Source organism: Papio anubis, chromosome 11, assembly GCF_008728515.1.
Source record: "Papio anubis isolate 15944 chromosome 11, Panubis1.0, whole genome shotgun sequence".
In the NCBI taxonomy this organism is placed as follows: domain Eukaryota; kingdom Metazoa; phylum Chordata; class Mammalia; order Primates; family Cercopithecidae; genus Papio; species Papio anubis.
In genome coordinates this window covers 24,737,905-24,809,993 of record NC_044986.1, presented here as the reverse complement: position 1 = coordinate 24,809,993, position 72,089 = coordinate 24,737,905, and the positions used below count along the sequence as shown (strand labels likewise).

At 37.7% G+C, this 72,089-nt stretch overlaps 1 long non-coding RNA gene across 1 annotated transcript; it reads left to right on the top strand.

Annotated features, from left to right (window-relative positions):
* Positions 1-47,671: 47,671 nt before the first annotated feature.
* Positions 47,672-55,670, top strand: LOC110744169. The gene is made up of 3 exons (XR_002524438.2): positions 47,672-47,917; positions 51,574-51,671; positions 55,284-55,670. It is a non-coding gene; the product is annotated as an uncharacterized LOC110744169 (long non-coding RNA).
* The last annotated feature ends 16,419 nt before the right edge of the window (positions 55,671-72,089 follow it).

Sequence of the window (72,089 nt, the reverse complement as noted above, 5' to 3'; positions counted from 1 at the left end):
TAAAGGTGTCAGACTCACGGTAAAACTCTCCTAGATTCAGAAAATGCCTAGAAAACGAAGCGTGGATACATTAATGAAGATTCTCTATAGACACAAATTTTCCCCTACAAAAGGCAGCTTTGCAGGCCACCTCATTCTGCGGGTACTGCAATAGCCATTTTAAAATATGTGAAATAAATACATTTGGGGCAAAATAGTTTGATTTCCTTCGCAAAGAAACAGATTTTTTCATAGAGCTCTGACAAGGAACCAACTCTGCAAACAGCTTGCCTTGAGCCAGGTGAAATCAGACTTCTGATCACCAGAACTATAAAAAATAAACTGGGCCTGGGTGCAGTGGCTCATGCCTGTAATCTCAGCGTTTTGGGAAGCCAAGGTGGGTGAATCACTTGAGGTCAGGAGTTCGAGACCAGCCTGGCCAACATGGAGAAACCCCATCTCTACTAAAAATACAAAAATTAGCCAGGCTCAGTGGCAGGCACCTGTAGTCCCAGCTACTCAGGAGGGCTGAGGCAGGAGAATCGCTTGAACCCAGGAGGCAAAGGTTGCAATGAGCCAAGACCATGCCACTGCACTCCAACCTGGGCAAATAACCAAGATTCTGTCTCAAAAAAATAAAATAAAAATAAAATAAACAGTGAATCGGTGTTGTTTTGAGCCACTAAGTTCTTGGTAATTTGTTACAGCAGTAATCAGAAACTGATGTAGCAACTGGAAAAGGGAGATTTATATGCTCACATAACTGAAAGCTGTTTGCTACATCAGGTAACCAGTCAGGCAAGAGCAGAGCTCCCCCTAGGGAGTAGTGGGTACAAGGAATGTCAGGTGATGGGCAGGTGGTTGTCACACTGTCTCTCTAAAATAATAATTGGTTGCAGTCAGCGCCAACATAAAGCAGTTCCCCAATAGATAAACACACATGAAATAGGTAATTGGTAGCTATCAGGAACTGGGTGAGTGGCCTCAAGCATGTGCATTAAGAAGCAAAATAGCAGACTGTAACTTTCCAGGAGAATTCCACTGGAAAAGGGAAGAATGTCTCAGGTGAGCATGTGTACAACTCCAGTAAGCACACTGTGCATGCTCACCTCCCAGGCACTAGTAGGCCAGCACACATGCAGGTGGTTCCCACTAAAGGAAGAAGATGCCCGCATGGGCCTCTTCCAAGTCTTCTTTCCTTTCTTTCATTCCTTCTCTAAAGCTTTGTAATAAATGTCCACTCCTGCTCTGACACATGCCTCAGTCTTTTTTTTTTTTTTTTTTTTTTTAGATGGAGCCTCATTCTGTTGCCTGGCTGGAGTGCAGTGGCGCAATCTCGGGTCACTCCACCTTCCAGGTTCAAGGGATTCTCCTGCTTGAGCCTCTGGAGTAGCTGGGACTATAGGTGCACCACCACCACACCCAGCTATTTTTTTGTGTGTGTATTTTTAGTAGAGACAGCATTTCACCATGTTGGCCGGGATGGTCTCAATCTCTTGACCTTGTGATCCACCTGCCTTGGCCTCCCAAAGTGCTGGGATGACAGGTGTGAGCCACCGCACCCGGCACAGTCTATTTTTCTACCTTATACCCCTCAGTAGAATTTTTTCTGAGGAGGCAACAATTGAGGTTGCTGCAGACCTGTACAGATTCACCACAGGTAACTTGGATAACTTCCACCACTAACACCATGAGTACCTTATTCAGGTATGGCTGGATTCAAATTTGCACAAGACATCACCAAAAGCTCTCTCTGAATCTTAATTCTGTTTTCTCTGGCAGGCATTCTCTACATGGAACCTCTACGATGACTTTCTTATAAACGTAAGCCCTCTGTAAATGTAATGTTTCTTTCTTTGCATCATGTACACAAGTGCTAATAATAATTTTAATTGACCAAATTTCAGTTATGCATCCATTTATCACTGTGGAGGAGGAGGGTTTGATATGGTAATTGTGAGTTCTGGGTCATAAGCTCACTTTTGAATCTGAAGAGAGATGGGTTCAACCCACTGAAACCACAGGATCTCAAGGCAGGAATAGTTTCCTGGGAATATTAGGGTGCTGATATCAGAAGAATGGAGTATGGCAATACAAAGTGGGCAAAATCCACCTAAACCACTACTATCAGCCTGTGGGCAGCCTTGTGTTTGACTGATCTCTCTAACACTAGAAAAAGTCAGTGTGTTATGATGATAAATTTCTCTCTAACTCAAAAGTCTGAGGCGGATGTTCCTGTTTGGGTAGATTTTTGTTTGTTTGTTGTTGTTATGTAAAACATTCATCTCCAGGTGGCATCTCAGGTGGCTCTACCGCCCAAGTCCACAGAGTTCTTTCCTATTAGACAATAGATGGTTTTGTCTGACAGGACAAGAGTTTTGGCAAAGATATTTATCAAGAGTTAGTTCCTCATGAGATATGTATCTCTTGAATTCCCAGCAATAAATAACAATCTTCCTTTAGCCTTTTCAATGAAACATGTTGGAAAGTTCTAAAATCTAGTCAGTACATGTATGTTCTTACAAATTATGCCATTTGTTTATGAATGTCTAAATGATAGTAATTCGCTCTGACCAGATGCTCTGCAATTACAAACATATTACAGAATATGCTTTACCATATCACAATTGTGTCCTTATACGTGGTCTAGCTCCTAGTATAAAACAAATTATTCTCCAGTCTGAGCAGATCTCACAGTCTTATACTATGGGAAACTGAAGGGTCATGTAAAAGTAAATGAAAATCAGGTGATGACAGAAAAAATAGGGGGAATGCAAGAAGTAAATGGAAGAGGGACATTAACGGGGACTTGAAAAGAACATGTGTTTTCATTATTAATTTTTGATGTGTCAGCAAACTGTTATTGAGCTAATAGAATTCCTTGTATATATGGTTTATGGACAATACTGTGCAGGGACATTTGTAAAACAACTCAAGACAGTGGGTACTGAGTGACAAAAGGTAGGTACTGATTCTCAGAGGTTAGGACTTCTGCAGAGGGAGAGATCCTTCCACAGAACTTAGAGAAAGTGTCCACTAGAGAACTTAAAGGAAGATTCCTGGGGAAGTGAATACCGAGTGGAGCTTCAAAGGATGGGGAGAATACAAGAAATAGAGTCAAGGATGGAGGGATATTTAGATAGGAATAATAGGCCAGGCATGGTATGGCTCATGCTTGTAATCCCAGGATTTTGGGAGGTCAAGACAGGAGGATCCCTTGAACCCAGGAGTTTGAGGCCAGTCTGAGTAACAAATAATAAAAAATGAACAAAATTAGCCGGACATGGTGGCATGCACCTATAGTCCCAGCTACTCAGGAGGTTGAGGTGGGAGGATCACTTGAGCCTGGGAATTTGAATCTGCAATGAGAATGAGCCGAGATTGCCCCACTGCACTCCAGCTTGGGTGACAGGGAGAGACCCCGTCTCAAACAAACAAACAAACAAACAAAAAAACACAAATACAAATAAAAGGAGGTCTAAATAACAGAACTTGTAGTATACAAGCTTAGATTGGCTAGGAGATTAAGAGTGGTGGGTGAATGAAGAAAAAACAGAAAAGTAGGTGAGACAATAGAGAAAAAAAAGAGAAAAATGATAACTAGATAAGGAATGCGGATTAAAAAAGAAAGGGAGAAGTAAAGAGAATAAGGCAGACAAAAAACACAAACATATTTTCAGATGTTCCCAAATTTCAGATGTTCATGTCCATGTTGGTCTCAGAAATCCTGGCTCTGCCAAAGAGTTGAGCACTCCTCCTGGGTTTACAAGGTAAGATGAGGGAAGACTCTCCCAAGCTGACCTGGTTGTGATGTCTCAAATCATAGTTCAGAGTGCAGTAAGATCTATCTGCAAGTCTAAGTATCGCCAAGTGAAATGAGACAATTGAAACAGGGGAGGAATCTGTACATTCATTCAGTGATGGATGGTAGAGTTTTTGTATCAGATAACATTTCCTTTGAAATTTTCTACTACTTTTTTTATAGTAAGATTTCTAATATTTAAACACTGGCCATGACAGTGAAATTTTCTTCTGGCCCCAAATGAAATAAGGTAAGACAGAGTTTTTTGCTTTGTCTGTATACTGGTTACTAATGCATTTAACAAATTAGTTACTGTTTTTGAGATTCACCTGTTGTCTATTTATCAACATTTACATCAATAAAACAAGACAAAACAAAGACTACCTATACTACGTCTCCTCCATGATAACCAAACACCACAATATGGCCTTGTCAGGAGTTTTGCACTGTGGCAGTTAAGTTAAAATGAAACTATGTGTCTCAGAATTCCCTCCCCATAGTCTCTGTGTTAGGATTATTCACAAAAGAAGTTGCATATCATTTGGAAGACAGATATAAAGGAATAGTGAAGTTTACACTTGGATATTTGGTGTGGAGTCAGGCAGTATTACAGTTCATGTACATTGTTACAGATCTGTTGGTTCAATATGAAGAGGAAGAGCCTCAAAGAATACAAGGGTATTTAGGGACTTTAACCATATGGGTGGTTGAACCATGTAGTATAGGAATTCATTTATTCATTTATGCACTGTCTGAGTTAAATAATTTTTACTGAGTACCTACTCAGTGAAAGACACTGTGCTCAGTTCTCATGGGAAAAAGGGGAAGAGTACCAGGACATCCTTGACACAGTTCCTGGCTTCATGCTCCTTACTATCCAATAGGAGAAAAAAATTAACGTCCCTGGATGAGAAATACAAGGTCTAAGTCTTATGAAATATACAGACCATGAAGTACAAGATTTCATTATTGGTTTTTTTCTTGCAATTAATTTGTGTGAAGAACCCACCATATGCCTGTTGCTGTCTCACAGGCCTGGGCTCCTAAGGCTGTAAATCTAAGGAAGGCAGTACTGTCATCTTCAAATTGCAGAGATGCTACAAGGTGATCAAGCAAAGCCTCCTTCTAAGTGAAGCTCTCTGAAAAGGGAACATTTGAATTACAGGAGGATTTTGATAGGCAAAAATGGAAGAGAGAACACTTCAAATAGAAGGACTGACCAAAGTAAAGGTTAAGTATAAGACAGGGCTATGCACAGTACGAGCTGAATGCAGAAGAGGCAATTACTATATGTCTCATTTACACATGGAATCTAAAAAAGTCATAGAAGCAGACAGTAGAACGACAGTTACTAGGAACTAGAAAGAAGGAGGAATAGGGAGATGTAGGTCAAAGATTACAAACTTTCAATAATAAGATAAATTCTGATGCAGGGAACTTATAGCATGGTGATTATAGTTAATAAAACCATATTGTTTACTTGAAATCTGTCAAGAGAATGGATTTTAAGTGATCTTACCACTACACACATATGTAACATGGTAACTGTGGTAATGGATGTATTAACTAATTTGATTGTTATGATCATTTTATAATGTATAAGTATCCCAAATCGTCACATTGTACTCCTTGAATATATACAATTTTTATTTGTCAACTGAACCTACATAAAGCTGAAAAAAATAGAAGATTTAAAATACAGCAGCAAGAAAAGGAGATTGGGGTAAGAAAATGAGGTGTTAAGAAAATGAGGTGTTAAGGTCCCATTTTTTGCCTTTACAAAGTGATTTCAGTTGATGTTCTTCTATGTGTTTAATAATGACATTTTAATAGTCTTAGGAACCCTACGTGATTTGATCTAGGTAATGATTCTCAGAAAGGTTTGAGCTAGATAATGACTCACCCTCAGGCTCCCAGACTGGCCAGTGGAAACAGTTCCTCACTGACTTCAGTGCCTTGAAGCTAAACTGTCTCCTCCCAGGACAGAAGACTTTCCTGCAGGGGGACAATTGTTTAGGGTATCACATTAACTCCATATGTCTTGGCCATATTTGAAGGAGGAAAGGCAGAAAGAAGTACAATTTATGCGATGAGTATAAGACTTTGCTATGAACCAACAGGAATGAAGGAAAAAGTCCTGCTGCATCTCCTTTCAAAAGATGAGACTGTCTCTTTTCTCTCAATTTGGCCACTCTGTAGATGGGCACATGTCCTTGTCAGGGGAGGTTGTTCTTGAGAGCGTTTACAAATTCTCCAACCTATCACATTTTAATATGAAACCTGATTAACTCAGCTAATTTGCTCTCAGTGGTAAGAGAGGAAAATTCTAAAACCCTAACTTTAATATATAAATTCACAATAGTGATCATTAATCTCAGAAACTACCAACTCAGGGAAAAATGACATCATAAGGAGACAAGCTTCAAAATAATATTTTTTTCTTTTGTTTTATTGAATATTGAGTATAAACTTTTGGGGAGAAAATCTGAACATAAAGATCAACTTGAAAATGAACATAAAATCATGCATATTTCCTCCACCTAAAATAACATCCATAGACATTTTTGTGTATATGAGTTCCTATAACATCTATCTATAGACATATTTCCTAATAAAAAATACTTGAATACTACACTGTAATATTTCTAACTTTTTTTTTTTTTTTTTTTTTTTTTTGAGATGGAGTCTTACCCCACCATCAGGCTGGAGTGCAGTGGCATGATCTCGACTCACTGCAACTTCTGCCTCAAGGGCCCAAGCAATTCCCTTGCTTCAGCCTCCCGAGTAGCTGGGATTACAGGCACGTGCCACCACGCCCGGCTAATTTTTTTTTATATTTTATTAGAGACGGAGTTTTGCCATGCTGGCCAGCATGGTCTCGATCTCCTAACCTCGTGATCCACCCACCTCAGCCTCCCAAAGTGCTGGGGATTACAGGCGTGAGCCACCACGCCCGGACTATGTCTAACTTTTTTAACAGATTAAAATTGACATATTACTGCATTAATGATTTTACTTCTACAGAATTGGGCATGCATTCAAATAAATCAAGTTTAAATATGAACTGTTAGATAAATAGGATAGTAGTTTCACACTTTGAAAGCTGTAGCAGGTGAGGTGGCAATATTGCCTCACTCACCTTAACTTATTTCTTCAAATCTCCCTGGGATAAAAGCATCAAGATGTCTTTCCTCAGGTAGAACAACCCTATTTTAATGACAGAACCTCTGATGAGCAATAGCTTTCATCATTTTTAGGAAAAGATAGCTTAAGACAAACAAGGAACAAAAAGGAATGAAACTCAAGTAGCTTTAAACAGCAAACTCCTGGAGGAATAAAGGGGATGCCAGATAAGAAACAAATCCTTTTATTGCACTATTATCTTTCTTAAATGTAGTTGCTCTCTTCATGAATACTCTCTTTGTCTGGTTACATTAGAAGAAGAACCACAGCTCTAAAAGGCTGGCTGCCAGAGAGATTATTAGAGGGAACATTGCTGGTGCTAGACATTAACTTTGCACTAAAATAGCCCATGATTAAAAATAATGCTTAAAATTTATGGGACTTCCTCTCTTGTGGAAGCTACCCTATTGGGCTACAGATTTTAATGTCATTTGGGTTTTGTTTAAAGAGTAATAGCTACATTCCTGCAAAGTTGGGGGTGATTTAGGTTTTGAAAACTGAATTCTATTTAAAATGCACTGTGATAACTCAGTCTTTGAAGGAACCCTGTAGTCTTTGATTCTGTGAATAACCATGACTCTCAAAACCTTGTTGAATTATTTGTGCAAGTTCAGATTTTCATATCTCTGAAGAGGAGTCAATGGTTTTATCTCAGGTCAATTTTGTTTATTAATATTTATGGGACTCTTTGTTTCAAATAGCAAATGTTTGTTTCTTTTTTCCGGATACCATGTTGATTTCCTGAAATGTGATTATTTTCAGTTGGTTTCTTTATTAGTGTAATGTTGAATGTTTCATATAGGAAAAATATTATTATATATTATATTTGAGGAAAGTGGAGGGAAAATGGGCTAATTAACACATAATATTTATCATGGCCTGAGAACAGAACAAAAACTCTGTTATAATTAAAATTGAATTATCCCGTTTCCAGCTTTGAGAGGAAGAGGAGATGTTCATGTAAAAAATGCATGACAGACACTTGTGGGGCATTAAGAAGTGACTATGCAAAGGCATGCACTGAAGTCATTGACATTTACATTATATTTGCTTCTGGTGGAAAAACAGAATAAATTTAAAAGAATACAAAATGATAAAAAAGAATGCAAATCTTTCAGCAAAGATACTTTATTTGTTAAATTAGCTATTTATAAACTGGCAGTGACATTTATCTGTAGAACAAACTTTAAAACAGAGAAAACAATTTTAGCTTTACTTTACTATTAGTTTGAAATTGTGCTGCCATTAAGTATCAGATTTCCGCTGAAACAGGTTTCATTTTCCACCCTCCCATTATGAAAAATGTAAAGTATACATAAAAGCACGAAGTTCTAACAAAGCCTGTTTCATTATGTTTCCACATTCAATTCACGCAACTACTAAATTCTCCCAGGAAATGTGCTTGGGATACTGTGGTCCACATCCATCATTATGGGCTGAACAAAGCAGGAAATATGCCTATTAAAGAAAACATTTGTGTGGACAGTACATTCCCCAGCAGCAATACTTATAATAACACCGCCCCCACCCCCACCACCCACCACACACACACAAACACACACACACACACACCACACACACAGCGGCTGCATTCGAGAAGAAAAAGATGAGCTGCTGGCTAAGAGTTGGTTATAGATGTGCCCAAGGTCATGTGTCCTTCCTTCCTTTCTGCATGATTTGCAGTGTCAGCTACCAGAGGAAGGTAAGAGCTGGTAGCAAGAGCCTTTTTACATTTACTGTGAGACACAAACATGTACCTAGCTGACACGTTTGAAGCTAAACCTGCATCCAGATCAATTGTGAGTCTTCCCTGACCCCCCCCCCCAGCCTATGTGAAATCCCCTAATACTGTGCTTCTCTCCTTTAACATACTCATAACAGTAACAAACGTACGTATAGTATTATGACTATTCTATTATTTCTGTCTCTAGTCCAGCCTATAAGCTCTGTGAGTTTAGGGATCTTGTATTTTGTTCACCTTTGTGAACTCTGTCAGTCAGAGGACTGACAGGGGCTGTGAAGGCGAATGCTGGGAATAATCAATTGCTTCAAGACAAGAGAGCTTGGACTGTGGGAGTCCAGCATGAAGACAGGGTCAGAACAGATCAGGTGGTCCATACCAGGTCCTCAAACAGGACAGCTAACTGAACATTTTAGCCCAGAGGCTGGGCAGACCTAACCCCAGGAAGAAAACAATGCCCAACCTTCAGGGCCATGGGCTGCCTAGAGCCTAATATTATGGCAGAATTTGAGCATCGCTGTGATTTGAGATTCACTGTATCTTAAATGCTCTACATTTAAAACAAAGTTTTAAATTGACAAACAAATTGTATATATTTATGGAATTCTGTATTTGATATCCCTTACTGAATAATCATTGCCTAATGCAAGCATGAGCATCAAGTGGATAGGCTGGTAGACTGATGTGAAATTAAAAAGCTTTGATTACAGCAGTATTACCTAGGGTAATACAATGTCCTTTTCATATTCAGCCTCAACAGATGTGTCCAGTAAAATGAAATAGAAGCCCTGGAAGGTACTCAGGGTTTACTCCGCTCTGGCTTCCTTGGGTTCATGGGGCAGAGAAACCCCTAGTGATGACTTTATGACTTTAATATCTTGTATTGATATGCCTTAGTTTTAACAGAAAGTTAAAGGGTTTAGACAGGGAGGTAGTGAGGAAAAATAATTTTATGTCTGCTTACATCCTGCACATATTATATGTATTTATCCTGAGCAAGCTGCCAATAGACATTAAAGAAAGATCAGCATATCATGTTATGAAGAAAGAGAAAAGCGTGAAGGAAAAACAAAAAGGAGCAAGGCTCTCCCTCTGCACCATGTGCATAATAAGGATAGAGAGGAAGGGACTTAGCCTTCAGCCTATACCTGTCCACCTCCAGTGTTCTCACTCAGTGAAATGAGTATTAGCAAAAAGAAAATGGGCAAAAGATGTAAATCAACATCTTATCAAAGACAAATAGCCAATACACATATGAAAACGTACTCAAAGTTATATTAGTCTTTAGAAAAAAATGAGTATTAAAATCACAATGAGACACTGCTTCACATGGACAATAATGGTTAAAATAAAAAGACATCCGTGGCCGGGCGTGGTGGCTCAAGCCTGTAATCTCAGCACTTTGGGAGGCCGAGATGGGCGGATCACGAGGTCAGGAGATCAAGACCATCCTGGCTAACCCAGTGAAACCCCGTCTCTACTAAAAAATAGAAAAAACTAGCCGGGCGAGGTGGCGGGCGCCTGTAGTGCCAGCTGCTTGGGAGGCTGAGGCAGGAAAATGGCATAAACCCGGGAGGCGGAGTTTGCAGTGAGCTGAGATCTGGCCACTACACTCCAGCCTGGGCAACAGAGCGAGACTCCATCTCAAAAAAAAAAAAAAAAAAAAAAAAAGACATCCGTGTTGAAGATGATGTGGAAAAACCAGAAACTTCTTGCCAAAACGTAAAATAGTGCAGTCATTTTGGTAGTCTCTTAAAAATTTAAATATTAACTTACCATATTACTTAGCAATTTTCCCCTAGATACCATTCTAAGAGAAATGAAATCTTAGGTTTTCATGAAGACTTCTACATGAATGTTCACAACTACATTATTCCAAACAGCCTAAAAGTGGAAGTAATGCAAATGGCCATCAATTGATGAATGCATGAAGTGTGATATATCTATAAGGCAGAATGCTACTCAGCAATAACAAGGAATAAAAGGCTTAGAAGGACAATATAGACGAATCTCAAAAAAAGCTGCTGTAACTGAATGAAGCCAGATGCAAAAGAGCACTTATTTTAAGAGGACATGCATATAAAACATCCATAAAAAGAGGCATCTGTAGAGACAAAATGTAAACCGTGGTTGTCCGGGGCCAATGCTGACAATGGAGAGTGAATGCGAAAAGGCACTAAGGATCTTTTTGGGGTGATAGAAATGTTCTAAAATTGAATTGTGGTGAAACTAACATAGCTCTTCAAATGTTTTAAAAATTATTGAATTGTACATTATAAATGGGAGTATTTTATGGAATGCAAATTATAGTTAAAAAAGCATAAGATTTAAGAAAGTAACCACTCATAATTCAACAGTTCATGAAACCAGAAATGAATTATATTTCTATCTAGACCAAACTGAAGCTGAGTCAAAAATATGTGCTAAAGATATTTAAATGTAAAATAATATATGCACACTACCTACTCCTATAACAACACATATATTTAAAATAGTGAGGATGCTTTTGTAATTTTTTTGATGGCTTTTGCTTTGAATTTTTAAGGCAAAATAACAAAATAACTTTCTTGTTTAAAAAGTGACCCCTGTTCTTCATGCAATTCTACCATATATCAACATCTTTATCAAATTCAATAGTAATTATATATAGTAAGCTAACACAGTATACAGCCCTTGGAACATGCTCAGCAATGCTGGTGAGTCCAATTTAACCACTTCTATGACCATTAAACATCCTTTCCAATATCTTCACCAAGGAAGTATTTCCAAAGATCAGAAATTCACTACTTCCTACTCATTTCATTTCACTGCTCTCTGAATCTTAGAACAATGTATTCGACTTTCTGATGAATAACTTTACTTGCATGACCTAGAGAAGTGCTATGCAATAGAACTTTCAGTTATGACAAAAATGTGTGGTAATGTATGCTGTCCAACACAGAGATCAACGTGAGGGAAATGTTGCTATGGAGGACTTGAAGTTTGGCCAGTGAAACTGGGGTCCTAAAGTTTTAATTTTATTAGCTTTTAAATCATTTTAAGTTTAAATAACCACATCTGGCTAGGGAATACCATATTGGAAAGCACAGGCCTAGAGGGCCATCCAGTTTAACTGACTTAAGAAAACTTAACTCATTATCTTCCTTAACAAACTCGCTTCCTCTCTACTTGTATTCCCTATCTCAATAAATATTATAATCACTCATCCAGTAGGTCACTCCAGAAATCTTGAAATAAACCCTCTCAGAATTACCCTCTGTACCCAGTCAGTCAACAAGTTCTATAAAGCCTAGATTCTGTTTTTGAAAAAATATATATATTTTTTCATTTCAGTGCCTTTGGAGTATGTGTTTTTTGGTTACATGAATGAATTGCATAGTGGTGAAGTCTGACATTTTAGTGCACCTGTCATCTGAGAAGTGTAAGCTACACCCAATATGTACTTTTTATCCCTCAACCCCCCACCTTGCACCTTCTGAATCTCCATAGTCTATTATATCACTCTGTATCTCTTTGTGTACCCATAGCTTAGCTTCCACATACAAGTGAGAACATACGTATTTGTTTTTCCATTTCTGAGTTACTTCACTTAGAATAATGTGAAGACTACATTCTAAATGGTCCTTTATTTGTTGCTTGGCCTCTGCATGTTACTATTCCTGCATTTTTCATGCCTCTTTATTTCTTATCTCATTTTATGTAATTCCATATTGTCTCCCAGTCACTTGTCTCACTGGCCTACACTCATATATTCACATGACTGCCATGGTCAGCTTTTCAAGCATGTCTGACAATGCCACACCATTGCTCTAAACCCTTTGTGCCCTCCACATGTTGTGCATCATCTAGCCCCTTCCTGTCATTCCAGTGCATTTGTTATTACATAGGTGTGTAGGGGTTCAGTTAGGATGACGGGAGAAATTGTAAACTAAACAAAAATCTTCTTGGAAGGCTGGAAGGTTTTTGCAAAAGCCTCAGGATAGAGTTATGGCTGAAGGCAGCTTAATCCTCTTTGAGCTATAGCAAGGGTAATGAACATAGGAATGTAGAGGAGTCTATCTAAATAGCTTGTTTACTCCTGTGGTCCTAAGACAAACCTTTGACCATCCACAGGTACATGACTACTCTCTACTCTGGAGGTTGGCAATGGTAATTACCTTCTAGTGGTGTTTACTTGAGACCTTTTGTCATTTAATGTGTGCTGAATAAATGCCAGCAGGGTCAGCCAGTCGAGGACATGACTGCTACTCCTTACAGCACTCTCCTTGGAGTCTGTAAGTGGCCCAGATGCTCAGCCGGACTGACAGGCATAATATCTGTGTCAGTGTACGTTATTCATCCATTCTTGGGTCAGGGTCTGTGGGACAGACTCCCACATAGGTGTACTTTCTCCACATCTCTCTGCATTTGCATGAGCTGTCCCCTTATTATATTAAAAGCTATCCTATTCATCCATTCTTGGGTCAGGGTCTGTGGGACAGACTCCCACATAGGTGTACTTTCTCCACATCTCTCTGCATTTGCATGAGCTGTCCCCTTATTATATTAAAAGCTATTCTTTATCTTATTAAGGACATGCTTATAAAGAAAGCAGGGCCCACAGGCAACAAGAGCAGGTGCTCTGGATCTGGACAGTCTGGGTTTAAAAGTGGAGCCCACCACTCAGTCTCCCTAATCTTCCACTTCCTTACCTATAAAAGTGGGATAAGAAAATCACCTATCCCCTGGAATTAATGAGATGATATCTAAAAAACATGTACACTTTGTTTGAGACTAAGTAAGCTAAAACTTATTTGAGACTAAAAACATTTGTCGACCTCGGGTCCACAAATGTTTGATGTCAGGCCTCTGAGCCCAAGCTAAGCCATCATATCCCATGTGACCTGCACATATACATCCAGATGGCCTGAAGCAACTGAAGATCCACAAAAGAAGTGAAAATAGCCTTAACTGATGACATTCCACCATTGTGATTTGTTCCTGTCCCACCCTGATAAGATATATTCTCCCCTGCCCTTAAAAAGGTACTTTGTAATATTCTCCCCCATGCTTAAGAAGGTACTTTGTAATATTCTCCCCCATACTTAAGAAGGTACTTTGTAATATTCTCCCCCGCCCTTCAGAAGGTTATTTGCAATATTCTCCCTGCCCTTGAGAATGTACTTTGTACACCTATCCCAAACCTATAAGAACTAATGGTAATCCCACCACCCCTTGCTGACTCTCTTTTCTGACTCAGCCCACCTGTACCCAGGTGAAATAAATAGCCTGCTTGCTCACACAAAGCCTGTTTGGTGGTCTCTTCACATGGAAGTGCGTGACATTTGGTGCCATGACTCGGATCAGGGGACCTCCCTTGGGAGATCAGTCCCCTGTCCTCCTGTTCTTTACTCTATGAGAAAGATCCGCCTACGACCTCGGGTCCTCAGACCAACCAGCCCAAGTAACATCTCACCATTTTAAATCAGGTAAGTGGCCTCTTTTTACTCTCTTCTCCAACCTCTCTCACTATCCCTCAATCCCTTTGTCCTTTCAATCTTGGTGCCATCCTTCAATCTCTCCCTTCTCTTAATTTTAATTCCTTTCCTTTTCTGGTAGAGACAGAGGAGATGCATTTTATCCACGAACCCAAAACTCCGGCGCTGGTCACGGACTCGGGAAGACAGTCTTCCCTTGGTGTTTAATCACTGTGGGGATGCCTGCTTGATTATTCATCCATGTTTCAGAGGTGTCTGATCACCACAGGGATGCCTGCCTTGATCCTTCACTCTTAGTGACAAGCACCACTTTCCCGGGGGTCAAGCACTCCCCATCCCTTCTCTCCGTGTCTCTACCCTCTCTTTTCTCTGGGCTTGTTTCCTTCACTATAGGCAACCTTCCACCCTCTATTCCTCCTCCTTCTCCCTTAGCCTGTGTTCTCAAGAACTTAAAACCTCTTCAACTCACACTTGACCTAAAACCTAAATGCCTTATTTTCTTCTGCAATGCCGCTTAACCCCAATACAAACTCAATAATGGTTCCAAATAGCCAGAAAATGACACTTTCAATTTTTCCATCCTATAAGATCTAGGTAATTCTTGTCATAAAATGGGCAAACAGTCTGAGATGCCTGATGTCCAGGCATTCTTTTACACATTGGTCCCTCCATAGTCTCTGTTTCCAATGTGACTTGTGCCAAATTCTCCTTCTTTCCCTCCCACCTGTCCCCTGGCATCACTAAGTCTTTTCAATCTTCCTTTTCTACCAACCCATCTGACCTGTCCCCTCCTCCCCAGACTGCTCCTCCTCAGGTCACTCCCCGCCAGGCTGAATCAGGCTCCAGTTCTTCTTTGGCCTCCACTCCCCGACCCTATAATCCTTCTATCACATCCCCTCCTCACACCTGGTCCGGCTTACAGTTTCGTTCTGGAACTAGCCCTCCCCCACTTGCCCAACAATTTCCTCTTAAAGAGGTGGCTGGAGCTAAAGGCATAGTCAAGGTTAATACTCCTTTTTCTTTATCTGACCTCTCCCAAATCAGTTAGCTTTTAGGCTCTTTTTCATCAAATATAAAAACCTAGCCCAGTTCATGGCTCGTTTGGCAGCAACCCTGAGACGCTTTACAACCCTAGACCCTGAAATGTCAGAAAACCGTCTTATTCTCAATATGCATCTTATTACCCAGTCTGCTCCCGACATTAAATAAAACTCCAAAAATTAGATTCCTGCCCTCAAACCCCACAACACAACTTAATTAACCTCACCTTCAAGGTGCACAATAACAGAGAACAGTTGCAATTACTTGCCTCTGCTGTGCAAGAAACCCCAGCCACATCTCCAGCACACAAGAACTTCAAAACACCTAAGCCACAGCAGTCAGGCATTCTTTCAGGACTTCCTCCCCCAGGATCTTGCCTCAAGTGCAGGAAATCTGGCCACTGGGCCAAGGAATGCCTGCAGTCCGGGATTTCTCCTAAGCCGTGTCCCATCTGTGCAAGACCCCACTGGAAATCGGACTATCCAACTTGCCAGGCAGCCACTCCCAGAGTCCCTGGAACTCTGGCCCAGGGCTCTCTGACTGACTCCTTCCCAGATCTTCTCAGCTTAACGGACTGAAGATTGACGCTGCCCCATCACTTCAAAAGCCTCCTGGACCATCACAGACACTTTGGGTAACTCTTACAGTAGAGGGTAAGTCCGTCCCCTTCTTAATCAATACAGAAGCTACCAACTCCACATTACCTTCTTTTCAAAGGCCTGTTCCCTTTGCCTCCATAACTGTTGTAGGTATTAACAGCCAGGCTTCTAAACCTCTTAAAACTCCCCAGCTTTGATGCCAACTTGGACAACATTCTTTTATGCACTCCATTTTAGTTATCCCCACCTTAACTGAGCGATTAACCTTGTGAAATTCCTTCTCCTGGCTCAGAAGATCCCCCACTGAGCACCTTGTGACCCCTGCCCCTGCCCACAAGAGAAAAATCCCCTTTGACTATAATTTTCCACTACCAACCCAAATCCTATAAAACAACCCTACCCCTATCTCCTTTTGCTGACTCTTTTTTTAGACTCAGCCCGCCTGCAACCAGGTGAAATAAACAGCCTTGTTGCTCACACAAAGCCTGTTTGGTGGTCTCTTCACCCAGACGCATGTGACGTTTGCTACTGTGATTAATATTTCTGACTTTTCCACCTAATAAATTTCTTTTTATATTTCAATGTTCAGATACCAAATTTTGAGTATGTAGGAAAAACTAAAGTGTTTTTCCTCTACTCTCACTCAACACTCAACACAGGACACTTCTGTGACCCTGAACTCTAGGGGTGTCTCTCAAACTTCAAGCAATTCTCCAGCAGATTTTCCAGAAGACACCCTGGGGATTATAGGTATTTCCAGCTGGATGTCCTCGAATTCCATTCAATTTAGACACCATCCACCTGGAGATAGCATCAGATCCCAAAAACTAAGTGCTCAGTCCCCCAAGATGGCCTCTCACTTCAGATCCTGGTTCCAAGTCCTGGCCTCCTGAAATTCTGGTGAACTGGCTACAAATTTGGGTCCCCACAACCCTTCCTAGGTTAGATTAATTTGCTAGAGTAGCTCACAGGATTCAGGGAAACAATTTACTTACATTTACCTACTTATTACAAAGGATATTTAAAAGGATAAAAATGAACAGCCAGGTGAAGACATACACAGGAGGAGTTCTGGAAAGGTCCTGAGCACAGAAGCTTCTGTCCCCCTGGAGTTGGGGTGTGCCAATCTCCAAGCCATGCAGTTGTGGTTGCCAATCCAGAAGTGCTCTGAATCCCATAGTTTAGGGATTTTAATGGAGGCTTCCTCACGTAGGCATGATTGATTGTTAATTTAATTTCCAGCCCCTCTCTAAAGATTGAGGGTTGAGGCTAAATCTATAAGCTTCTAATCATTGGAGTGGTCTTTCTGGTGGCCGACTCCCATCCAGGAGCCCACCAAAAGTGGCCTCATTAGAACAAAAGATGCTCCTATCACCCAGGAAATTACAAAAGTCTTAGAACCTCAGTGACAAGAATCAGGGTACAGATCAAATATTAAAACACAAGATCCTCTTAGCATTCATATCTACAAGGGTATTAAGGGCTCTGTGCTAGGGACTGGGAGCAGAGACCAATATGCATATTTTAAAATTTTTATTTCACCTACATTGTCAAAGATATCATTTGAGATGGCCTTCTCCCTACCACCTCATTTTGCCTTCTATGCTATGATTTCATAATACACTCGACGTGTCATTTTATGGCACTTAAAGTATAAAAAGGTAATTGTTAGTTTACTTATGTTCTACTCCCTCTGGAGACCTTAAATACATAAAGGGTAAGAACTGTGACTCACTCATGTACTAGTCACTTATGCCAGCATCTAATCCACTATAGATATTTGACAAGTATGAGCCTTGCATATGAAGTTAGGGAAAGTCAGAGCACAGATTTTTCAGGGATGAGTATGCATGTCCCCAGATGTGGAAGCTGATCGGTGATTGAAATTTCTAGGATTAGTGGAGGTTAACTACCCAATAAGATTTTTAGTTAGTGGCTGGAAGGTAATACTCAACCAGCATTCCTTTGATTAAAATGGAGAACCTATAACTCAGGCATTGTACCAGGACCCTAAATCTAAATAATCAGGTTCCAGCCAGTTTTAGGTTGCACTGGTTTATTAGTCTCTTCATTAGGATCTAAGCCAAGTCCTCTGCAGAATCCTAATTAGTAGAAAAGCAATATGAGTTAGTTAGTCCCTGGAATATCTTACCACAAGAAGTCAACATTTTGACAACTGTGAAAGGCTACCCTCATCAAAATCAGGTTAAAATTAACAGTCTGACTTCTGTTGAATCTGTTATCTTTTCTACCTGTTAAAGGGCAACTAAACCCATCCCCTCACCAGTTTTGTCAATACTCCTATTTCTAGAATGATCACTATTGCCAGAATTAAAAAATATGATATTAAAACCTATAATTACTAGTTTTATGTATAAACTTGACTAAAGTATAATGCTCAGTTATTTAATCAAACACTACTAATCTAGGTGTTACTGTGAAGGTATTTTGTAGGCGTGGCTAACATCTGCAATGATTGATTTTAAGTAAAGGAGATTACTCTTGATAATGTGGGTGGACCTAATTCAAACCAAAAGGCCTTAACAGAAAGAAAGAAAAAATAAATAAATAAATAAAAACTTTCCCAGAGAAGAAAATTTGTGCAAAGACGGCAACATTAGCTTGTGCCTGAGTCTACAACCCTACGGACTATAGACTTGCTAGACCCAAAATCTCTTGCCCTAATTACTTAAAAATTTCTTTACCTCTCTATGTCTCTGTCTGCTTCTCCCTCTCTTTATGTATATATATATATATAGTATATATAATATATAATTATTATTATATAATTTTATACTGCTCTGTTACTCTAGAGAACATTGACTGATACAAAACCTATGTAAAACTGTCTCAGGAATTTAAAGATTAATTTCCATTGTAAAGGCATTTGCTTTCTCCTGTTTTTTGACTTCTCAGAATCAGATAAACTTATTCATGAATCAGGTAATTCACTGAAGAGCTAGTTCTTTAAAATAAGGCTATCTTCCAATATGTCTAGGAGGACTTATTCAGGAAGACTTATTCAGGAGGATTTATTAGCCCTTCAAGGCTTGTTTTCAGAAAACTTGTTTTGCATTTAGACAACTTTCATACATCCATTCTAATGGCTCAAAATCACCTCACAAAAACTGGTGCACTTATTTGAGGACTTGAGAATTCGGTTTCAGTATGTGTGCATGATTGTTTGCAGTTTAGGCTTTAAAGTCTTTTTTTTTTTTTTTCTTTTTTTTTTTTTTTTGAGACAGAGTGTTGCTCTGTCGCCAGGCTAGGGCACAGTGATGCAAGCTCGGCTCACTGCAACCTCCGACTCCCTGGTTCAAGTGACTCTCCTGCCTCAGCCTCCCAAATAGCTGGGATTATAGGCATGTGCCACCCCAACCAGCTAATTTTTGTATTTTTAGTAGAGATGGTGTTTCACCATTTGGTCAGGATGGTCTCGATCTCCTGACCTCAGGTGATCCATCTGCCTTGGCCTCCCAAAGTGCTGGGATTACAGGCACAAGCTGCTGTGCCCGGCTGTACTCTAAACTCTTAGCTCTACCTCACTTCCCATCATATTTATCCTTCTTAAACCCTTCGCTGAACCATTCTATTTCTGACTTAGTCTTAATTCCTGAGGACATGGTGATATATAATACTTCACTTTTGCAAAACTGCACATAATTCTTTTTATTTCTGTAGATGAATAATTTTACTACTGTTTATGTAACAGTATATCACCAGGAACAACATATTTCAATGGCCCTTTACACTAAACACAGTGAGATGCCTGAGTGAGAAATAAAAATGGTTCTACTCTCTCCTTTATGCCTGCATAAATTGGACAGCTTATTGTATGTAACAATATACCATCTTATTATAAATAAAAAATGCTTTTTACAAGAGAAAAAGTTGTTATAAGGTAATCTTAACACGTTTCTATTACTTCAAAGTTTTATTTTTAGGTTTATGTTTGATGACTATTGATGTAATGACATATTTTACTCTTTAATGTTTATATCCTTTAAGCAATTTTTAAAAATTGGAATTAATTTGCTTTAAGGAAAATGTGAATGAAAGTTTAATTTCCCACTTAATGAAAAATACTACCATGCAGAGATGAGAAGCCAAATATACACATACTAGGTTTTCCTTAAATATGTTCAAAGGAGATTACAATTTTCTGAAGCATGCCTTTCTTCTTCCTATATCTTGTTTATAAATATAGTATATGTTTAGATTTATTCCTTCTTTGTTCCTGTAGCTCCACTACTGATAATTCCTTACTGCTTTTCTGTGCTTGTTGTTACCTATTCTTTCCCAATTTGTAAACAGATATGGTTAAAATGTTTGTACTTGCTTCAAATAAAGATATTAAAACCAAAAGAATACCTTCTGTGTCAATAATTATTTTCTCTCATTTCAAAATAAATATACTCTGTTTTATAATTCGGAGGGTACATTCTGAAAATTATATTTTTCTTAATTCAGGTAGCTTCCTGTTCGGTTCCCACAAGATCAGTATAGGAAGACATCACTTGATTCTTCCATTTACTTGCTATTGCTGGCAATATTAAAAGGCTGTCACCAAGTAATGACCTGTCTCCACGCATCAGTAGCTGGTTGTATATCTAGCTGCATTTAGCACTACTAGAACCAATTTCAGGGTGCACATTCAGAGATAGCATTACCAGTTGGGCAGTGCTATCTCCTCAGTGGCCCCAGCTCTGTGATGATCCTCTTCCTAGTTTTTGAGTTATCAATATTATTATTGTGGTGACTTTAACTTAAACGTTTCAGCCCCATATCTGTGAAACTCTCCTTCAAAGTCTGGAATGTCAGAAACAGCTTGGATGTGCATTTTCCGCAAATGTCTGAGCCCTGAATCCTCTGAGTATGTGGGTATTATCTGATAACCACAGCCTTTTCTGTTGGTTTCACAGCCTTAAGAGTGGCCGATGCCTCTGCAGTTATGGCCTCTGTATTACCTCAGTTTTCCTTTTGATCTTTCAATCCTTTAACAATTATTTAACCAATTCATTAAATACTTTCTATTAAAATACGTAGCATGACTTCTGTTTAACTGACTGTAGTCTGATTTATTTTATTTTATTTTACTTTAAGTTCTGGAATACATGTGCAGAATGTACAGGTATGTTACATAGGTATACATGTGCCATGGTAGTTTGCCACACCTATCAACTTGTCATCTAGATTTTAAGCCCCAGATGCACTAGGTATTCGTCCTAATGCCCTCCATCAACTGGTCCCCCATTCCCCGGACAGGCCCCAGTGTGTGATGGCCCCCTCCCTGTGTCCATGTGTTTTCATTGTTCAACCCTCACTTATGAGTGAGAACATGCAGTGTCTGGTTTTCTGTTACTGTGTTAGTTTGCTGAGAATGATGGCTTCCAGCTTCATCCATGTCCCTGCAAATGACATGAATTCATTCCTTTTTATGGCTGCATAGTATTCCATGGTGTATAAGTGCCACATTTTCTTTATCCAGTCAATCATTGGTGAGCATTTGGGTTGGTTCCAAGTCTTTGCTATTGTGAATAGTGCCACAATAAACACATGTGTGCATGTGTCTTTATAGTAGCATGATTTATAATTCTTTAAGTATATACCCATTAATGAGATTGAGTCGAATGGCATTCCTGGTTCTAGATCCTTGAGAAATCGCCACACTGTCTTCTACAATGGTTGAACTAATTTATACTCCCACCAACAGTGTAAAAGTTTTCCTATTTCTCCACAGCCTCACCAGCATCTGTTGTTTCCAGATGTTTTAATGATCTCCATTCTAACTGGAGTGAGGTGGTATCTCATTGTGGTTTTGATTTGCCATTCTCTAATGACCAGTGATGATGAACTTTTCTTCATATTTTGTGGGTTGCATAAATATCTTCTTTCGAGAAGTGTCTGTTCATATGCTTCACCCACTTTTTGCTGGGGTTGTTTTTTCCTCATAAATTTGCTTAAGTTCCTTGTAGATTCTGGATGTTAGACCTTTGTCAGATGGATAGATTGAAATACCTTCTCCCATTCTGTAGGTTGCCTTTTCACTCTGATGATAATTCATTTTGCTGTGCAGAAGCTCTTTAGTATAATTCAATCCCATTGGTCAATTTTGACTTTTGTTACGATGGCTTTTGGTGTTTTAGTCATGAAGTCTTTGCCCATGCCTATGTACTGAATGGTATTTCGTAGGTCTTCCTTATGGATTTTTTATGGTTTTAGGTCTTACATTTAAGTCTTTAATCCATGTTGAGTTAATTTTTGTATAAGGTGTAAAAAAAGGGGTCCAGTTTCAGTTTTCTGCATAAGGCTAGCCAGTTTCCCCAGCACCATTTATTAAATAGGGAATCCTTTCCCCATTGTTTATTTTTGTCAGGTTTGTTGAAGATCAGATGGTTGCAGATGTGTGGTGTTATTTCTGAGACCTCTGTTCTGTTCCCTTGGTCTATATATCTGTTTTGGTACCAGTACCATGCTGTTTTGGTTACTGTAATCTTGTATAGTTTGAAGTTAGGTAGCGTGGGGCCTCAAGCTTTGTTCTTTTTGCTTAAGATTGTTTTCACTATAAGGGCTCTTTTTGATTCACTATGAGATTTAAAAGTAGTTTGTTTCTAATTCTGTGAAGAAAGTCAATGGTAGCTTGATGGGGATAGCATTGAATTTATAAATTACTTTGGGCAGTATGACCATTTTCACAATATTGATCCTTCCTATCAATGAGCATGGAATATTTTTCCATTTATTTGTGTCCTCTTATATCCTTGAGCAGTGGCTTGTAGTTCTCCTGAAAGAGGTCCTTCATGTCCCATGTAAGTTGTATTCCTAGGTCTTTTATTCTCTTTGTAGCAATTACGAATGGAAGTTCACTCATGATTTGGCTCTCTGTTTGTCTATTATTGGTGTGTGGGAATGCTTGTAGTTTTTGCACATTGATTTTGTATCCAGAGACTTTGCTGAAGTAGCTTATCAGCTTAAGGAGTTTTTGGGCTGAGACGATGGGGTTTTCAAAATATACAATTATGTCATCTGCAAACAGAGACAATTTGACTTCCTCTCTTCCTATTTGAATACTATTTATTTCTTTCTCTTGCCTGATTGCCCTGGTCAGAACTTCCAATACGATATTGAATAGGAGTGGTGGGAGGGCATCCTTGTCTTGTGCTGGTTTTCAAAGGGAATGCTTCCAGTTTTTGCCCATTCAGTATGATATTGGCTGTGGGTTTGTCATAAATATCTCTTATTTTATTGAGATACTTTCCATCAACACCTAGTTTATTGAGAGTTTTTAGCATGAAGCGGTGTTTAATTTTATCGAAGGCCTTTTCTGCATCTACTGAGATAATCATGTGGTTTTTGTCATTGTTTCTGTTTATGGGATGTATTAGGCTTATTGATTTGTGTATGTTAACCCAGCCTTGCATCCCAGGGATGAAGCTCACTTGGTTGTGGTCAATAGGCTTTTTGATGTGATGTTGGATTCAGTTTGCCAGTATTTTATTAAGGATTTCTGCATTGACGCTCATCAGGACTAGTGGCCTGAAATTTTCTTTTTTGTTGTGTCTCTGTCAGGTTTTTGAATCAGGATGATGCTTGCCTCATGAAATGAATTAGGGAGGAGTCTCTCTTTTTCTATTGTTTGGAATAGTTTCAGAAGGAATGGTACCAGATCCTCTTTGTACTTCCGGTAGAATTCACCTGTAAATTCATCTGGTCCTCGGCTTTTTTTTTTTTTTTTTTTTTTGGTTGGTAGGCTATTAATTACTGCTTCAATTTCAGAACTTGTTATTGGTCTATTCAGGGATTCGACTTCTTCCTGGTTTAGTCTTGGGAGGGTGTACGTGTCTAGGAATTTATCAATTTCTTCTAGATTTCCTAGCTCATTTGCATAGAATTGTTTATAGTATTCTGTGATGGTAGTTTCTATTTCTGTGGGATCATTGGTGATATCCTCTTTATCATTTTTTATTGTGTCTATTCAATTCTTCTCTCTTTTCTTCTTTATTAGTCTGGCTAGTTAGTGGTCTATGTATTTTGTTAATCTTCTCAAAAAGCCAGATCCTGGATTCATTGATTTTCCAAACAATACCATAGATACACACCATAGAATAGATTCATGATTAATTAAACCATCACTTTTATTCAATTGAGATAAAGGATTTATCTAAGCGAGAACATAGGAGAAGCATGTGGTCTGCTGCAAATGACCATTAAGAATCTCTGGGTTCTCCCTATTGAATAAATGCTGCTGAACTAACTGGCTAGTCATATGCAGAATATTGAAACTAGACCCTCTCCTTACACCATAAACAAAAATCAACTCAAGATGGATTAAAGACTTAACTGTCAAACTCAAAACTGTAAAAACCCTGAAAGACAACCTAGGCAATACCATCATGTACATAGGAATGGGCAAAGATTTAATGACAAAGAGGCCAAAAGCAATTATAACAAAAGCACAAATTAACAAGTGGGATCTAACTAAACTTAAGTACTTCTTTACAGCAAAAGAAACTATCAACAAAGTAAACAGACAACCTACAATATGGGATAAAATATTTCCAAACTATGTATCTGACTTAAGTCTGATATCCAGCATCTATAGGAATTTAAACAAACTTACAAGAGAACACAAACAACTCCATTAAAATGTGAGCAAACAACATGAACAGAAACTTTTCAAAAGAAGACATGCACGTGGCCAAGAGTCATATAAAAAAGCTCAATATCACTGATCATTAGAGAAATGCAAAGTGAAACCACAATGAGATACCAGCTCACACCAGTCAGAATGGCTAGTATTATAATGCAAAGTCAAATAATAACAGATGTTGGTGATGTTGTGGAGAAAAGGAAACACTTATAGACTGTTGGAGGGACTATAAATTAATTCAATTATTGTGGAAAGCAGTATGACAATTCCTCAAACAGCTAAAAGCATAACCACAAATCGACCCAGTAATCCCATTACTAAGTATATACCCAGAGGAATATCAACCATTCTACCATAAAGATACATGCATGTGAATGTTTACTGCAGAATTATTCACAATAGCAAAGACATGGAATAAGCCTAAATGCCCATGAATGACAGATTGAAATAAAGAAATGTGGCACATATACACCATGGAATACCATGCAGCAATAAAAAAGAATGATATCTTGTCTTTTGCGGGAACATGGATGGAGCTGGAGGCTATTATCTTTAGGAAACTAACACAAAAACAGAAAATCAAATACTGCCATGTTTTCACTTATAAATGAGAGCTAAAGGATGAGAACTTATGAACACAAAGAAGGAAACAACATATACTAGAGTCTACTGAGGGTGGAGGGTGGGAGAAAGGAGAGCAGTAGAAAAGATAACTATCAGGTACTGGGCTTAATACCTGGGTGATGAAATGATCTGTACAACAAACCCTCGTGGCACGAGTTTACATATGTAAAAACCCTTCATGTGTACCCCTTGAACCTAAAATAAAAGTTGAAAAAAAAACCCCACAACAGAATGTATGTGTGTATGTGCATGTGTGTATGTCTGTAAAGGCTAGTAATATATCTGTCTTATATACTGTAGTGCTAACATAAATAAAGTGAAAAGTCAAGGGCTTAAAATTTCAGCTGAAGTTGCATTAAAAGGAAAACAAAAAAGGACTTTTGGTTTCACCAACATTGGATAGCTCTCATTACTTCCAGGTCCCCGTTCTTACATCTAAAAGGCCACAAATAGCACAATAACAAGCAGAAGAATACTCTGAAAGCTTGAATAAAAAGGCAGATTACCCAAATAACTCAGAACTTGAGGAATGACATAGTGATGTGTCCTCTTATTCCTTGTTCTGTCTCATATATCCTGGACAGGGTGCTTTAAAAGTTTCCAGCGCAGAACTGCCAACCCACACAGACAACAAAATCTCCAAGAAAAGTCTTCTCAAATCAAAATAGACTTAAATAAATGGAGACACATACCATGTTCATGGATTAGAAGACTTAATGTAGTAAATACGTCAATTCTTCTCTAAACTGATCTCTAGGTTTAATTCAATTCATATGAAAATCCCAGCATTTTTGGTAGGTTTAGAGTAGCTTATTCTAAAGTCTGTGTGGAAAGATTCAGGTCCTAGGATGCTTAAAAGAATCTCTAAAAAAGGATAAAGTGATAGACTGGTATGGTTTTATATGCCTGTAGTCAGTTACTCAGGAGGCTGAGATGGAAGGATTGCTTGAGCCCAGGAGTTTGACCCTAGAATTTTGAAGTTACAGTAAACTATGATTGTGCCTTTGCATCCCAACCTAGATGACAGAAAGAGACTCTGTCTCTAAAATTACTACTTCTACTACTACTACTACTAATTAAAAGGATAACATTGGAGAAATAAGAGGCATTACTAATTATTAAATTATTATATCCAATATTAAAGTCTCCCAGATAGCTATGGTAATCAAGGAAGTGTCCAGAGGGTGGCCTTTTCGTAGAAGTATAGACAAATATATTAATGGAACAGAAGAAAAAACCCTAATATACTCACATCCAAGAAGGTCCAATTAGATTTTGATGAAAGCACAAAAGACATTTAATAGAGGAAGGACAGTCTTCTTAACAAATGATGTTGAAACAATGGGACATGAACAGGCTGAAAATACAAACCTAACTTAAACCTCATATCTTAAATAAGAATAACTCAAAATGAAACAGGCTTAAATGAAATATTATAATACTTTTAGAAAACAATCACGGAGAAAATCCATGGGATCTCAGCTAGAAAAATCATTCTTAGACATGACAACAAAAGCATAGCTTATAAAAGGAAAAAGTGATAAAATAACATACTTTAAATATCCTGTGCAGAATAATTTTAATTAACATGTGGAGATACTCTACCATCAGGGAGGTTGAATGTAACTCTTCACTCCTTAAGTGCAGGCTGCACATAGTGACTTCCTTTGTGAGACAGGAGAGTAACATTATAATAGGGAAACCCAATAAACGCCAACTCAGCCTGATGACTAAGGTTCATATTGACTTTGGTAAGCCATACTGATCATATTTACTCATGATATGATGTGATATGAAAACAACACTTTATTTCTGTGTTCTTCCCCTCCAAAACACACAAACATAACATAAGATGCAAAGAAACACGTCAAATCTCAATTAAGGGATCATAATACCTGACTAGAATTCTTCAAACTACCATAGTCATCAAAAACAGGAAAAGTCTGGCTGGGGTGCAGTGGGTCATGCCAGTAATCCCAGCATTTGGTAGCACAAGACAAGTGGATCACTTGAACCCAGGAGTTCAAGAGCAGCCTGGGCAATATAGTGAGACCCCCATCTCTGCAAAAATATAAAAATTAGCAGAGCATGGTGGTGTGAATCTGTATTTCCAGGTATTCAGGAGGTTAAGGTGGGAGGATCACTTGAACCCTGGAGGCAGAGGTTGCAGTGAACCAACAATGCCACTGCACTTTAGCCTGGGTGACAGATAGAGACTCTTTCTCAAATAAATTAATTAATTAGTTAATTAAATACAACAACAAGGAAAGTCTAACTATCACAGTCAACAAGAAGCTAAAGAGACATGAGTACAAAATAAAATGTGGCATCAGAATGGATTCTCGAAGAGAAAAAGGACATAAAGTAAATACTAAGGACATTTGAATAGAGTACAAGTGCCAGTTGATAATAATGAATTAATATTCATTCATTAATTACAACAAATATACTATAGTAAACTGAGGTGTCAATATCAGGGGAGAAATGGGTACAGAAAATATGTACCACTATTACAATTTTCCTCTGAACTCAAAGCTGTTCTAAATTTTTTAATGTTTATTAAATGAAAAAAAAATAACAGTTTTGATCTTGAAAAGATTCTGGGAAAAGGATGAAGACACACTACAGATTGAAAGAAAATATTTGCAAGTCACATAACCAACGAAGTACTAGTATCTGGAATGTATACATCTCTCTTAAAACTTAACAGTGAAGGGCGGGCATGATGGCTCATGTCTGCAGACCCAGCACTTTGGGAGGCCGAGGCGGGCAAATCACGAAGTCAAGAGATTGAGACCACTGTAGCCAACATAGGGAAATCCTGTCTCTACTAAAAATACAAAAATTAGCTGGGCTTGGTGGTATGTGCCTGTTGTCCCAGCTACTTGGGATGCTGAGGAAGGAGAATTATTTGAACCTGGGAGGCAGAGGTTGCAGTGAGCCGAGATCATGCCACTACACTCTGGCCAGGCAATAGAGTGAAACTCCATTTAAAAACAAACAAACAAACAAACAAAAACTTAACAGTGAAAAAACAATCAATCCAGTTAGAATATGGGCAAAAATACATGAACAGGCATTTTGCCAAAGCTGTAAATACTGATGGTACGTAACTACATAGGAAGATATTCAACATCATTAGCCACCAGAGAAACGTAAATTGAAACCACAATGGGATATCACACATACATATCCGAATAGCTAAAAATATATATTAAAAAAGTGGCAACCACAAATACTAGCCAGATTGTAGAGAAACTGGTTCATTCATAGATTACCGATGGAAACGTAAAATGGTCAGCCACTCTGGAAAACAGTTTAGCAATTTCTTATAAAACTACACATCTAATTACCATGCAATGCAATAAAAGCTAAAAGCAAATGAGGGATCCTTATGGTGATGGAGCTGTTCTGTATCTAAACTGTGTTAATGTCAATATTGTTTTTGTGATCTATCGTTTTACAAAAGATTACCTTTCAGAAAACTGTTTATATGTAATCTTGTTATTATTTCTAACAACTGCTGTGAATCTACAATTGTCTCAATTAAAAAGTTTAATTGTGCTTATATTGTGGTCCTAAAACAACTCTTTTTCTTTCTTTTTTTTTTTTTATTTTTTTAAATCAGGTCGCACTTTGTCACCCAGGCTGGAGTGCAATGGCATGATCTCGGTTCAGTGAAGCCTCGATCTCCCAGGTTCAAGTGGTCTCTCATCTCAGCCTCCTGAGTAGCTGGGACTACAGGCGTGCACCACCATGCACAACTCGTTTTTGTGTCTTTTGTAGAGACAGGGTTTCACCATGTTGCCCAGGATGGTCTCAAACTCCTGAACTGAAGCAATCCACCTGCCCTGTCTTTCCAAAGTCCTAGGATTACAGGTGTGAGCCACCATGCCCAGCCTGAAAATCACACTTAATATTTAATTGTGCTGTTTGCAGTACTACAATATAAAATAATTTACAGTTTCATCAACATTTTCTTGTGTCTCTACCCTAAATATGACATTCATGTACATTTCAGATTTAACTTCTTTCTCATCCAATTAGTTGCCAAACTCTATTATTAATCAGTCCCTACTATATTCTTGACATAAGTCTTTTGCAAATACTGCTGAACCATGCTTTACTTATATTTTTTCTGATGTTTTAATTGTCAATTAATTGTTCTACTAATGCCTTTCTTCCCTTTTACTTTTACCTATATTTATCAATGAAAATCTACCCAAACTCCCTAGAGGGTCTACACATTCTGGGCCATAAAAAATATCAACATAGACAAAGACCCAGCTAAAAGATAGTACTATAGGGTGTCATAAAGGCTATCTGACTTGTAACACTTCTATTTCTGAAGGAGTGAAAACCTCTAAGTAAACAGAAACATACAACACAGTCGTCTCATTGTTTTGTGTGGAAAAGTCGTTATCTCTAGAGTTAATAGTATAGCATTAATCCTAGTGAATATTATATTTACAGTGCTATTATACATATAACATAAATATTTCTGAGCTAAATAATAATTGCCTCTTCCCTCTGGCCTCTGATATTGAATATATGCATTCTCTGCTTCACTGGCCCATACTGATGGTATCGTCAAGCATCTTGATTTGGTAAAAGAGCTGGAAGCAGAGACAGCTTGATGTCGATTTGCTGTTAATGAAGAAAGTGTGCAGGCTAGACTGACCTCTACTTACCCAGAGTCCATTTTAATTTAGAAAAATGCAGTCAGGTTGGAATGGAAAGAAACAATACGACTTGTTAATTTCCATTTTTCTATCCTGGGTAGGGAATAAAGAAGTAAATGGAGCTGCTGGTTCGTCACAAAGTGCCACTCTGCCTCACGCTGATGTGGAGGCATTGGATATTGAAATTTATAGCACTGTAGGCACTGCCCTCTGCTCTGGAAGAGGTCACCCTTATTATGTTTTTATTATTGGGTTGTTTTACATGTCCAGCCTGCTCAATTTGAGAAAACTCTATATCGCATTGAGAGGAGACTTGCATTACACATGGGCAGGCAGCCCAGAGCACGAATTGTATAAATATCATTGTATTTCAAAAATAAATCTTTCTCATGTTTTTCCCTTGCTTTCTTGCTCTTGTGCTTTTTCCTTGCCCCTTGAATTAATTTTTCCCATAAACTCACAGAAGCCAGCTGAAATTACAGAGGCAGGTTAGGAACCTGACAAATCTTAAATATTCCCTTTGGGTGTTCCGCTCACAAACCTGTCACAGATGTTGTTCTTTGCCTGGGGGCACATGTTTCTTGCAGTCTCCAAGAGCACGCTATGTTTTGTAGGCACACAGAAACACACACTTCCCGTGTGCAGTATATGTAGTGATTAACAGACTTTGAAGTCAAAATCATCTAGAATAAAATTTCTACTTCCTCACTCGACCAGCTTACCTAACCTCATAACAGTCATACAAGCCTCCACTTTTCTCACCTGTAAATTCTAAAATGTCCCAGAGGGAATACGATACAGGTAAGATAATATAATGAATGTTAATAAATTATCACAATGACTAGACCTACAGTATATGCTAGATAGAATATTTTAAAGATAATCTCAGGGCTAGAACAGGCTTTAAGAATAATCTGTTTATAATATTCTTCTAAGCTCTCTGATTTGAAATGGGGACATCTGGATGAACTCAGAAAAAGCTAAGGATCTCTAATCTCTAGCTTCTCATTACCTATTCCCATCTCACTATGTCTAATGTTAAAATCCATTTTGGAATATCACCACCAAATGCTGCTTTAAACTCTATTTACAAATCGCCACTGGAAGAAACTTTTCACCTGTTGGAGGAGGCTTGTCCATACTGAACAGTTTTGAGAATGCATCCTCATATCTAACCAAATCTGGACCCAGTATATCCCAATCACTGATGCTAATTTTACCACTGAGTTTAGAAGGAACAAATTTAATTTCTCTTCCCATTTTGCTGCTCTATGGAAATTTGAAAACACCTTCCATAACCTCCCTAGACTTCTGTGCTCTAAGATTATTGTATAATCAAAGTGCCAATCCAGGAAACCCAACGTTTTTTAATCTACCCAGTCGAAATGCTCTTGCCAAATACTTCTTCATCTAGAGTCTCAGTTGTCCCTGTCCTTTCTGTTCTCTACCAAGTAATCCTCTTTGGAATTTTCCCTTTCCATGTTCTAATTACTCCTTTCCTTGGCAAGTAAAGACCTATGTTAATTTGGGAGGGAATGGGGCATTTTTGTAGCTGTCTAGGCTGCTATAAAAGAACTTTCACATTTTTCATCTATTTTCTATCTCCTTAATCATAATGTAAGGTATTAAAGACAAGGACCATTGCTATTAACATGAGAATCTAAGATTTTAAAGTTGGAACTGGGTGGGGGTAAAAATCATTAAGAGAACACTTGGCTCAAATTCCTGTTGTCATAACCATTTTACAGATTAGGCAGTTGAAGCACCAGGAGCTTAACTGACTTCCACAAATTCGTGTAATCGTGTTAGCCTCCGTCCCACTGTTCAAGAGCTCCTTATAACAAGATTTCCCATAAATTTGGTACAGATCTCTCAAGCCAGAACCCAGATATTTTGTTATGTTACCTGACTAACTTTTGGGAGGTAGTATTTAAAACTCAGATTTTACATTAAAGTTATAAATTTCTGGCTTCTTTTAAAATGTAAGATTTTTGCATTATATAATGTTTACCATGTTGCTTTTGTATTATATCACATAATCTTGTAAGCATGTTCATATATTATTTTTTATTTGAGCCCATCACAACACTACATAATATAGGGAACCGCTATAATAACACGTGTATATTTTAGCTATATAGAGATAAGAAAACTGAGTCCTCTAAAGCGTCAGGCAGGGTACTATGGTGCAGAGATTTCAGAGTAAAGGTTCATAATAAATATTAGCCATAAACATTTCTTGCAGAGTAGGAGGTAGAAAAGCCAGGTCTCCTGGAATCTAATACAGGGCTCCTACCATGGTAAGGCTTGCCACGTTCACTTTGTCTCATGTACCTCTCTTGACTTCAGTTTCTAGATTTGCTAAAAATAAAAGCCTCACAGAGCTGCTAATGAACACTCCCTCATGGTCAAGCACTGGATAAGTTACCGAAACATCTCAACATGCTGCTCAACCCAGCTCACTCACATATTCCTGTATGAAAAAACACAAAGTGTGTCCTGTGTGCAAGGTGGCTTCTGAATCATGTACTCAAGCTGGATCCTGAGTGGACTAAATATTTTTGCAACCTATTAAAACTGATGGGTGAGTGTGTGTGTGAGTGTGTGTGTGTGTGTGTATCACACACACAATGGTATGATCAGAGTTCATACTTTACTTGGTAAATCACTGACCATAGGATTGCAATTGAGGTCCTTCTCCTATCTTGTGAAGAGCCTGACAAAAAACTAATTGATGACTCAAATGCCTGGCATTATCCCTATGAATCATCAGGATTTTCCTGTGCCAAAACCCTAGCCCTCTCATTCATCCCCAAGTCAGACAGGTTCTGCAAACTTTATGTTCTCAATAATTTTCTCTAATTTCTCTGGCTTGGGACTTTTTTTCCAATGTCTTATGGCAGATATTTGGCAGCTCTGTGGCCAAATGTGAAAATGGGAAATTCAGACTAAGAGGCAGAGACATTCTTATTCTTTGGAAGGGTGCTTTCATATGCCCAAGGAGACTTTTGAATAGAATTGGCTAAAGCATCCATGGAAGTATCACCTCGTTCTCCTAAGGTTTATTGGTAAAAACATATAAACAAAAGATGATTCGGAACCAACGCAAAATATATTAACTTGCAATATCTGGGGGTGTAACCCATGAATTTGCCTTTCTAACAAGCACTTCTAATTATAAAAATCTGAGTCCCAGGGTTTCAAGAATTATGCTGAAAACTTAAAAATTATAGAGTAATCAATTTAAGAAAGAAAATACAAAAATGGTTTACAATACCCTAGAACTGAAAATCACAAGATAAAATTAGATTGAGATACTAGTTGCAAGATTTTGTGAACATATTAAAAAATGCATTTTACCTTTGAAATCAGTAGTAAGATTTATGGTATAAAAATTATATCTTAAAGCCATTAAAATAAATTTTAAAAATAATATGAGAGATCATAATCTAATTGGCCTAATTCTTCATGTAACCACTAACAGGGGACAGATATGGTAATAACAACTTCTCACAATTTTTGTAGGCATTCATTCTTCTCTGGGTCTAGGACAACAGACAAAAAAGCATTGTCTATATTCATTCAAAGGGGAACTCAATTTTTTGTTCCTTTTGCATCTTGTACCCCATTAAATTTCTCATTTTGTGATCCCTGAGATTATGCAGACTCAGATATTGTTTGTATGCTTTGAGATTTGTAAGCAAAAAGCATGGAAAACATAGTGGAAGAAAATACAGAGAATGAATGCAGTTTCCTAAATCATAAGACAATGTCTAGTGTCCTCAGTCTATGCTGTCATATGGCCTCCTGGAGGTTTATGTTTAGAAGGTAGCTGTTTCAGCTGCTTGTGCATAAGGGTGTGTATGTCTGTGTGTTTGTGCATCTTTGTACTTATAAATCAAATGTAGACACAGTGAACATTACACAAAAATTCCTTCTTTTCTTCTAAAATTTTTATGGATACAGAAGAGTCACATTTATGGGATACATGTGATATTTTGATATTTTATAAGTCAGTGCTTAGGAACCAACTGCGTGATATTAAAAATATGAGGTAATTAGGTCCAGAATATTTTTAGTTAAAAAAAAAGGCAGTTGGGTATGTGGATATTGAAGCAAAATTGCTGTCTGGTGGTTTTCCTTACCCTAACACTGTTTTTATCTTGATAACCTCTCATTACAGACTCAATTTTATCAGTAAAATTAATCATTTTGTCATGATTAAGCCATAGGATCTTTGAAAACACATTTTATAGATTGTACAGTGTCATCCGAATATAAGGTATTTGTCATAGTTTGTTCAGGCTGATGTAAAATAAAATATCTTAAACTAGGTAACCCGTAAATAGCAAAACTTATTCCTCAAGGTTTCGGAGAGTCAGAAGTTAAAGATCAAGGTGATGTTAGTGTCTGTGAAGGCATGCTTCCTCATGGATGGCACCTTTCGGCCATGCCCTCACAGGTGGAAGGGGCAAGATAGCTCTCTGGGACCTCCTTCAAAAAGGCACTAATCCCCTTCATGAGAGCTTCACCCTCATGACCTAATCACCTCTCAGAAGACTCTGCCAAGTAATATTATCATCTTGGGGGTTAATATTCCAATGTATGAATTTTGGAGAAATGCAAACATTTGGATCATAGCAGTATTATTGTGTGTAATAACACAAAGTTGCCTTAGGAAGAGTTAACCAATCAGGTTTTCTTTTCTTTTTTTTTTTTTTTTTTTTTTTTTTTGAGACAGAGTCTCGCTTGGTCGCCCAGGCTGGAGTGCAGCCATGTGATCTCGGCTTACTGCAAGCTCCGCCTCCAGGGTTCACGCCATTCTCCCGCCTCAGCCTCCCAAGTAGCTGGGGCTACAGGCATCTGCCACCACGCCCAGTTAATTTTTTTGTGTTTTTAGTAGAGACGGGGTTTCACCGTGTTAGCCAGGATGGTCTGATCTCCTGACCTCATGATCCTCCCGCTTCGGCCTCCCAAAGTGCTGGGATTACAGCCGTGAGCCACCGCGTCTGGCCCCAATCAGTTTTTAATCATTTTTAGCCTCCTAATATAAATTTCTTTTTCCCCCAACTATTTGAGGTATACATTCCTCTGAGAAAGAAAAGGTTTGAGGTAAAGTAGTTTCTATTTTAGGATAAAGAGTACGGGAAGACAGGTAGGCTTTTTGTGGTGATGAGAAGGAAGAGAGAAAATTATTCTTTTTCTTTTTTGATCTATTAATTCAGTCTGTAGTTACCAGACTGGAGCTGTCAGAAAAAATAGGCAACTGTAATTGTCTTGAATTTTGGAGAAACATGGATTGAAGATGTTGTTCATAAATTATATTTGAATGGTAAGAGAAGCCAAGATATAAATACATAGAAGAGTATTGCATTTTCTCTTGGTTACATGGCCAGTGAGTAATAAATCCAAAATATAGAACCAAGTCCTCCTGCCTTAACTCAACCCTCCTTTCTTTAAATTGACCTCTTTCTGCATTAAAAATATTTGATCAGTGTTCACCATCTACGCAATATACATATAGCCTCATGAGCATAGAAAACAAGAAAAAGCATGAACCCTTGATAAGATTGTAGACACAGAGGCTATCTTTTATTACACATCAAGAATCTCTCTCTTATTGCTCTGTTCTTCCCTCATTTAGATCTCCATTGGGCCATCCTGTGGACCATTAGAGGCTTCATATTATCTGAAGCCCCAACTTTAGTCCCTTCATTCAAATTCATGATCAGCATATTCATGCCAGAATTACCTTCCAAAGTTGTTTCTCCTATGGACTACGATGTCTCCCTTTTACCCACAGGATAAAAATCTACTCAACTCTAACTGAAGCCTTCTTTGTCTGACATTCCACATTGGCCACTCTTACTTCTATCTTCTTCCCGGGTTGAACTCTCTGATGGACCCAACCTGACCTCTCCCATTTCACCATTCAATATTCATCAGTAGACATATATTCCAGGCTTATAAGCAAAATTTATTCCATGTTTCTACCCATCTAAATTGCATTTATTTAAAAGATTCACTTAAATGCCATGTCCTTTGAGAAAATGTTCCTTAGAATCACAGCCTATGCTTAGCTCTGTATAACTACTTTCTACAATTTATCTAGTTCAGAATATGTTGTTAGATATTTTTTGAATATATATTATTAGGGCAACCAGAGGATAATAATAACCAGAAGATCTTATCTTCAAGATAAGATCTCTGCTTTATATATCTGTGTTTGACCAGTTATATAATTAAAACAAATATAGAAAATTAACAAGAACAATGACAGAATTGAATATAAGTTTCATAGGTATTTAAAACAATAAGCGTTTGTCCATGATCTGCTGTGTGATATCATAGGTAGAGTCTTAGGTTTAGGCATTGGGACACTTGGCCTAAAACCTAAAAATTGCTGGGAAGAGCAAACGTTTCTGAGCATCAGCTTCATATTACCCATTAAGGTCACTTGTCCCTAGCTATAGGAGAAATTGAGTACGTAAAATAATTAAAACTTCTGTACTTTCTTACATAACATTCTGTTTGAGTCCAGAAACCTGTGGGCCTGTTAAAAAGTTTATTCTCTTTGGCCATTCCACACTGTAGCCAGGGGCTTTAAGAAGCCTCTAATCTTAGCAAACATTCATTAAAATAAAAGGCCACCTGGAGACCCTGGAGAAGAACTCTGTCAGGAAGCCAATTAGCTTAAGTCCACCCCTGACTCTGTCTGCTCAGTAGTTATTCTAGGGCTATTTCTCTATTCCCTTTTTATTATTATAACCTGTAATTAGTTACTGTGCCATATAATTTCCATAGCCACAGGAAATATTTAACTGTAGCATCAGGGGCACCTGGGAAAATGATTAATTCTAGAGAGAGTGTAGTTTGGGTGACTAGAGCACATCAGGACAGAATCTCTTAATTGAGACATGTCACCAATTTGAGGATCAAAGTAAAACTTCCTGCTATCATGCCATACCAAATACCCTCCCCCATAGCTGTGTGATCCAGCTGAGGACAGCATGGGCTCCTGAAAGAAGTCCCACAGCCACATCTGGTTTTGAGGTTGTAACCAGACTGTGATCTTGGTTCTGAAAGGAATTCAATCCTCTTCTCTCCACCAAATAATATAACGCATTTCAGAATCTTATTCAAATTATGACACATAAAACCCAACTTTGGTCAAATGATGAAGTTTGACCTAATTTGACATCTCAGTCTCAGTATCCATCAGAGACACACTCTCTCTCTCGCATTCTCTCTCTCTCTCCTCATCCTCCACCTGCTCTTAGCCTGTCCATATATTCCAAATGTCAGTGACTAAGTTACTTCTTCCAGGTGTGTGTGTGTGTGTGTGTGTGTACGTGTGTGTGCGTGTGCATATCTTGCTATTCATGTCTGCACTGTTTATCGAATCTCCACTATTTGCTTAGTATTCAGCAGAGTGCTTTAAAAATATTTAGATCAAACCCTCCAGTATTCAAGTGTGTAGGAGGAAGGTAAAGTCAATATTTGTGACTTATTTCTATGCAAGGGATGAGGCAGTTTGTGTGCCTTATGTTGTTTAACAGATGACATGAAGTCAGTGTTAGTGTTTCCATTTATAAAATAAGAAAACTGAGATTTGAAAGGGTTAAACACATATTTAAAATTCATAGATGTATTAATGTTAGAGCTTCAATTTCACTCCAGGGGGGGCCTATCTTCAAAATCTATGTTCATTTTTACTGCAATGTTTGTTTCTAATAACTGCAACACAGGATAGAAAAGGACACATAGAGAGAGCAGATTTCAAACTAGAAATTATCCAGATGCTGTCTTTGAAACTCTCTTCCTGTGCCTGGCATAGAATCTAGAATAAAATTGAAAATAAATATATAATATATGTTAAGAAAATATACAGGGTAAGAAGTGCTTTGTGTCCAGAACACAGATCAACTAAAATAATGCATTCCAGGGGCCACAGGCATGCAAGGCCCTGAAGATTAAAAACTGGCCCTGAAGATTTCCTACCAAGTTAATTCCCAGACACATAGAGTTTCTCCCACTTGAGGAAGTTTCTTCATGTATGGACATGATGTGTATGAATAAAGAAAATTACCCACCACATTTGTGGACCACACAAATCATAATGGTGGTTCAGCCACAGGTAGAAAGAACATACTCATAGGTCTGTGCAGGAGGGTGCCTGACAGAGTGTAAAGAAGGGAAAGATACAGATTGGAAGGGGAGAGCAGGGGACATTTTACACATACAAAAGAGGACAGTTTAGACAAAATTATGTAAGTAACAATGTATGTCTCCCTTTACCTACGAAGAATTTGAACCCATTAGAGTGGTAGTAGATTCTGCTCGATACCACATTTTAAAAATAATTATATCCCATTTTAAATTATATCCCATTTTATTTTCTTGAATGGGTATATTATTCAGATTCCAGCTCTTTTGCCTCATAAGTTAGTAATTATCTGCCTTGTTAATTTACTTTTGACATTACAACTTAGTTTTGCAGTTAAGAGATGTGGATTTTGAAATAAATTTAAATATTTAAACAAATTATGTGAGATCACAACCTTGTTCACAATTTGTTTCTCCAGTCATTTAACTTCTTTTTATCTCCAAAACCTGGAATCTCTCTCATAGCACAATATGTTTATGCATAACTTTGTCTCTCAATGGCATGTTTTATCTACATTTTTTCCTAGCTAAGTCACTCAGACCTTCACGCTGGAGAGCTTCTGTAATTCTCTGGAGCGAGGCCATCTTAGATGCTGCTTGTCTGTGCTCCTCCTGAGTATGTATATATGTGTGCATGCTACACTCATTGGTTTCTCTGCCTCAGACTATTTTCAGATGGAGTGCTTCCATATGGTGACCCGTGCTTTACCATCCCTTAAGAAGAATAATTTCTTTCTAATAGTCTCAAATAAGATATTTTTGAAGAGAAAGATGTGTGTGTGTGTAGAGAGGTCCCTACAGGGACATTTATTTGCTTTTATCAAGGAAAGAGAAAGGCCAAGCAATTAGAGGTGATTGGATACACTGATTGCCAATACCCTTGGAAATATAAAACTTGACAACCCTTCTATCTACCCTAAGGTGGATATCAACATCCACCACCAAAGAATAGGGCCCCCTCCTGCACAGGGCAGAGAATTTGGTTGTGTTTGTTTCTGGGGTGTGTGTGTGTATGTGTGTGTGGGAGGTGTGTGTGGGGTGTGCGCATGTATGTTGTGTGTGCGTGTGTGTGTTTGGTTTGGTAAGGAAATGAATCTTTACTGAAGTATTAGGAGTTGGGAGAAAAAAAAATAAATCTTGTATTTCTTTTTGATGGATAAGGCAGTTCCAAAAAAAGAACTAGTCCTTCCTGAACCACTGTGTCCTAGAAATTGTGCCAGAAACATCATGCACATTATCTCATTTAATGATCTCTACCACCCTGGACTCTCATGGTCTCAATTTTATGGACGAGTAAACAATCTTACGAAGACTATACAACCTGCTAGAGTCATGCAGTTGGTTAAAAGTGGTCACAGGATTTGAACCTTGGGTCTCTGGCAGTCCAAAACCCTTGCTTACTAGAATATGGGGGTTACTATCTTTGTCTTCTCTTTCAGTTACAGTTAAAGTTATACTTGGAAATTTTGGATGCTGTTATTTGGTACTTGGGCCTCATTATCTTTTCTGCCAGTTAGTCATAAGACATCTTCTTTTTAAAAACATTGTGCAGAAATGACTTAGTTTCTGGCAATAGAGCCTTGTTCCCAGGATTCACATTATCTTTCAGGTAGAGCAGCAGAACAAATTACAGGAATTAAGGAGCATTTTATTATTATTATTATACTTTACGTTCTAGGGTACATGTACACAACGTGCAGGTTTGTTAGATATGTATACTTGTGCCATGTTGGTGTGCTGCACCCATCAACTCGTCAGCAGCCATCAACTCATCATTTACATCAGGTATAACTCCCAATGCCATCCCTCCCCCCAGCCCCCTCCCCATAATAGGCCCCGGTGTGTGATGGTCCCCAAAGAGGATGCATATTAGAAATGGTGGAAGTAGCCAGCACTACTCCATCACTAACAGTAATGTATGAATTTAAAGAATTACTTTTGTGATCTGTTGCCTATTTATGTGAATTATTGACCAGTATGTGAATTCCCTGGCAAACAGAGTAAGGATAAACATAGTGAGGTTTGACCTCACAGGGCAAAAACAGAAATGGTGATTTAAAGTTCTAATAAAAATAAATCCACTTGAGCTAGATTCTCAAGAGAAAATTTATTTGATTGAGTGGAGACATAGCTGACAGAAGATCTTCTCCTCCTGGCTCATGTTGTAATTTCTATTTCTGATTTTGACCCTTAGAATAACATATAAAAAAAAACTGGCAAAAGAGAAATGAAATTATACATTATAATTATACAGACAAATGGCATTTACAAAATGTTTACCTGCAGTGAAATTGTGTTTGAAATTATCTAATAAGAAAGATAAATAAATAGAGCACTCCCCTATTTCCAGATCCCCTCTATATCAACATGCTAGCACAGTTTATTGGATGGTTCCATTATCAGAAATGAACATGGGCCTTCAATGTCTTGCCTACTTGTTTTTGTGTTCTCAAAAAGGTAATCTTCTAAATGTGATTATGAAAGATAATTGCAACAATTGTCACTTTGTGTGTGTAAATTCAGTTTTATCTGATATTGAACCTACCAGTCACTGTTTAAGAATATCAACAGCTACCAAATAGAATCATTGCAGAGATTAAATGAGACAGTGTATGCAAAATGTGAAGTCAGAATTTGAATAAGTTAGTACCAGCACTCAGGAGTCTGAAAGAGCAGTTTATGAACTGGTAACTGTCCCTAACTGGCTATTTTGCATCTTTATCTCAATTAGTGACATTATATAACAGCAAAGGATTTAGGGATGTTTTGTAACCAGGAACAATTACTTCACTTCTTTAAGCCTGTTTCCTCACTTATAAAGCACCTAGTTCCTAAGGCTGCTTTGAAGATTTTTAAAAAAGATAATACATATAAACAACTCAGAACAGTACCTGTTTATAAATGCTTAATAAATGTTAAGCACTGTTACCAAGATTGAGGATTTTCAAAGGCATCCGAACAGGTTCCCTTAAGTATGTCATCAGCAGTAGTCCCTGTGATTTAAGGCTAGCCTGGTTGCAGGTTCCAGATCCCTAGCATTAGGCTGGATGACATATGAGATCTACAATAGGTTTTTAAATCATGTACGTCCTTAGACATATTTTTAAAGAGGCAGGGTTGGAAAATGGACAGCACAGGCAATGCCACCATTCTTTTTCCTGTTCATGGCATCATCAACACTCTTTATGAGCCCGACCCACATCTTAGATCCCTGCTCAGCACATAGAGTACCCTGATGTGAGCAAATGAGAGGAAGTCAATGACGCTATTCCCGTGGAAACTCATTCTGATGCTATTCTTCTGAATCACAGATCAGGGAGTGAGGTAAATTTTATAAGAGAAATGGAGTGAACATAGGCAGAAAAATAAGCACAACAACAACAAAAATGGCTAAAATTTCTTCAAGCATCTTCTAAGTTCTTTTCCTATCGGGAATAGAGATATATTCAGATTCTAGTGCCTGACTCAAAATAACTGAAGGGTTCCTTTGTGCAACTGGGGAGAGAAAAAGGAGTAACATGGAGAATGCCAACTTGCACTTTAACATGCAGGTAATAGTGGCCTTTATCAAGCTCCCGCCTTTATATTCCACTGGCCACTTCATTATCCTACATAAGAGGTTGTCCCATGGAGTCACCTTCCTCATGTCTGTGCCCGTCCAGACTCTCAGTCTAAACCAGGCCAGTCTGAAGCTTTCCTTGAGATCCAGTCTGCGCATGTTTTCATAGTATCTGTAGCTCCCTTCAAATTACTCTACATTTCTGAGGAGACTTGAGGGAAGAGCTGCCTCTTTTAAAAGGATACTAATATTGTTCGTCCAGTCTCCTCCTCGTGTGAGTAATTTCCATAATATTTCTGGGACAAGACACTTATGTAGACATTCTGGGGTTAATCCTAGCATACTGTTATTAGGAAGCTTATTTATTTTTTTGATGTCTGCTGAGGCCCTTATTTTATCACTACCTTTTCAGCACACAGAATTGTTCAGGATGTTAAAGGATCATTCTAATTATAAACACATTTATCCCCCTTTCATGTATTACTTCAGTTTTAGTAGAATATGATACAGCTGTGAGAAACCAGCGCTTCATAGCAAAGTTTACTTTCACTTAAGATGGGATGGCAAGCAAATCTCTGCTTGCTTTCTCTTTATATGTAGAATAAAGAAAGAAAACTGTGTCATTTACTGCATACATAACAACATAAACATCATAATATTCCCTTAAGAAAATAACTTGCAGGTTACTTATCAATCAATAATGTGCCCAGTTTACATTTACCATTTATTTTCTCTCTCATGCTGTTTTTGTTTGTTTGTTTGTTTGTTTTGAGACAGAGTCTCATGTGTTGCCTAGGCTGGAGTGCAGTGGTGCGTTCTCAGCTCACTGCTGCAGCCTCCGCCTCCTGGGTTCGTGCAATTATCCTACCTCAGTCTCCCGAGTAGCTGAGATTACAGACATGCGCCACCGCACCCAGCTAAATTTTGTATTTTTTAGTAGAGACTGGGTTTCACCATGTTGGTCAGGGCTGGTCTTGAACTCCTGACTGGAAGTGACCCACCCACCTCAGTCCCCCAGAGTGCTGGGATTATAGGCGTGAGTCATCACGCCCGGCCTCCTTTCTCGCTTTCATTCTCACTCCTGCTCTCGCTCTTGCCCTTGCTCTTCCTCCCTCTCCCTTTCACAGAAATAACAGGAGGGGGAGAGAGGGAGAGAGAGAGACACACAGAGAGAAGTCAAAGGCAGACTGATGGCTAACTGATGAAGGGATAGGAGAGATGAAAGCATGTAGACAATAGAAGCAGGGTCTATCCTAAAAGCAGTAGTAGGTGAAACAACTCATAAGATAAATGATATCACAGCCAGTTAGAATAAATAGACTGGTTATTGAAAAATACACTTCTTACAGTATCTACAAAACTGTAATTTTTAAAATAAAATAAAGTGAAACAATACTGGTCTTGGATGTTAAATACTAAATATTAGACTGTTCTTTCTTTATCTTGTACCTGACAATTTCAAAATTTAATCAGCTAGGCTAGAGTTTTGCAGTGTCTCGTTAGTGGAGGCAAAAAGAAAATATTTCACTGAATAAGTAATTAACATCAAATGAGCTTCTTCTCTATAAATGTGATGAAATTAGGGCAATTCCTTCTCAATAATTCCCTCAGACCCTCTCCTGGAGAGTTCCTACTCTTCAATCCTTTTGTGTCCCTTCCATTCCTTTAATTAGCCAATCTTAACCTTGTCACCAGCGACTAGGTAAAGTCTAATTCAAACTATTTGTAAATTTAGAAACATCAAATAAAAGTGAATCTAAAGCATATCCCTGGAGACATAGAGTTTCTGTCTGTCTCTGAATCTGTCCCTTCTGGTGGTATCAAGCTCACTCCCAGGAACTTCAGCCCTGAATTGACCTTGAAATTGATGATCCCACACAAGAAAAGCCCATTTCAATTTATCCAGAAAGGTCTCTACATTTCTCCCGGGATAAATTCTTCAGTTCCAGTCCCATTCTCCTAACATTATTATATGATACATAACTCTGATAGGAAAGCTTACCATGCTGTTGGCTGCTTTTCCCACCTTATTGCCCTTTCTTATGCTGTTTTGTTGTTGTTATCTTGTTTTATTTGTTTGTTTGTTTGTTTGCCAGGAAACCCGTCTATACCCTGCTAGGCTTCTCATAACAGATCCATGTCTCTGCATAGTTTCATACAACAGTCTATATCACCCAACTTTGTATTTAATAGTAGGCCATCTCATGTTATTTACTAACATCGTATGTGAGAGCGTCTTTGTTTCCCTACCAGATAGTAAACCCTTCCACTCCCTCCGTCCTCCGACTCAGCTTGTGCAAAATGCAATACAATGCATACTGATTACAGTATGTGGACACTTAAGGATTACAAACATTTTGTGTGTGTTGCCTAGTATATTAGCTGGAGGAAAAAGTAAATAATACTTCTTTTTTTTTTTTTTTTAAATTTATTTATTATTATTATACTTTAAGTTGTAGAGATTACATATTACATAACATACAGGTTTATTATCACGTATACTTGATGCCATGTTAGTCTGCTGCCATCAACAAATCATTTATCAGGTATAACTGAAATGCAATCCCTCCCCCTCCCCCCCTCCCATGATAGGCCTGGTGTGTGATGTTCCCCTTCCTGAGTCCAAATTGATCCTCGTTGTTCAGTTCCCACCTATGAGTGAGAACATGTCGCGGTGTTTGGTTTTCTGTTCTTGTGATAGTTTGCCTTTAAGAATGATGGTTTCCAGCTGCATCCATGTCCTACAAAGGTATAAACTCATCACTTTTTATGGCTGCATAGTATTCCATGAATTGTATATGTGCCACATTTTCTCAATCCAATCTGTCACTGATGGACATTTGGGTTGATTCCAAGTCTTTGCTATTGTGAATAGTGCTGCAATAAACATACGTGTGCATGTGTCTTTATAGCAGCATAATTTATAATCCTTTGGGTATATCCCCAGTAATGGGATGGCTGGGTCATATGGTACATCTAGTTCTAGATCCTTGAGGAATCGCCATACTGTTTTCCATAATGGTTGAACTAGTTTACAATCCCACCAACAGTGTAAAAGTGTTCCTATTTCTCCACATCCTCTCCAGCACCTGTTGTTTCCTGACTTTTTAATGATCGCCATTCTAACTGGTGTGAGATGGTATCTCATTGTGGTTTTGATTTGCATTTCTCTGATGGCCAGTGATGATGAGCATTTTTTCATATGTCTGTTGGCTGTATGAATGTCTTCTTTTGAGAAATGTCTGTTCATATCCTTTGCCCACTTTTTGATGGGGTTGTTTGTTTTTTTCTTGTAAATTTGTTGGAGTTCTTTGTAGGTTCTGGATAAAAGACTTCATGTCTAAAACACCAAAAGCAACGGCAGCAAAAGCTAAAATTGACAAATGGGATCTAATTAAACTAAAGGTAATACTTCTAATAGCTTTTCAAGAGTAGGTATGTGTGTATGAAACTTAATATTAAAATGTTCAACATGGCTAATCAGCAATAAAACACAAATTAAAATCATAACGAAATATTACCTCATGCCTGCTAGGGTGGCTATTATCAAAAAGATAAACAATAACAAGTATTGATGAGGATATAGAGAAAAGAGAACCCTTGTACACTGTTGGTGAAAATGTAAATTAATAGTCATTATAAAGAATGGTATGGAAGCTCCTCAGAAATCTAGAACAGAAATTCCATATGATCTAGCAATCCCACTTCTGGGTATACACCTAACAGAAATGAAACCAGTATATCAAAGAGATATCTGCACCCCATATTCATTGCAGCAGTATGCACAATAGTCAAGGTATGAAATCACCCTAACCATCTATTAAGAGATGAATGAAGACAATTATTATACACACACACACACACACACACACACACATGCACACACAATTATTACTCAGCCTTAAAAAAGAAAGAAATTCTTTATTTGTGACAACATGGATGAACCTGGAGGACATTATGCTGAGTGAAATATGCCAGGCATAGAATGATAAATACCACATAATCTCACTATATGTGGAATCTGAAAAAGTTGAATTTATAGAAGTGGAGTGGGGAATGGTGGTTGTTGAAGGCTGGGAGAGGGGAAGGTAGAGAATGGAAAGATGTTGACCAAAGGCTACAAAATTTCAGTTAGACAGAAGGAATACATTTTCAAGATCTGTTGCACAGTATGGTCACCATAGTTCATAATAATATATTGCATATTTCAAAATTGCTAAAACAATAGATTTTAAATGTTCTCAGTATAAAAAAATGATAAGTATTTGAGGTGATGGGTATGTCAATTTGCTTGCTATAATCATTCAACAGTGTATACCTACATCTAAACATCCCATTATACCCCATAAATATATACAAGCATTATTTTTTCAATTAAAAATAAAAAATTAAAAAACAACTCCCTAAAATGTATGTATGTATATCTATATACACACATATACACACACACGTATACACAGACATATATATGACATATGTCTGTGTGTATATATGTGTGTATATGTGTCATATAGTATATATATGTCTGTGTATGTATATATGTAAACTTTCCTGTGGATATACTTGATATCTGTTGCCTTTTTCTCCTACCCTAAGGCTTGTAATGCCAGAGGTGTCATACAGCAGGCACTCAACAAGTGTGTATGAATGCTGCATTATCACAGAGTTTCTATGTTTTTGCTTTTTTGTCATTTTCCTCATAAGTACATGTTAGGTAGAATGACTGTCAACATAAATATACCCTTTCAGAATTGAGCTTCCTACCTTAAACTTAGTGAAATTTAAAGGTTTTATTTATTTTAGCATGTATAGCTCAAAGTTATAGAGAAATGTATGAAAGCACAGTATATAAATACATGCAAACTGTAGAGTACATGCAGTTTCTCTCCTGCAAGCACCCCTCTGAAATCTTTATGTCAGCAACAAGAAGTAATTTGGGAACAGGAAAAGGAGTGAAAATTTCAGAATGTGACATCTGCCCCCCTACCCTCCTAAAAATATACCTTACTGAGGGACAACTCTTCTTTACATAATAATTGTAGCTAACATATAGAGAACAAATGTATAAATGAGAAAAAAGAAAGACCTGTAGAAAGCCATCAATGTAATAATTCACTAAGAAAAGAATCAGAGGTTATTGCCAAAACACTGAGAGAGAGGAGTTGGGAAATATGATATTTACACTGGCTCAGCGATGACTACTGATGCCAAAGTAGGAAAAGCATCTTACAAAGAAATCAAGGGACCATCTTAGCTGAATGATCAATGTGGCATCAATAGCAGAGTACATGGATGTTTCTCTTCCTGGGAAGCAGTGGGAAGAACAGCGTGACGTCCCTGAGGAATAGCCTTGCTCTGACTCTTACCTGGATCTGATAATGGGGGAAAATTAGACAAACCAAGATTGAAGCCCATTCTATAAGATACTTGGCCTTTACCATTTAAAAATTTCAATATCATGAATGAAAAAGAAACATGACAAATCTACTCCAGACCACAGAGATTAACAAGCCATGATATAACTAACTGCAAAACAGGTACTTTACCTTCCCAAGCAAAACCTGAATGTCTGTGTGGGAATAATGGGAGAAAACACATGCCCTATGCAGTTGCAGCACTGAAAGAAGAATCAGATACCTGATGTTTTATCAAAGAGATCTGGGTTGGGAATGGGGTGGTTATCTCAAGGACTCTGCTCTCTGCTCTCCAGACATCCTGCCTCTTTCTGGAACACAGCTGGCATGCCCCTACCTCAGATCTCTTGCTTTTCCTCTGGACTATTCTTCAGGTAGGTATGAATCTCTCTTACCTCCTTCAGCCCTTGCCCAAATCGCTTTCTCTGACTGCCCTATTACATCTGTACCCTGTCTTCAGCCTCTATGAGCATTCTTTGATTTTTTTCTCTGGTATACTTTTTTTCACTAATATACTACATATTTTACTTCCTCATATTTATTTTTGTCTCTCTATGCCCAGAATGCAAACACTGTGATGACAGTGGATTTTGCCTTTTCACTATTTTTGAGTGCTTACTATATGCTAGCATCACCTTGCATGTGACATTCTCTGCCTACGTGGAATGTGTACTGACCCTCTCACTGCACGTTCAGTGCTGCATCACCTTTAATCTATAATGGCATACTTGAGACAGAATAATTCATGATGCCATGGTGACAGAACAGTTCCGATGTCATGAATCGGTGGTGAAGGCCCAGTTCCATCAAGAGTTTATGAGAGGAGAGAGGATTCTTTTGTACAATTGGTGAGCTGTAGGGTGGACACTAAGTGTCCTCTTTTAGTGTCCTGGTCTGCGTGATGCTTCACAACCCCAAAAATAATTCCTAAAGAGCAAATATGACCTTAGAAACTTCTCTAGATCATGGTGGCTACAGAAATTGTCATAATTCTTCCAAGGTAGGCAAATCCAGTCTTCACAACAGGAGTGTTACTTTCTCCTGCCTGATTGATTATGCTAAATGTAGACACACACACACACACACACACACAATGCCAGAAACTAAAAATATAGGCCAAACCATTAAAAGTACATTAACAGTATAATTATTTTTCTAGAAGTATTTGCATAGGGGAGATGTAGTCTTCTTGATATATGATATTTATGGAAGATCTTGCTGAAAAACACAGAGAAAACCAAGATTAGATGTCAAAATATCTTCTGAATCTATCTTCTCGCTGTAGCTACGAGATGAGAGAGCCCAGTCAATTCTCCAAGACTCAGGCAAGAATGACTGTTCACCCATGCATGGTTCCTGCTCTAGATGCTAGATTTGCTTTACATTTCAAATTATACTGTAGACATTTTTGTCAATAAGTTATGCATTCTGAGGACTCTTTTCTTGGGGGAACTCCTTTTGTATGGAGCCAAATATGCTTTCTTCCTCCATTTCTCTCACAAAAAAGAAGTCACTTTCCCTTAAAATATGACTGGTAAGGATTTAGTCTGCAACTTTAAAGTTTACTTGCCCCATAAGAATTGAGCCTCTCACTGTACACTGAGCCCTGCATCACCCTTAATCTCTAATAACATATCTGAGACAGAATTAATGCATAATACCATGATGACAGGATAGTTCTGAAGTCATGAATCAGTGGTGAAGGCCTGGTCCCATCAAGTTTGCAAAAGAGAGGATTCCCTTGTGCAGTTGGTGATCTGCAGAATGGACACTAAATACTCTCTTTACTCAAGCTAAAAGGACTGCAGAAGTTCTTGAATAAATCAGCTTCCAAAACTGAATATTCTGCTACTTAGATAGTAAAGACTCCTGGACAAATTCAACAGCCCATCCCCTTTCTCTTGCTTAGGTAAATCTAGCATCATATATTCATTCTCTTCTGTTAGTTCCATGATAAACTGGGCATTTAGAATGCCACTTCCTGTCCCTCTCTTTCTTATTATATACAGACTCCCTAGTACTTGACACAACACATCAGCAAGATTCCGATGACCTCTGGTGGTCTCCCTCACTGCTTGAATGCACACACACAGACTGTCAAGCAATGCTAATAAATATTGATGAAGCCAGTGTAGTCCCAAGAGTGATGGTCCCAGGAGAGGGGAGGAATAAAAAGAGCCCACAGATAGCACTCAGAGGAGACATCAGCGAACCTTAAAGAAACACTTCCTACACATCGCAGCTCTGAGGCAAACACTGAAACTAATGGAGTGTTTGTAAAGAGATGTGTATTTGCTGGGAGAGCAGGGTAAATGAGGTGTGAGACCAAGCAGGAGGGCTTTGCATGTTGCCTTTTTCTCCTACCTTTTTTGAGGCAAAGGGCTGGGAAGGAGGAAAACACAACCTCACAATCTTCCTTTTCCTATTTCTCATAAATCAACAGATAACGTTATATGTTTTTATCATATTAACATCATGTTTTAATGTACTCATATGGCATGGAATGACTCAGTCTAGCTAATTAACAAATACATTACTTCCCCCAGTCATCATTTCTGTGGTAAGAGCACATAACATTTGCTCTACATTTTGCAAGAATACAATATATCATAATAAGCTTTAGTCATCCTCCTATACAATAGATCTCTTGTAATTTATTTTTCCTATGTAACTTTCGTTACATATCCTTTGCCCAATATCACCTCATTCTCTGTTAGTCACCCCAGCCTATGTAGTAACCACCTTTCTCCTCTCTACTTCTATGTGGTCAACTTTTTTAGATTACATGTTTGAGGGAGATCATGCACTATTTTTCCTTAAGTGCCTGGCTTATTTAACTTAGCATAGTGTCCTACAGGTTCATCCATGTTGTCACAAATGGCAGGATTTTATTCTTTTTATAGCGGAGGAGTATTCCATCATGTATACAGACCACATTTTCATTACCTATTCACCCACCAGTGCACATGTAGGTTGATTCTGTATCTTGGCTATTGTGCATAGTGTTACAATACATTCAGAAGTGCAGCTATCTCTTCTACATTCTGATTTCAATCCCTTTGGACATATGCCCAGTAGTGAAATTGCCAAAACATATGGGTAGTTCTATTTTTAATTTTTTGAGGAACCACCATACTGTTCTGCATAATGGCTATTCTAATTTACATTCCCACCAGCAGTGTATACGCATTCTTTTTTCTCCACATCCGCATCAGCACTTGTCATCTTTTGTCCTTTTTTATAATGGCCATTCTAACTGGGGCAAGATGATATTTCATTGTGGTTTTGATTTGCATTTCCCTGATAATTGGTAATGTTGAACATTTTTTTCATATACTTCTTGGCCATTTATATGTCTTCTTTAGAGAAATGTCTATTCAGGTCTTTCCCATTTTAAAAATTATGTTATCTGTCATTGAGTCATTTGAGTTCTTTACATAATTTGGAAATTAACCCCTTGTCAGTTGTATTGTTTATAAATATTTTCTCCAATGCTGTTGGTTATCTTTTGGTTTTGTTGATTGTTTCGTTTAGCTCTGCAGAAGCTTTTTAGTTTAACATAATCCCATTTTTCTATTTTTCCTTTTGTTGCGTTTACTTTGGGGTCTTATCAAAAAAAAAAAAAAAATCCTTGCCCAGACTTATGTCATTTCTGATATGATTTTTTCCATTAGTTTCATAGTTTTGGATCTCACATTTAAGTATTTTAATTCATTTTGGGTTAGTTTTTGTATATGGTGAGAGATAAGGATCTAATTTCATTATTCCGTATGTGAATATCGAGTTTTCTTAATGTCATTTATTGAAGAGACTTCTTTCTCACTTGTGTGTTCTTGGAATATTTGTCAAAACTCAGCTCATAGTAAATGTGTGGATTTCTGGGCTCTCTCTTACATTCCATTGGTCTATATTTGTCTATTTTTTACTCTTGTGCTATTTTGGTGACTATAGCTTTGTTCTATAAGGTCACATACGGTGATAGCTCTAGTTTTGTTCTTTGTGCTCAAGATTTCTTTGGCTATTTGGGATCTTTTGTGGTTCAAATGCAGGGAAGCTTCTTGGCTTCACTCAGGAAAGAATTCAAGAGTGAGCTGGTGGAAGAAGAATGCAGCTTTATTGAGGCAGCAGCAATGTTACAGCTCTGTGACTGCTCCTTGCAGAGCAGGGCTACTCCACAGGCAGTGTGCCTATGGGCACTTTGCAGTCATATTTATGCCTTTTAATGACATGCTAATTAAGGGGTGAGATATTCAGAAAAAGCTAGACAACAAGTTGTAACTTTCAGGTGTTGCTATGTCAAAAGAAGCAATAACTTCAGAGCATTGCCATGTCATTGGTGAACTGTGCTGGTGGAAGTGTCTTATGGTGATGGTCAATGAGAGCAACTGGAGGTACTTTCAGTGCCCCTTTCCAGCCTCAGCCTGCCTTCAGTCTGATCTGGAAGAGTCCTGTCTGCCTCTTACCTCAGTTCAAATAGTTCAAAATACAAATTTTGGGATTGATTTTCTATTTTTGTGGAGAATTTCATTTGTATTTTGATAATAATTACATTGAAGCTGTAGATCACTTTGGGGTATGGACATTTAAAAATATTAATTCTTTCATTCTGTGAACGTGGGATATATTTCCATTTTTTTGTGTGTCTTCTTTTTGCAGAGGTTTCTGGCAACTAAAGTCAAGAGGATTAAAGCACAGATTGAATAACTTCTCTCGTTTGACAAATATTCACCCCCTACTCACTACCTCCTTTTCTGGTAATATCCTCCTGGTTTTTTACTGCTAACAACCCATCTCTCACTCTCAAAATGTGTTGATGTAGAGAGATGAGACAGACAGACTTGCCCCATCATCAGCTTCAAGAATTGACATGTGATGCAGGAATAGCCAGTCAGAGCATTACATCTGATTGGCTGAGGAGCAAACATGTGACCCAACTCAAGACATCCTGAGTTAATGGGATTCTTTCATTGACCTTTATTAGAACCACTGAGAAACAGATCATCTATTTTACTGTCTTAAAATGAATAAGATGTAAACTTTAAGATGCAGAGGCCACTGTAAAATGGAAGCCAGTTTTATAATGAAGCCAAAACAGAATGCAGAGCAGAAAGACAGAGAGAAGCTGTTTCAATCATGACATCACTTGAGTTCAGCCTTGTCCTAAATTTTTTAACTTGATGAGTCAATAATTTTTTTTTTTTTGCTTTAACCAGTTTGCATTAGATTTCTGTAACTGAATATATCTATACTTCTAACAAGAATTTGTAGAGTTTTTTTATTATTATTATACTTTAAGTTCTGGCATACACGTGCAGAGCATGCAGGTTTGTTACATAGGTATACATGTGCCATGGTGGTTTGCTGCTCCCATCAACCCATCATCTACATTAGGTATTTCTCCTAATGCTATCCCTCTCCTTGTCCCTCACTGCCCGACAGGCTCTGGTGTGTGATGTTTCCCCCATGTGTCCATGTATTCTCATTGTTCAACTCCCACTTATGAGTGAGAACATGCAGTATTTGGTTTTCTGTTCCTGTGTTAGTTGGCTGAGAATGATGGTTTCCAGCTTCATCCATGTCTCTGCAAAGGACATGAACTCATCTTTTTTATGGCTGCATAGTATTCTTGGGGTATATGTGTCACATTTTCTTTATCCAGTCTGTCATTGATGAGCATTTGGGTTGGTTCCAAGTCTTTGCTATTGTGAATAGTGCTGCAATAAACATACATGTGCATGTGCCTTTATTCTAGAATGATATGTAATTCTTTGGGTATATACCCAGTAATGGGATTGCTGGGTCAAATGGTATTTCTGGTTCTAGGTCCTTGAGGAATAGTCACACTGTCTTCCACAATGGTTGAACTAATTTACACTCCCACCAACAGTGTAAAAGCATTCCTACTTCTCCACATCCTCTCCAGCATCTGATGTTTCCTGACTTTTTAATGATCACCATTCTAACTGGCATGAGATGGTATCTCATTGTGGTTTTGATTTGCACTTCTATGATGACCAGTGATGATGAGTTTTCCATATGTTTGTTGGCTGAATAAATGTCTTCTTTTGAGAAGTGTCTGTTCATATCCTTCACCCACATGGTGATGGGCTTGTTTGTTTGTTTGTTTTGTAAATTTATTTAAGTTCCTTGTAGATTCTTAGATTCTCGATATTAGCCCTTTGTCAGGTGGATAGATTACAAAAATTTTCTCCCATTCTGTAGGTTGCCTGTTCACTCTGATGATAGTTTCTTTTGCTGTGCAGAAGCTCTTTATTTTAATTAGATCCCATTTGTCAATTTTGGCTTTTGTTGCCATTCCTTTTGGTGTTTTAGTCATCAAGCCTTTGCTCATGCCTATGTGCTGAATGGTATTGCCTAGGTTTTCCTGTAGGTTGTTTATTGTTTTAGGTCTTATGTTTAAGTCTTTAATCCATCTTGAGTTAATTTTATATAAGGTATAAGGAACCAGTCCAGCTTCTGCTTTCTGCACATGGCTAACCAGTTTTCCCAACACCATTTATTAAATAGGGAATCCTTTCCCCATTGCTTGTTTTTGTCAGGTTTGTCAAAGATCAGATGGGTGTAGATGTGTGGTGATATTTCTGAGGCCTCTGTTCTGTTCCATTGGTCTATATATCTGTTTTAGTACCAGTACTATGCTGTTTTGATTATTGTAGCCTTATAGTATAGTTTGAAGTCAGGTGGCATGATGTCTCCAGCTTTGTTCTTTTTGCTTAGGATTGTCTTGGCTATGTGGGCTCTTTTTCGATTCCATATGAATTTTGAAGTAGTTTTTTCTAACTCTGCGAAGAAAGTCAATGGTAGCTTGATGGGGATAGCACTGAATGTATAAATTACTTTGGGCAGTATGGCCATTTTCACAATATTGATTCTTCCTATCCCTGAGCATGGAATTGTTTTTCCATTTATTTGTGCACTCTCTTATTTCCTTGAGCAGTGGTTTGTAGTTCTCCTTGAAGAGGTCCTTCACATCCCTTTTAGGTTGTATTCTTAGGCATTTTATTCTCTTTGTAGCAATTGTGGATGGGAGTTCACTCATTATTAGGCTCTCTGTCTATTTTTGGTGTATAGGAATGCTTGTGATTTTTTCACATTGATTTTGTATCCTGAGACTTTGCTGAAGTTGCTTATCAGCTTAAGGAGATTTTGAGACCTCATTCTGTCAATATCTGAACCCTGGGGAGAATTTTTTCCCTTCATATTCTTATTTAAGTGTGTAGCATCTATTTTAAAAGTACGAAGTTTACAGTACAGTATGAGGTTAGAAAACTCCCCTTTTCTTCTCAACTGCTTAAAATTATTTACTTTGTTTGCCAGAATATCCACGTTCTATCCTTATCACCTTCCCCCAGAATCTCTAAGTTTCCCTGACCTCCAATGGCTTCCTCTCAGGATTAAGTTTCACAGTCCTACATTCTAATGCCTTAAGTTAATGAATTGAATATTTGAACTTCCACTTTTTCTCAACAACTCAGACTTTCCTGTTCCTCCTAAACAAACCTGATAACCTGCAGTTTGAAAACTGACCTTTGCTAAATTCAAGTTTTTTAATCTCCGACTTCTCTACTTTACAGAGGGCACTACTCTTCTTTCATATCACAGATAAAAACCCCCACTCAGTAGAATAAATAACTCACCCTTCCCAACAGAAGAGACCTGGTAAAAACTTCAAGCAATAACAATGGATGTCTGACAGATGCTTGTTTAGTTTCTGCAAATGAGAGGCTGTTTCCCTGGAAGACAGTTCAGTTGCCATAAATGGAATTTTAAACATAGCTAATTTTAAAAGATTTTAAAATATTATGTCATCTTTAATAGGAGACATACCACACTTGCAAGCTGAAAGACATTTTACCCATGCTTCAGATACACACAATCCAAGTGAAAGGCAACAGGCATTGACCTGGTCCCTGTTCATGTGACTCTTTATGTGAAGGGTGTATGACAGCAAGACAGAGCTGGACAGGAAGGTTTCATACGTGGAAAGTAAGATAACCTCTCAGGTATTCTTTCAGTCTCTGAATCTAGGGGATGTGCATTTCTTACTCACAATTGTAGTGCAGATCAATCGCATAGCCCATTCAAATCTCTGACTGAGCAAACAAGTTTTATGATCTTCTTGAAATGTCTTTCCAGAGATCATAAAACACCACCAAGCAACACCAAGTAGCACCAAATCAGGCTTATTTATGTACCTCAGCTAACATTCTGGTTGCAATACTACTCTTTGTTCCCTGTTACCAAGACATTGCCCCATACTTAATTTCTGTAACAGAATTCTTGCATGACAACATAGCCTCCCAGAGAGAACATAGTTCTCATCTGTGTTCTCATCTGTCTCTCAGGAACTGAAGTCCCATCCCTGAAGTCCATTCTCTGTCAGTGGTTTCTATCATCCCTCCCCACATTCAGCTGACTGATGAACTGCCCAGGACAGTATTCAATAGCAGAATCTTTGAAGTCAGACCTGCATTCAAATCTTGTCTCTCCAACTTGTTGCTGTGCAATCTCAGATAATTTTTTTTTACCTCTACTAGCGTCATTTGTAAAATAAGAAAACTTGTTTAATTTTGCAAGGATTAAAGTTAATCATATTGTAAAATGTCAGGTTACTGATATATTTGTTCATTCTCTGTTTTTTTTCAAAATATTTGTGGAGCACCTTTTATGTTTCAGGAATGGTTCTAGATACTAAAGGATATAGTACAAGCTCAATAAACAGATCATCAGCATTATACTCATTGTCATCATTATCATCACATCACCACAAACACCATCAACATTTTTGTTCATTTTTTTTAAATTAATTATTCCATTCAACATTATTTAAAAGCTTTAGGCCAGCATTCACACTTAAGGATGAGGAAGTCACTGTCCCTACATTTCAGGAACTTATAACTTTGAGGAAGAGACAAGCTGCTGTGAGAAACATAGAAATGAACCATCCTCTGGAATCCCCTCAAAGAGTAGCAAACAGCATAGTTGCAAGGTCAGTAAGCAGCCTCCAGCCTTTCAGCTCCTTCAGAGCCCTCTCTAGCTGCTAAGAGTCACTTGACACTTCCCTGATAAGGAAAGTGTCCGATGACCAGGCAAGGTGGGATATAAATGCCAAGCCATTTGACCCAACGTGGGATAACTCTTCTCAGCAATATTTGCTCAAAAAAATCCTTGCCAAATGGAAAGAGATGTAAGAACCTGACTCGTAGCTTAATTTTTTCCTGTTATCAATTTGGCTGTCTCTCTTTTCATAGTTATCATTCTTTAAAAATACCTGGCACCCCAAAGTCCATCTCAGCATGTGCCTCTGAAGAACATGTGTTCTGAAGAACACAACCTCAATACTAATTCAACTTGTTGCCAGAGAAAACAGGCAAAAACAATAGGATTTCACTGTAGATTAATCCCTACTCTGGCAATCAAAGGCACCACTGGGAGTAGATGAAGCACAGACAGCTCATGCAACAAAGTGGAAGATAAATTGTTACAATTTTTATGAATGGTGACTTGATGTATTGAACTGGTATACTGAAGAAAGAGGTCACACTGGTGTACTCAGTGTCTCAGATATTTGAGATGTATGGAGGAAATGGTAGATATAATGAATTTGGATGACTCTTGCTAAGCAATATTAATGGTCTACAGAAAGATAATGAATAACCAAGTAACTAACAGCCAGAGGACTTCTTTGGTTGGATTTAAAGAAGCTCTCATCCTCCTGTATTGCATGGGCAAAGAAAGAAAAGGACCAAGATCAGGCCCTAATTTCATGGCTGAACTTAAATGACACTAAAATTCAACCAGAACAAGTTGGTATACTGCATTCAGGGGTTTGGTTGGAAACACTTGGGACCCAGATACATACGATGGGAATACGTGGGTAGGTGACCTTAAAGAGTTGGATTTTGCAGATTCTTCTGAATACTTCTGAACATGCAGAAATGGTGCACTTTTCTTCTCAAAAAGCTAGCATTCCTACTCTTCTGGAAGACAATCCAGAGGCCTCCCACAAGACATCTTGTGTCCCATCAGGACCCACTGCCACCTCTAGTACTATAATTAGAGTAATAAAATCAAGATGATGACCAGCATTAAGATGAATTTAAGAAATCAGGATCAAGTCTCATTTTATCCTAACTACTGCTCCAGGGCTCTGAAACCACAGGGCCAGTGTCTTTTTTTTTTTTTTTTTCTTTTCAATTTTTAATTTTAGAGACAGAGTCTTGGTCACTCTGTCACCCAGTCTAGAGTACAGTGGTGCCATCATGGCTCACTGCAGCCTCAATCTCCTGGGCTCAAGTCATCATCCTGCCTCACCTTCCTGAGTAGCTGGGACCACAGGTGCATGCCACCATGCTTGGCTATTTTTTTATTTTTATTTTTTTTTGTAGAGATGAAGTCTAACTATGTTGCACAGGCTGGCTCTGGGATTACAGGTGTGAACCATTGCACTCAGACCAGTGTCTTCTTATACAGTTAGTCCTAGCCAGGGGAGTTTGGTGGGGGCAGGGGGGTGTTGCATGTGTAACTGGATTGCTCTAAATAATCCAACAGCAAAAGAAAGGTAGGCATGATGGACCAAAGTCACAGCATACTCCAGCAGGGGACACACTGAACTGAATAAAAGAGCTAAGTGTGCCCTGGCATGTTCTTATACCAGAGGAGTACACTGTGTATTATGAGGGGGCTTGATCAAGGAGGCTGAAACATAAATTTAAATAAGGAAGCATATATTAAATTGGGAACACCTCTCCTAGATTTAAGATTTAACATCCTGGAAAGGCCCCCAGTAAGTAATACATACTCACTAACAGAATGGCTTTAAGAAGCATAGAAAATACAACAGCCCAGGCAGAGTAAAGTTGAAATGTTACACTTTTTGTGTCAGTTAGAGAAGGAAGGAAATCAAAGGCTTGGGAAAGTGGGTAGGGTGAAATGGATAAACTATTTCTAATAGCTTAGGTTCTAGGGTAAAGGCCAGACTATATACTATTTACCAAGACCATAAGAAATGGAGTGAGAGGGACCCTGGCATACTTGAAGAGTTTAGTGGAGGTTCCCCTCTGTATGCCAGGACAGACAATGATGTAGGTTGCTGCAAAACTCATCTCTGTGATAGCAACAGGGATGATAAGATGCCAGTATAGTAAAATGAAGGTGATGCCACTTAACCATGAAAACCCAGAGAGTCACAACTATCATATGGACCACCAAATTTGGGTTGGAAACCAATGGAATCTAACCTAGAGAAAGTTATGGAGATGCTTAATAAAACATGACATTCCTTGGGCAAAATAGTTTGGCAGTTGACAAGAGTAATCTTCAGTTTTACCAGCAGCAGAAGACACGAATAGACAAGGAAGAGGCCGAGAGTGGTTACCCCAGTGAATGATCTTAATTTTTTTTTAGGTTTCAAACCCAAAACATCATCGACTAAGAGATGGCTGAATTTTCAGAAGGAAAAATCTTTCAATAGTCTGTGAAGTGTACAGATTAATGACTTCTCCAGACCTTCCACAAAGGCATTTACTCTTTTGGGCATTTACTCTGGTGACCATATACAGGCACATGGGAATACCTAGCTATTTCAGGACCACTGGATATAGGGTTAACATTATTACCCAGATAACTAAAGCATTATTAGCCCCTTGACACCTACACTCCATCTAATAAATGAAGTACGGGGCAAGGTCTGGCTTAGTCTACTGATTCCAGGGACTCACCCAATTATCATTTCCCTGATATCATACATACACAAACCTTTCTCCAGTCTAGAATGTACAGCAACTTACCAACCCTAGCTCTGAAAAGCACCTTTCAAATCTGTGAGATAAAGTCAACTTTATGCCCAGGAAAGCAATAAAAGAATAGTCTGGATCTAAAAAGGCAAAACATGAATTAGAGTCTCAGATATCTACTTTGTTGAGAAGCAGGCTGAAAACATGAGAATAAAGCAGAAACAAGATAAATATTGAGATGTGAAGGTATTTTATAATAGTCTATAAATTTATACATTTTTGTTGTTTGTACATTTTTGATGAATTTGCAGTTTTAGAGCTTTTGAATTTGAGATAGAATATTTTTATCTTTTAGCCATAGTAATGTCTTATATATTATTACAGTGATTTTACACTTTCATTAATCCATGCATCATAAAGAATTTTATACCTATTCAAATCATTTTGCTTATTCCATAAAGCAAAACTGCTGTTTACTGCTGATTCCAAAGATAGACTTACGGTCAGTATGTACAGGAGCTATTGAAGTTAAAAAGCAGGATTTATACATGGAGCTGCTGTGGTTATCATCTCCTCTTTGGTATAATTACAATTACTGATATGGGTAGCGGAATGCTTCTGGATGTCTTAGTAGCCCTTGACTTTGCACAAGGATAGAAAAACCTGATATTGGGAGCCAACCATGTCCCCATTAGGTCACACTGGTTTTCTCATCAAGCCACGGGGAACCTATGAAGTTGATCACTTCACCTCTTATCCCTTGACTTTTAGGCACAATTATTCCCTAAGCAGCCAAACGATGTTTGAAATCAGCAGATCAAGGTACAGAGGAGGAATTTTAGGTCCTTTTAGGTATGGTCCAGTATGATCTTTCTGTCCCCTATAAAGAACACTTGAATGCATGTACAGAATGCTCCAGAGAAACAGAAGAGACAATTAAAACACTATATTAGTAAGTATGCAAATTCCTAAGATAAATGAGCTTCCATGAAACTTTCACATCTGATGTTATTTTCTGAGTATAGTAGTATAAGAAATAAATGATCCTGTTAAGTTAGAAGACTGGCCAGAATTTAAAGCAATAAGACCCAGAAGACCAAAACATATTGCATAATGAGAAGTGTGAACATGTAGTTCCATCCTCAAATAAAGCTTTTGGGACTGTAGAATTTCAGTTGTTCTATGAAATGGTGTGAGTCCTAACACCAAGGACCCACAGTCAAAGACGTGAGAGGAGAAAGCAAAAGGAAGTTAGATTATTTATAACATGGATAGGAAACATAGGGCACAAATGCCACTGCTATTATCTCTTACAAATGGCAGAAATCATAAATTTATCATAAAACTCTTTCTGAATACTAAGAAAGCTATATTTTTAAATTATACTTTAAGTTCTGGGATATATGTGCAGAACGTACAGATTTGTTACATAGGTATATATGTGTCCTGGTGGTTTGCTGCACCTGTCAACTCATCATCTAGGTTTTAAGCCCCACATGCATTAGGTATTTGTCCTAATGCTCTCCCTCCCCTTGCCCTCCATCCTACGACAGGCCCCAGTGTGTGATATACCCCTCCCTGTGTTCACGTGTTCTCATTGTTCAACTCCCACTTATGAGTGACAACATGAGGTGTTTGGTTTTCTGTTCCTGTGTTAGTTTGCTGAAAATGATGGTTTCCAACTTCATCTATGTCCCTGCAATAGATGTTAACTCATTCTTGTTTATGGTTGCATGGTATTTCATGGTGTATATGTGCCATATTTTCTTTATCCAGTCTATCATTGATGGGCATTTGGGTTGCTTCCAAGTCTTTGCTATTGTAAATACTGCTGCAATAAACATATATGTGCCTGTGTCTTTACAGAATGATTTATAATTCTTTGGGTATATATCCATTGATGAAGAAAATTTTCTGTGAAACTGCTCTCAAACTTCCACAATCTTATTTGTCATCTCTGATGACCTATGGACATAATCAGTGTTATGTCAAGTTCCTTAAATGTAATATACTCCAATCTTTTGGGACACTATGAATAGGCAGAAAAGGGTCACTGGATAAAAGACATAGAATATTTCTGTCTCTCCATTGTTAGAGTACTTCTTGTCTAACCCCTCATTCGTAACTTTGTTTTGTCAGGTACTACATTGAGTGTTTATCTTTTCCTGTAGTGATATTATCTTAGCTGAAAATGCGTTTTATAATTTATAAAAACTCTTTCACATTAATTATTACTTCTGATGTTTATGACAATGCTATGATATAAATAATGCAGGTATTTTTTCCCCACTCTAAGAAGTAAAATGTCTGGCTGAAATATGTTAAGAATGGTTTCACATTCTTATTTTTACTAACTAAACCAACCAAGATGAAAAGTTAAAACTTCAATAATAATAGTTGGTTTTTATTGAGTTTATATATAGGAAACTCTGCCTCCGATTAATAGTTTTAAAAGTTAGCTAATACTAGAACTTTGTAAACCATGAGAACAAATGATCTCTAAAGTTTCTTCCAAAAACAGTACCTATAGATCTTGTGGCTAAGTCTAAAAAGGGTCTTTCTAACTTTCCTAAGGGTTTAAATCTGCCTTTTAAGAGCTGCCTGGTCTAATTTTTCAGTTCTGCCTTCAGCATTACAATATACCAAAACTCCAATAGTAGAGTAACCAGAAAATTACACCATAACATAACATGGAAGAGGAGATTAGTTCTTGATCCTCCAAGCATTTGTTTTGGCACTTAAACAAAATTATTTGATGTTTTTAAAGTGGTCTTAAGTAGAATGGCTACAAATGCTATTAAGCATCAGAAAATTACCAGGCTTTACTAAATCTGCAGGAACGATGTTCAACCTTAACATCTTCTCATGAATTTTGTGTCATAAAAATGTGTCATTGGTGGTTACAATGATAGTAAATAATTTTAGAAAGAAACTGGTCAAACGTAATGCATTTTTTCTCTGCCCTATGCACCATAGTTTCTTCTAGAAACAATGAACACAGAATTCTTGACTGAATAAAATATGTAAATATTTTTTATTTCTTCTTACCTATATACTTATTTATGAATTCATGTATTTATTTTCGAGATAAGGTCTTGCTCTGTCACCCAGTCTGATACAGGGGCATGATCATAGTTTACTACTACATTCCTGAACTCCTGAGCTCAAGCAATCCTCCTGCCTCAGTCAGCTTTCTCAGTAGTTGGGACTGTAGGCACAAGCTACCAAACTTGGCTAAGTTTTACATTGTTTTTGTTGTTGTTGTTGCTGCTGCTTGTTTGGTTTTTTTTCATAGAGACTGTCTCACTATTCTGCCCAGGCTATTCTAAAACTTATGGTCTTGAGCAATTCTGCCTTGACCTCGCAAAGTTTTGGAATGACAGGTGTGAGCTGCCACCACACCAGATCAAATATCTTCTTTGAAGGAAGAAAAATATTCTAGAAGGCAAAAAAATAAATTATTAAATCTAATAGAAGAATGACCAAGGGGCAATGTACAACAAAGTCTTTCTGTGGTTAAGTGTTCAGGTCTTCCTGCAATGGACACAGAATTATTATAATATAGATGCATGTTGTGAAACATTTCATGTCTCTCGTGTGTGTGTGTGTGTGTATATATATGTGTGTGTGTGTGTGTGTGTGTGTGTGTATATCGTGGTTAAGTCTAAAAAGGGTCTTTCTAACTTTCCTAAGGGTGTAAATCTGCTTTTTAAGAGCTGCCTGGTTTAATCTTTCAGTTCTGCCTTCAGCATTACAATATACCTAAACTCCAACAGTAGAGTAACCAGAAAATTACACCGTAATATAACATGGAAGAGGATATATATATATATATATATATATATATATATATCAAGTCACTTCCTCCACAAGTGAGGCATTTTTAGAAATCACAGTATTTTAGCTTATTTATTGATTTAACTTGTGAAATGATCTCATCACTTCCAAAGTGCAAAATAAAAATGGTGTTACTATGGCACTGTAAAAAGAGTCCTGGGCTGAGTGGGGAGACTATGGGAATGAGGTAGGAATCCTTAAGAGGTGGAGATAAATAAAACAAGTAAAACAGAGAAAACAAAACTTCAATGAACTTCAGGCAAAAAAGATTATTTGAATACTCTTTTTTGTGTTTCCTCAGGCATTTCTGGGCTGTATTATTCTCTAATGTCACAGAACACTTAAACATGGTTCTTTCACCTGATATTCAAGGTCCAATGTCAATTTGATGAGAAGTCTAGAGCTGAATTATAGGACTCTTTCAAAACAACTTTTCTTTTTCATGAGTGAAGGCATAGAAGGCACATTTAACAGTATGCAGATAACTTCCAGCAGAGGAAGAACAAATTTTAACACTCAGATCATACTTAGGGTATCCAGCTAAAAGGGAGAATGAATACCAATACTTAAAAAAAAACAAGTTGAATAAATTTATTATTGCTACATTGAAAGACTTAAGATTTAAATTAAAAAAAAAAAATCCCAAATTCATAAGTGTAAGATAGTGAACCTACAAATTTAAAATTTAAAAGCAATTCATTTTGTAGAAAACCCTGAAGGGATCATTAACCTCTGGCTAATTATGAACTGGTAGTCCAACCAGAAGAATAATAAGAAAAAAATAGTTTTATATGATTTTGACATCTTTATCCTCATTATTCTCAGTTACATCATTCTTCTGTATCAAGTATGGTGCTATACACTTAATATAAAATATGTCATTTAGCCCACACAACTAATTTTATGATGTTAATATTACTATCCTCATTTTTTTAGCCAGGATTCAAATGTAGGTCAGCTGATGCTAAAGTCCCTGCTATTAATTCTGTATTACACTGTTGCCCCACAATGTCTATCAAAGGACCATGCTCTGGGAATTTCAAATAACCTCATAGCAAAAAATATATATATGACGACCAGCATAGTACAACAAAAATAATAAAGCAGGTTAAAAATTGGTGCATGCACAAGAAGTTTAATATTTTTTAAACTGAATTCTTTTGAAAGGTGAATGATGCATTTAGAGAAGTTGACGTGTGAAGACTATAATAAGGAGTCATTATATAGACATAGAGCCGTCTGTGGCTTGATATGCTCTGGGAATCTGAAAAGGGATGATAGTTCTTGGCTGTAGAAAGGCAAATTTTGTCTGAGTATAAAGAAGAAGGAATAACTTCAGAAACTGTACAATATAATTTGTAGCTTTGCAAAAGCGTAAACTCTCTATAACTGGCAGTGCTTGAGAAAACTCACGAAAATGCCAGTTAAGATTCTCAGAGGAAATGACAAAACAACCAACTTCAATATAATCTATTCATCTAGTCCTCTTTCAACCCATCATATCAAGGCTCTAGATAATGGTGAACTTCTTTATCAGTGTACAAAAAGTCAGAAAAAAATCATTTGAGGCTGTATCAATTATTGCTGAATAACTTGATCACTATCAGCTTCTTTTTCTGTAACTATATTTATACATTTTTATTTAGCTAATCTTTCATAAATGTTTCCAATATAGTAGTTAATACAGTAGGATAGCTTTAATGATTTAGCCATGCCTTTCCTCACATAACAGATTATTACTTTAACAATGTAAATGGGCATTTTTAATAATCTCTCATTTATATTTTATTTTTGTGGAATTTTATTGAAAATTTCTAGAATGAAATTTGCACAAGTGACTTTATTACAAAATACAATTTTAGCCATTAGAGGCTGAATCCACATCCAGTTTCCCCAAATTTACCACCAACACTAGATAATTTATTTAATTCCCCTAAAGGAACCTGATAGGAGTATGTCCACATCAGTTTAGTTCTTCTCCCCTTCACTGTCCAAGTTAGCATTGTTTCCTGAATCCTCAGTCATGGTTTACATCACCAGATACCTAGTTTCCATCATCAGAATTCTTGGATTTGCCCTGAAACTCATCTTCTCTTTTACTATCCTCCCCCAACACAACTAATCAATAATCAATATTAAATATCAAATAATCAGTCATTAAATCCTGTTGGTTGTACCCCAGCACTGTCTCCTGAATTTAGACACGCCTCGCTTAGGCACTGTAATTTCCCTAAATCAGGTCCTCGTGGTCTCTTTCACTCTTACAGTAGTTTGCCCTCTCCTTCCTACTTCTTCCTTTAGTCCATCAAATCAGTTTAGAAAATGTTGTCTCCAGATCTGTCTTTCTAAAAATAGCAACCCCTTAAACCTACAGGCTTCCTACACACATTATATTAGGCATACAAACTCAATTATCACATTTCCCCCACTGCCAGTGAAGCCTGTTCCTCTTCCCTATGACTGCTGTGTTTCCAATTGCTATGGTCTGAATGTTGGTGTCCCCCCAAAATTTATAAACTGGAACCCAATACCTAATTGGATGGTATTAGGAGGTGGGGCCTTTGAGAAGTTAATAATTTATGAGGGTCCCACCCTCATGAATGGGATTTAGTGCCCTTATAAAAGAGGCTTGAGAGAGCTCCCTTTCCTCCCCTGCCATGTGAGAACACACAGAGGCATCATCTTTGAAGAAGGCCCTCACTAGACTGAATTGCTGACACCTTGATCTTGGACTTTCCAGCCTCTAGAACTGTAAGCAATAAATTACCGCTGTTTATAAATCGCTCAGGCTGATTTTTTTTTTTAATAGCAGCCAAAGCTAACCAAGACATCACCCAAAGATACCTGCTGGGCAGCTACTTAAAATGCTAATCTTTAAACTATTTTTAAAATGTACTATGAAGGATAAATTTGTACTCACTAGTACAAATTTTGCATTGGGGAAAATATTGAATTGATTTGAAGAAACATTTTGGTATACCACTTGAAGTTGGAATTAGACTTCTAAAAGTCAAGAATGAATCAAAACGAACCATTTTTTTAAGGTGAGTGTGATTGGTTTCCTGAAAAGTTTTGTTCTCTTGAGAGGGGATATTAGTGTAGAAGTGAACTGATCAGAATAATCAGAGGCAGAGTAGCCTCCCAGGTGTCCTCTTTAGTGATCACTACTCCATTTCATAAGCTATTCAATTCTGATTAAGTATATGTAAATGCATACACACAGAAACAAACAATATTGGTTTAAATAACCTCCTTCTTATGATCCTGTCCTTTCACCTATCTGCCTAGGTGTGGCCCTTCTCACTTTTGCTCTGAAAGTTTCCCTGTACCCTGGATATGCTGGGACTCACATTGCTGTGCCTTTACCCACATTGTTTTATGTGTCGTGAATGACCACCCATTCTCTCACTCCCTCTCCTCCACTCCTGAGAATATTTTCATTGTCAGTAACTAACTGAGCTTAAAAAGTATCAGCTTTTCCTTAAGGCCCCAGGCACTGAATTCCTCTTTGTTTTGTATCCCCCATGTATTTGTTCACATCACTTTATTTTTATTACCTATCATTGTTAATGTTATATATATATTTTCACACATATATTTTCAATAATAGTCTTTGAGTTACTCCAGGGCAAGAATTCTTCACTTATTTTCATTTTCTTAGTGCTTATCCAGTCTCTCCGCATTAGCTGAGTGATCAAATAAAGTTTTTTGAATTAATTGAATTAGTTTCTGTTACCTTTTAAAGGTTACAGAGGAGGTTCTAGCCTTGAGTGAGTCACTGACCCATTCACTAACTTAAAAAGCAATGAGAATGGCAGAGCATGCCCATATACATTGGAGCACTATGTGAAAAATAAAATAAGTTAATCAAAAATGATACATTATAGTAAAGCACTGTACCAACTTATGTTATCTTAAACATCATTCATCATATAAGATGATTTGTTAAATTGAGTGGAATGAATCAGTAGTAGATCAAGATCTGTTCAAAAAAAAAAAAATCACATTAATGTGAAAGTCCAAGGTGTTTAGTTACTGGTCCACATTTCCTGACCAGAGAGTAATTGGTGAAGACTGCATCATGAAACATCTCCTCTTCTAAGGAAATCTACAGACGTTTAGCATTCCAAGTCAGCAAGCATATAAGTCCAGAATAGCAAAGCAATTGTCCAGTGCCTTAGCAGTCTCTATAATACTTGTGGACATGGAAAGAAATCTGGGACATGTATACTCATACTGCTGAGAATGGACAACAGCATGGAAATAAAATTAAAATGTCATTGAGACAGGCCTTGGTAGGATTCTTCAATTATAGTGCTCTCTTTATATGGAATACAAAAGGCAACCATTATAAGGTCCTAAATGATACACTCTCCACCTGCAAATGTAAGGTGGTTACTGTGTCACCACACTCTATTCCTCAAAGAAACAACAACAAAATTAAACAAACGAGTCTAGGAACTTGTTTCAGCTAACACCTGTTTCACTAAATATTCTAAATAGAGACCCCTGGTAGTAAATACCTATTGACTTTGTCAAACATACATTATTTTGTAAAATATCTTTGATTTTCCGAACCCATCCATCCACCAATCTCAGTTCATATGGCTTGGCATAGTTTCTCAGTAAGTAACTAATGGTGTAGTGATAGTGGTGCTCTGGCATTACAGCATAATACTGCACTTCTGATGAAAACTCGGCTCCCACACATATTGTTGCTCTGATATGTCCGTGAAGCATGGCTTATCATTTTCATTTCCTAATAAGTTATCTGTCCTTTCATAGAGCATACTTATGGTTGCTTTAAATTAATACTTTCTGATCTTTGCCAAAATCCATGATTCACAAATATAAATAAGAACATCAGAACAAAAAACTAAGATATGGGTGCATGTGTGCATATGCACATGTGTATATTTAGAAACTGGAAAAACTAAAATGAAGATAGCCTTTTTGGGACAAAATAGCTATTAGAAATATTAAAAATACATAAGAAAATAATCTGTTCATTAAAAATACTAAAAGTGCATAATTGTTATAAATATACCCATAAGAATTACTACCTATCCCATTACCCAGTGAAATTCCTCCATAATGCCAAAGATAATACAATTAATACTAGTGCCCAGAGAGGCAGGAGGCACATCTCTAATTCTTACTACCACTGAGTGTTCCAAATAAAATACTGCTTCAAAACTCAAACCCTCACTATATTATCTAATGTAAAGGGAACAGTATCAGTCACAGACCAAGACAAAATTTCAACATAGTGTCACTGCAAGCTTAGAACTGACATCACCGGTGTTGTTTCAGAACACTGTAATCAAGTTTACTTCATTTTCCTTCTGTGTAAAAGATGTGGTCAAAAAAGTATATATGCACTGAGGCTTGGTATTCCTAAGAAAAGAAGAAATACTTCAGTAGGCAACTGTCTTTAAATGAATATAATTAGCTCAATTTAAGAAATTGACCATTGTTTCGAAACACTACATACAAAAGCTATTTGTATAAACTGCAAAGAGAAGTCTCTCACTCTCCCTCTTTTAAACACACACATAGAGGCAGAAGGAAGGAAGGAAGGGAGGGAGGGAGGGAGGGAAGAGAGAAAAAAGAAAAGAAAAGAAAGGAAAGAAGGAGAGAGAGAAAGAAAGAGAAAGAAAGAAGGGAAGGGAAGGAGGGAAATGTTTCAAGCTATTGCAGATTGATTTTTAAAATGTCTCCGATTTTTTATGCCTCCTTGTATACAAATTCTTTGCAATATGACCTTGTAGCTCCTCCCATTAAGAGCTGGAATTAATTGTACCACACTTTAATCCTGGTGGGCTTTATTTGCTTTGGCCAATAAATTGAGGTGTAAGTGACATTGTCTCTGTTCTAACTAAGGCTGCAAAAGGAATATTAGTTAGTTCTCACTGTATAACATACCACTCACAACCCAATATCTTAAAATAATTAGCATTTTTTTTGTTGCTTGGAAATCTACAGATTAGTTGAGTGGTTCTGCCAATTTGGGTCATGCGCGGCTGATCTTGGCAGGGCCTGTTCATCATCCAGCAGGCAAGCCCATATCTTTTCACATGGTGGTTCCAATTTCAAAGAGAGTCGGGAGAAGTATGACAGGCCTCTTAATCTTTACACATGGAACCAGCACATTTATTCTTTCTGTTTTCCAACACAATTCAAAGAGTCAGCGTGCATTCAAGGGACTGGGAAACAGATTCTACTTCTTGATGGAAGGAGCTACAGATTCACATTTTAAAGGTAGTAAATATGTATAAATAGATGACTGAGGTCATTTTAATAATTAATCTAACACAACAGACTCTGAACATTCTTTTAACCCTTTTGAAATCCTACTTCCATCATAAGAACAACCCCAGTCAGGTGCCAGCCAACTTTCAAACTTGTGAGTAAGACCATTCTGGAGCAACCGACCTCAAGATGACTAGTCAGCTGACAAAAGATTCAGGAAGAAAACAAGGAAAGTTCAAAACCACTCATCGAAGCCAGCTCAAATTGCTGCGCACAGAATACTGAGCTAAATAAATAAATAGAACTAAAAGTCAACCAAATCTTGGGGAGGTATATAAAGTAGCAGCATTAAGGTGTCAACAAGTCACTGGTACGTGGCTTTTGTTTGATAGATGTGCCTGCTTTTACGATTAATCAGCAAGGATGGTGCAAAGTGGACATAAAACACATTGTTAGTCTCATGCTGCTGACCATCTTGCTAGTAAGACAAAGGCCCAGGCATCATCTACCATTTCTGGTGCTATGTTTAATACGTGCTTATGTCTGCATATATTAAACTGCTTTCTAGGAAGCTTATAACATTCTTCATGTGTTAATATCTTTTTTAAAAAATGTACTCTCTTCAAATATTTAACTAAATGTAGCATTTCTGCATACTGAATTCAGCCATCTGATAATGTTATGCATGATCCAAACCATGTTATTTTTATTTGCTCATTTCTATAATCATTCATTAAACCACAATCCCATTGTGGGCTCCAACTATATGTAAATTGTATGGAAGATTTTAGAAATATAGCAGTCATGTATATATAAGAATTGGCTTCAAGAGCCTTCCAGAACTGAGAGATAGATAGATAAAGAAACAGAGAAGCAAATAGATAATTGCATACTATGTGGTCTGCATTGGAATGAGCTTATAGGAAAGTTTTGTGTCTAATATATGGAGAAATTAATACTGTCTTGGTGCAGTTGCGGTCAGCAACATCCTCCAAGGGCCAATTTTATAAAAATGGTCAAAATGCAGAAGGTTATGGGGGGAAGAAAACATTTAGGATTTTGTTAAAAATATCAATTCTAGGACTCTAAAAATAGACTTCATGTATCAGAATCTCTGTAGCCAGAGTCGAGTGACCTACATTTTAAAGAGTATCCCAGGTGATTCTCCTGCCCAGTGAAGTCTGAGAACCACCGCAGCAGATTAATTGACATATGTTTGGAGACATGGATAACCAGTATTGCTAAGTTCGATTCTTACTTCCTCTTTAATGTATTTAATACACAGACATTAATTTTTAAAAATGCAATTCAGTGGGAGAAATTTCTGAGATAGCATTAAAATGTAAATTCTTGACAGACTCATTATTTTAACTATGATTAGTAACAAATTACTTGCAGCCCACTCCATAACTGAAGAAAACACAGAAGGCTGAATTAAGAGTTCCTGTGTGAAATCCTGGCTCTGCCCCTTACCATCTGGGTAGCCTGAAATAAAAAATCTAGTTTTCCTCTGTCTTAGTTACCTTTTTATGTGAAACAGGGATTTTAGTGAGCTGTCTGCATTATGGGTATCTGTGAGGACAGAATAAGTTATTATATGTAAATTACTTGGTATATAAGTTAATATATGTAAAGAATTTGGCACATAATAAGGGCAAAAAAAAGTGTTAGGTATTATCTGTAATCTCAGTCTCTCCATCCCTTCCCTCTCTAGACCTAGCCTAATGTCACTACCTTACGCTTTCTTGCACATATCTCTCTGTTGTCTTTTCTGACGTTTTCCTGGACAGGCCCATGGAACAGAAGTGTCTGATCTCCACAGGAGGGCTGCACTGAGAAGAGATTTATTTCTACTGAAAGTATGACTTTCATCCAGGGTCACATGATCCTTAGGAGAACCAGCCACTCTGCCCTTACCATAGAAATCTAGAAACCTGATACTTCTTTTCACCTCTTAACAATGAGTAAATAATTCCTCTCCCTCCCTCTTCAGCAGCACAACCCTTAGTTCTTCAAAATGAAGTTATCTGGATGTGAGGATTTGCTGAGAGTACGAATATTAGGCAGTTGGCATTTACTCTCAGATCTTTTATCTTCAGATGTGCTGTGTGAAAATCAGAATGCCTTGTGGCTGGGCATGATGGCTCATGTTTGTAATCCCAGCACTTTGGGAGGTCAAGGTGGGAGAATCATTTGAGCCCAGGAGTTCAAGACCAGCCCTGACAACATAGTGAGATCTCATCTATACCAAACATTTAAAAAAAAAAAAAAAAAAAGAGCCAGGCATGCTTGTGCATGCCTGTAGTCCCAGCTACCATGAAGTCTGAGGCGGGAGGGTGGCTTGAGCCTGGGAGATCAAGGCTGCGGTGAGCCATGATTGTGCCACTGCACTTCAACCTGAACAGAGCAAGATCCTGTCTCAAAAAAAAAAAAAAAAATTGTTAGAATGCCTCTTCCTCCACTCTCCTCTGTGTGTCCTACTTATATGTATGTGATGAAATGCGTCTCCAAGGTCATCATTAAGAACTACTCGAAGGCCTCTCTCTGCTCTTAAAAATTGCTTATTACATCATGTCATGTGATCTTCTAATAATGTAATGAGTCTCATTACATAGCCCACTTCTCTAAAATTTAGTAAAATTCCAGTGCAATTAATACACATACTGAATATTTTAACTCCTAAAAAAATTTTAGATGGATTTTTAAAAGTCACTTACTTTAGAAATTAAGCCTCTTTGGTTAGTGAGAACAACTTTTATGGCTATGTTTAAAAGTGATGTATTTATGTATTTGTATCAAGTTGTGTATCTTATTAGTGAGTTATAAGATTTTTAAATATATTGTAGGTATAAGTACTTTATCACATATATGTCTTGTAAATATTTTCTCCTAGCCTGTGTCTTTTTATTAAGAGCATTTCTTAAAGCAAAAGTGTTTATAAAGTCTTAAAATTGCTGATAAAGTATTATTTAATGTTTTTTTTCAATGAATTTTGCCTGTGTCCTACCTAAGAAATCTTGGCATAACCTCAGTTACAAATCTTTTCTCCTATGTGTTTTTTTTTTCTGAAAATTTAAAAACTTTAGTTTTTGTATTTAGATCAATTATCCATTTCAAATTAAAATGTGCAAAATATTTGACCAGATACTTCACAAATAATATGCAAATGAAAAATAAGCAAAGAAAAAGATACATAATGTTAGCCATTAGGGAAATTACATGAAAACTATGATGATATGATATCGTACCCCTAGTCAAACAGCTAAAGTTCAAGAGACTAACAATATTAAGTGTCGATTAAAAAGAAAAAAGAGGCCGGGCGCGGTG